Source organism: Oryctolagus cuniculus, chromosome 13 (assembly GCF_051225735.1).
Source record: "Oryctolagus cuniculus isolate XC-2025 breed Fujian yellow rabbit chromosome 13, ASM5122573v1, whole genome shotgun sequence".
Taxonomy (NCBI): Eukaryota; Metazoa; Chordata; class Mammalia; order Lagomorpha; family Leporidae; genus Oryctolagus; species Oryctolagus cuniculus.
Genome location: NC_142879.1, coordinates 17,273,010 through 17,341,767, shown reverse-complemented (window position 1 = coordinate 17,341,767; position 68,758 = coordinate 17,273,010). Strand labels below are relative to the sequence as shown.

The 68,758-nt window shown below is 61.3% G+C and overlaps 1 protein-coding gene across 1 annotated transcript; it reads right to left on the bottom strand.

Moving 5' to 3' along the window:
- Positions 1-14,170: 14,170 nt before the first annotated feature.
- PKP1 (plakophilin 1) lies at positions 14,171-54,473 on the bottom strand. The gene is made up of 14 exons (XM_051821107.3): positions 54,084-54,473; positions 45,482-45,588; positions 29,728-30,119; positions 27,238-27,382; positions 25,916-26,123; positions 25,019-25,196; positions 23,645-23,759; positions 22,722-22,877; positions 22,290-22,466; positions 21,435-21,588; positions 21,022-21,208; positions 20,601-20,685; positions 17,652-17,760; positions 14,171-15,883 (listed from the first exon to the last, which is right to left on the bottom strand). The coding sequence occupies exons 1-13, from the start codon at positions 54,283-54,285 to the stop codon at positions 17,686-17,688; spliced, it is 2,181 nt and encodes a 726-aa protein (XP_051677067.1). The 5' UTR covers positions 54,286-54,473; the 3' UTR covers positions 14,171-15,883; positions 17,652-17,685.
- Between the last annotated feature and the right edge of the window lie 14,285 nt (positions 54,474-68,758).

Below are 68,758 nucleotides of genomic sequence, written 5' to 3'. Positions count from 1 at the left end.
AGGGCCCCCCGTGAGTGCCTTGCAGTTCGTGGAGAGCAGCAGCTGGGGTCGCGCGCGGGCCTGAGAGGGCACCATGGAGGTCCCTGGAGATCCAGGGGGGTAGCTGGAACTAGAACTGGGTCTCTAATAGTGGGGTGCCAGTGTCACAAATGGCAACACCTGCCCCCTCCCTGTCACCCTGAGAGGGACACCCTGGGTCACCAGAGGTGGGAGCCCAGCAAGGAGCATTTACCCCAAGTGGAGCCGGGGAGGTGGCCCTGTCCTGTGCCACCCCCCAAGGAGAGGGCAAGTGAGTGGCCTGTGTGGCCATGGGCACTTTGCCTGTGTGCTGAAGTCCCAGCTCTCGTGCCCTCCACGAGGAAGGCTGAGCGTGAAGTGGGGGCAGTGTGCCATGGGGGGAAGCCGTCCCGTCTCCCCTCACACACAGACCTCACAAGTTTCCTCGAGCACCCCATGTGGGGCCCTGGGCTCTGCAAATCCCACCTGTGCCCCCCACGGTCCCCGCTCACACCCCCAAGCTGCAGATGTGGACACTGAGGCCATCGACCTGTGAGTGCCAGGCTGGGAAGGGAGGCAGGGCTTTGGCACTCAGCACGCGAGCTTGCGGACTGAGGAGCATCCGGACCGCGGGGCCTGAGCCCGTGAACTGGCCGGGGGCTCAGCTGCTGCTGCTGCTCCTGGCCCTGCCCACCAGCCTGACAGCACACAGGGAGCCGGCCTGGGGGAAGCCGCGGGGCCTTTGCCCAGGGTGCAGGAGCACAGCGAGGCGCCCCGTTCTCGTGGGGGTAGCCACAGCCCGCTCCTGGCAGCCGCAGAGTGGGGGACCCGTGGCCGCGTCTGCAGGGACAGCAGTGAGCCCCAGGGTGGGCAGAGTCTGGTGTCTGAGCACCAGCCGGTTCATCGGCCGCTATTGGAGGTGGCTGGGCTGCCAGGGTCTCTCCCCAGTCCCCCTCCAACTTCCTTTCCAACCAGAGGTGCTTCTGCTGTTTCCCCCAAATGTCCGTATGCGCCAGCGCCCCTCGAATGCCCTCCTTCCCTTTCTGCCCATCCAGCTTCTCCCCAGCCCCCAGGGCCTTGCTCTTTCTCCAGGAGGCCTGCCAGGCCCATCCTGAGCTCACGCGGCTTCCTCCAGGAAGCCCCTGGGGACCCCACCCCGAGGACCCTTGCCCTCTTGGGTTCCCAGGAGCCAGGGCTGGGTGTCTGGCCCGGTCCTCCCTCCCCAGCAGCCTCAGCCCCGCCCGCTCACGCCGGCCTCTCGGCCCCCACCCCAGCAACTCCCGGAACACAGGATGTTCTCAGCTGAGGACACCTTGCAGCCCCGAGCTCAGCCTCGCCTCACCACGCCCCAGTCCCAAAGCAGGTTTCCCTGTGCAGGGGCCCCGGGCGAGCCCGCGTGGAGACTGGGCAGGGCTGCGGCCGCTCTTCAGGAAAGCGAGGGCCGGGCGTTCCCAGGCGGCGCTCCTACTGGGATTGTGCTGGGCTTGTGGAAAGCAGCCGGGGAGGACTCGCCCCGAGCCCCTCCCTGCCCGCCCGGCCCTGCCGGGTCCCAGGGCATGGGTGCAGCTGGGTGAGGAAACGGGAGAAGCCGCATCACTGCTGCCTGGAGGCGAGGACTCGACCCAGGGACCCCTCTCGCCACCACGGCCACCTGCTCAGGCCCAGGGGTGATGGTGAGCGGGGACTCTGCCAGGAGACGCTAAGGCACGCGATGCTATCAGCCTGCACACATTAGGCGCCTGTTGTGTGCAAGGCAGCTTACTGTGCACTCTACATGGACTGCCCAGTGAGGCCCATTTTACATGCGGCCCATGTAAGTTACAAGGCAGGATCTAGAGCATTTTGATTATGGTTTAAAAATTATGTGTCTGGTACACTTTCCACTTACTTAAGTTGGTATCTAATGCAAAGAAAAGCCTGTCTTCGGGGCCAGCGCTGTGGCGTAGGGGGTGAAGCCGCCACCTGCGGCACCAGCATGTCCTCTGGGTATCGGTTCTTGTCCTGCTTGCTCCACTTCGGATCCAGCTCCCTGCTAATGTGCCTAGGAAAGCAGTGGAAAATGGCCCCAGTGCTTGGGTCCCTGCACCTGCGTGCGAGGCCCAGATGAAGCTCCTGGCTTGGGCCTGGCCCAACCCCAGCTGTTGTGGCCATCAGGGGAGAAAACCAGGGGATGGAAGGTTTCATCCTCTCTCTGTCTCTCTCCCTTTCTCTCTGTAACTCTCACTTTCAAATAAACACATAAATCTTTAAGAATAGCCTGTCTTTGAGAAATTGCTTTGTATTTTAGCCAGCAAATATTTTAATATTTTCTTTTTTGAAAAAAGCTTTATTTATATATTTGAAAGGTAGAACAACAGAGAGAGAGAGAGAGAGAGAGAGAGAGAGAGAGGTCTCCCATCCAGGGGTTCAGTCCTCAAATGACTGCAACAGCTGGAGCTGAGCCAGGCTGCAGCCAGGAGCCAGGAGCCTCTTCTGGGTCTCTTCTTCTGGGTTCTGCAGGATCCTAAGCACTTGGGGCCAACTTCTTCTGCTTCCCCAGCAGGGAGCTGGAACAGAAGTGGAGCAGCGGGGACTCGAACTGGTGTCCGTACAGGAAGGCAGCATTACAAGCCACGGTGCATCAGCAGGAAGCTGGATTGGAAGCAAAGTGGCCAAGCACTCACATCGGCACTGATGTGGGGAGCCGGCCTCGCAGGTGGCCTTAACCTGTTGCTCCACAACACCAGCCCCATCACAGGGAGGTGAAAGTGAGGGGCGGACTCGCTGATTCAGGTTGGCAGAAGATCACTTAGGAGCAGTATGGCCGAGGGGGCTGTTGCCGTGGTGACGGTGAGGCCTGGTGGAGGAGTTGCCGGGGAGGAAGGGGTTGGCGGGGTGTCGGGGAAAGCATATTTGGGACAGGTGGAGAGCACTCCCTGGCTTGTGCTAGTTTTCCGTGTGCAGCCGGGCCCCTCCTCGCCCCCACCTCACGCTGGTCCCTTCAGCACCACCCTCACACCCGGGCCTCGGGCTCGGGCTATGCCCCTCCCCCGGAGCCGAGGGCTGCAGGCCCCAAGGGCTGGCGCAGCTGGACCCAACCTGCTCTAAGTCAGAGCTGGTGGGAAAGACTGGGCACGGGGGGAGGGGCTCGCTCCAGGACACGGGGCTCGTCACGCAGGTCTCGCGGCCAAAACATGCACACGATAACCCCAGCTGGGCTGGCGGGGCGCTCGGGGGTGGCTACCTGCACCGTGTGCTCAGGTGCGGGTGGCTCCCCTACACCCTGCTCTCAGGGGGGCGGCTCACCTGCACCATGTGCTCAAGGTGGGGGGTGGCAGCTCACCTGCACTGTGTGTTCAGGTGGGGGGGGCTCACCTGTACCATGTGCTCAAGGTGGGGGGGGTGCTCACCTGCACCATGTGCTCAAGGTGGGGGGTGGCAGCTCACCTGCACCATGTGCTCAAGGTGGGAGGGGTGGCTCACCTGCCCCGTGTGTTCAGGTATGGGGGGGTGGCTCACCTGTACCATGTGCTCAAGGTGGGGGGTGGCAGCTCACCTGCACCATGTGCTCAAGGTGGGGGGGTGCTCACCTGCATGCCGGCATCAGCTCCCGCGTACTCCTGTGCTGCAAACAGAGGCCTCCGTTTTCTGTAACATTGCTTTAGGCTGCACCAGGCTCCCCGGGGCCCCTGAGTCCCAGCCACACGACTCTGGCATTGAAGCCCGGGGCCTGTGCAGCACAGCACACAGCTGCACCACGGTGTGTGCACCCCTAAGCCTGAGAAGAGACCGGGGGGGTGGTCCGCCGGGGTCCACGGCATGGTGGGACTAAGTCGGTTGTCCACTACGTAGCACACTACCCAGAGCTAGGCACCTTATCAAGGAGAGAGGCTTCTTCAGCTCAGAGTCTTGGAGAGTGGGAGTCCACGCCGCATGGCCTGGGCACTGGTGAGAGCCCCCAGCTGCTTCACCTCGTGGCCGATGGCATCGTGGTGAGTGAGGGATTCACAGGTGGGAAGCCAGGGGATGGACCAGTGAGGGAAGGCCTGGCTCCTCCCGGAACCCCACAGCCAGGATCCTCGTAATCCCCAGGCCCACCGAGCCATGGTGGGCGTGGGCTTTGGCTGGAGGGCACAGACCAGTGAGGCGTCCCTGCAGCTTCTGGAAGGTTCAGCATGGCTATTGCCTCCCTCAAATGGGGCAAGAGAAGGCAGCTGGGGACTTGGCTGTGGGGGCTTTAAGAGGGGCCTGGTGGGGTCAGCAGGGACCTGAAGGAAGCATCGATGATGGGATTGGGCTGAAGTTGGCGTGGGGGCTGCCGGCTAGAGCTGACCCCAGCTCTAAAGTCCCTTCCAGGTCTCGTGGGGTCCCTCATGGCCCCTGGCGCGTCCAGGTCCCGAGCCAGAGGAGCTGTAGCATCTGCACAGGGGACCGCACCGTGGCCAGGACGTGGGCAGCGTGGACAAGGGGCCAGGAGCAGATGGAGCCGGCCCTGCTCTCCTGCTTGGTCCAAGCCCGCTCAGGGCTGGGCGGGAGAAGGAGGCAGGCAGAGCCCTGAATGGGAGACCGAGGGTTTGACATGGACCTGGTGACCCTGGCCAGAATCGGAAGTGACAGGGGGGCCGGTAGCAGCGCCTGGGAGGACCAAACTTTGGTCCTTCTCAGCTCCCCCGGGGGCTAACGAGAGCCCCCGGCCTTCCGCCCGCCCGTTTTGTTCGGTCCTTTCCATACTCGCGGTTCTCTCCGCTTGTCGTGCCTTTGTGTGTCTCTCTGCCCCCAACTGCGAGGCCTGGAGACCTGGGCTCTGTGCACTGGGCGCGCAGCGGCACTCAGGAGTGAATGAATGGACGCACAACTGCTTATCCCAGGGAGGCTCTTACTGACCAGGTCCCACCTGGGCAGGATTCCCGAAAGGACCTGGAGACATCTCGCTGCTCAGAAAGGGGAGGGGAGAGACCGGGGGTGCAGCCTGGGGCAGTGGGGGCTTGGCCACCTGAGGGGTTCCTGGAGCGCCCGAACTGCTGTGCCCTCAATGAGGTTTGCATGAGCGAGGGGCAGGGCCGACCAGGGTGGTCCTGCTGTCCGAGCCATCAGCCCCGCCCTGTGTCCTGCTTGGTGGGGGTGGGAGGAAGTCACTGCTTCTGGAGGGGGTCTGAGGACACCGGCTCCCTGGGTCCCCTCCCAGCTCTGAGTGCCCTGGCCAAGTGGCATGTCTCAGTCGGCTCACCTGGGAGGTGGGCATGTATTGGCAGCGGCCGCATCAGGATTACGTTAGCTTATGGAAAGGGGCGTGCCCCAGTCCGAGCCTGGCGCGTGGCTGGAGCACGGGACCAGCGGCGGCCATCTTGGTGGGTTTCAGAGGTGGGGGGAGTCCCTGCCCTCAGTACACCTACCTGTTCTTTCCCCCTCCCTGTGGGGCTCACCCTGCCTTCCCACCTCCCCACAGTGTCCCTAGTTTGGGTTCCCCTTCTTCCCAGGCCCGAGGCACAGGGTGGGCCTTGGCTGGGCCTTGGCTGGGCCCCGCCCCTTCCTTCTACCAGGCCTGGGACACACGGTTTGCGGGGAAAATGGGCCTGGCAGGGTGAATCAGCTGTCCAGCTGTGCCCTGGGAGCCCGGGAATGAGCTGGTGACACCCACTCCACACCAGGATGGAGAAGCCTCTCCTGGGGGAGCCCCAGGTGCCCCCACGGCCCCTGCACGGGGTCTCCAGGCCCTGAACGGGGACCATTGCTTCTGCAGCTGCTCCGCCGGGGTGTCCACCTCCCAGCCCTGGCCACTGCCTCCCAGCCCGTGCCAAACTTTGCCCCTGGATTCCTGCTGCTTCCTTGTCCCTGGGCCATGAAAACGCACCCCGATCGCCTTCCCCCTCACATATTCCCCACAGCTCAGCTCTGCTTCCTCCTGACCTTCCCTGCTGGCCGTCCCTGTCTTAGAGGCCATTTTCACAGGACTCATCCCCTGCCTCCCCCACCCCTGGATCTATCTGAGAATTATCATCATTTTAAATATATTTGTTTGGGGGCTGGCATTGTGGTATAGTAGGCTAAGCTCCCATCTGTGGTGCTGGCATCCCATATGGGCACCAGTTCGAGTCCTGGCTGTTCCACTTCCGATCCAGCTCTCTGCCATGGCCTGGGAAAGCAGGAGAAGATGACCCAAGTGCTTGGGCCCCTGTACCCATGCGGGAGACCTGGAAGAAGTTCCTGGTTCCTGGCTTCGGATCGGCTGGGCTCTGCCGTTGTGGTGACTTGGGGAGTGAGCCAGTGGATGGAAGACCTCTCTCTGTAATTCTGCCTCTCAAATAAATAAATCTTTAAAAGATATTTGTTTTATTTACTGGAAAGCCAGAGTTGCAGAGAGTGGGAGGGACAGAGTCAGCAGCGACAGAGGGCTCCCGGCCGGACAAGCCTGGCCCGGGCTCCAGTAAAGAATCTCCTTTAGGAGAGACCAGCAGCGGAGCGTGGCTGCCCACCAGGGCTGCAGAAGTTCTGTGCCTTGGGAAAGGTGTTCCGTGCTGAGAGACGACTGCGAGGGGCTGCCCGTCCCTGCCAGGACACACGGCGGCCCATTAAAACTTCTGAGAACCAAGAGCAAACAAAAGGAGTTGTTTACCTTCATCCTGCCTGGAGCTTCCAGGACCGAGAGCTCCTGTCACTTAGCACCTAAGGGCACCCCATGGAAATGACCTTGGGGACTGAGAATCTAATTCCCTTCCCCGCGTGCATATGCACATGCATACGTGTGCACACACACGCACACACGTGCACGCATGCACACATGTCCATGCACGCACACATGTGTACACAACCTCAACGGCTAAGATTTTTATGCGAGGCTCTTTGATTACGGAGGGACCCCTGGTGCCCATTTTCCAGGGGGAGAAGTTGAGGCTGGTGGTTCTGGGAAGATTGGGTGCCCATTCCCCGATGCTTTACAGGCAGGGACTGGCGTGGCACAGGCGGTGTCACCTGACCCAGGGTCTGAGGTGCGGTTGTCCTCACGGTCACTCTTGGCGACCCCCCCCACCGTGCACCGACTGGCTTTGCTTTAGCTTTGAGTGGCCTGTGCTATTGGTTCTTTCAAGCCCACCCGCTTGGTCCTGGAGTTGGTGCCCCTGTGGGCAGGGAGAGACACCTCCATGGGCCCTGTCACCCCGTAGAGGGCAGGTAGGGAGGGAGGGAGGGAGCGGGGGAGGGCTTCTCCACGGCCAGGGCTCCGGGCCGGAAGCGCCTGGAGGGTGTGACGGCCGTGGGGTTTTCTGACCCAGCCCTGCCTGGGTTTCTGCTGACGCTGTGCTTGGACAGAGGCTGGGACTGGCAGGGCTGGTTCCCACAGCCTGACTCACCGGCTCCCTCAGCGCCTGCTCCTGCAGGGCTCCCGGTGGCAGAGGAGGCTGGGCGGGGCAGGTGTGGGAACTGGGCGTTGCTGCCATGCCGTGGGCTCCCAGCTCTGGCCAGGAAGCCGGGCAGGCAGAGGCTGAGGCTTGGGGTTTGCTGAGATCCTGGGGACCCTGATGGGTTGGGGAGGAGCACAGGTGCCATGAGGGTCACCAGGGTCAGCTCAGAACTTCAGAGAAGCCGGCAGGTTTTCCTGCACTGCCCGCATGCTCTGCGGCAAGGCTGGAATCTCTGTTGAGAGTCACTCTGGTGGCTGCCTCCTGCCACAGCCACCCCAGACAGAAGTACCGGGGTGCACCTGTGTCCTGAACGGGCGCCCCCCCGTCCTGGGGAATCCCGTTCCCAAATCCCAGCCTCTCCATGCCCAGAGTCCCGGCTCCTTATTCATGGCTCCTCCAGCAGGCTGCAGGCACAGCTGGGGGTCCCTGTGGTCCAGAGACCTCCCCTCAGGTTTCTAAGGAATGGGGGAGCTCAGAGATCTCAGGGGGCCCCGGGTCTGAGAGGGGCCAGCTCCATTGTGTGAGCCACTCCTCAGCCCACAGTCCCTGGCCCCATGCAGAGCCTGGGTTCCTAAGAGGGACGGTGGCAATCTGAGATGTGTCCAGATCTGGGTGACCGAGACTGGGAGAGGCACCCAAACCACGCCCCCGAGCAACGGGTGAGGATGCTGGGAATCTTTGGCCTGGACGTGAGAACGCTGAGACCCGAAACGGCTTCGTGAGAGCCAGGAAGTTTGCACAGGACACCCCCATGAGTAGAGACAAGGGCCGGAGACCAGCTGTTCCCATGGGACCCGGAAGTTGGGGCAGGATCAGGGAGGTGACTGACAGAGTTGAGCTTTCTTCTCCTAGAGGGGCTCCAGGCACCGCTTGGTGGCCCCAGAAGGCTGAAGACCTTCGCCTGGGGGCAGGGGTGAGATTCTAGAATCCACACTGGAGTTGAGTTCAGTTCCCTGCACGCTGTGTGCCGGACACTGCACTGGTGCTGAGAAAGGACATGGAGATGAGCGCGTCCCACAGAGGGGCACAGACACGCACACAGGCCTGGGCACGCCTGGGGCCTCCGCAGGGCGCAAGCACGCAGATCCCACGGAGGGAACGGCATGTGAGTCGGCCCTCAGAGGATCACCGGGGCTTGACAGGCAGAGCCAGTGGGATTAGACGGGCACCTCGCGTCTGGGGAGATGCCTGCTGCGGGCGGGGCCCGGGCGGTGAACGAGAAGGAGCAGGAGACGATGAGGGCGGACAGGGAGCCGCCCCGGAGAGACGGGGGGACCGCCTGGGAGGGCCTGGGGTGACGGCCGAAGAATTCCAGCTGCAGAACGCTGGGAACTGGCCGTGCAGGCAGGCAGATGTAGGAGACGATGGGCACGCTTTGGGAAGAGCCGTCTGGTGGTGGCACCCCCTCGTGGCCGGGGAGGCAGCTGGGAGGCCCTGGCAATGGCAGGGGCCAGCGTGAGGGTGGCCGCGGCTCTGAGAAGGGTGACCTTTGAGAGCAGCCAGGACTTGGTGTTGAGTGAGTGGTGTCTGAGGCTGGAGTCTGGGGCTTGGCTGACAGACCAGAGGGCTGGCGACTGTGTTAATCTTTGCCTTTTGTTTCTCAAAAGTAAACAAACCAAAGCACAGGAGTCTCAGGCTGCCTTTGAACTTTGTGGATCCAGGAACAAAGAAGGGAGGGAGGGGAAGCTGGGAGGAAGCCCTGAGGGACAGAGGGACAGCCGTGGTGGAGTCTGGACTGGCTGTGTGAGTTACCCCTCTCCCCGAGCCTCAGTTTCCCCCTGAATGAACAGCAGGGGGCAGACCCAGTGTCCCGGATCTCTGGCAATGGCCCAGACCCCGTGACTCCTGCCTTCTCCTCTCTTGCACCTGCGTCTTTCACTCCATCCCGACCTCTCCAGGCCGGCTGGTGTGTTGAGGATGCCACGGTGGCCCCTGCACAAGCCCCCTGCAGACCCCTGGCTGCCTTTCTGGGAGGTGGCATGCCCACCTGCTGGGGGCTTTTGTCCATAGGAATGGAGCCTACTAGAACCCCAGAGGTGACTTGTGGCACCTTTCTCTGTCCACTCTCACATGCCCGCCTGTCCTTGGGTTGTGTTCATTACTTGGAGGCCACCCTGCCCACCACTCTGCTGCTGTCCTCTGTGTGGCCATCACAGGTGGACCCTGCTCCCTATTTCAGGCACTCTTCGACTGTTCCTTTCCGACTTGCAGCTCCTCCAAGTATTCCTTCTCTCACCTCAATTCTGATCATCTCCCACCCCCACAGCCTCTTCTTCCTTAGTCAGCCGAAGCGCATGGTCCTTCTATAACCCTCCCTCCATAACCGTAACTCCCTTGCTGCTCTCCAGCCTCAGTTCACCGGCCTGGGGAAAGCCCCGGGTAAATGTTCTGCTTTTGTTCTAAACCGGCGCCTACGTAGTAGCCAAGCGTGGTTGGTGGGGATGCGGGCCTGTGCTGACCCGTGTGCCTTCAAAGTCACGGTCACCACTACTCCTCCTCTGGGACTGTAGGTGGATTGTCAGTTACACAGATTGTTAAATAGAACTCAATGGGAAATGTAAAACTGAAAAATGTAACATTAAAGTTCACCTGGTAAAAGGGCCATGAGTGCATTTACAACGACAGAGGAAAGTCAGGGAACCTGAAGATCAATCAACAGAGACGAACTACACTGCAGAAGACAGAGCAAAAACAGGCACTCCGTGGTCCGCGGGACGATATCAAAGGGTCCAACACACAGGTAACTGGAGCCCCGAGAAGAGAGAAGGAACAAAATGGGACATAAACATGATTGACAACACAGCGCCCCAAAGTCCTCCACCACGGCGAAAGACCTAGTGTGTAGGCCCAAGAAGTTCAGCAAGACACATGCAAAGACCACACTGTGTGCGTTCTGGTTGAAGACAAAGGAAAACGTCTCCAAAGCAGACAGAGATGAGAGCAAGAATGAGAAGCACCGCTGGGTTCTTCCCGGAGACCCTGCAGAGCAAAGACAGCGAAACGGCAGCTTTTGAAGTTTTTTATACATAGACATGTGACTCAGCAGAGTCGCATATCCAGAGACAGTGTCCTGGAAGAACGAAGGTGAAGATAAAAGCATTTAAGGACAAATGTAAGCAAAAGAACTCATTGCTTCTTGACCCCCCACACAAGAAGTGGCAGAGGAAACTCTCAAGACTGCAGGGAAACAGACCAGGTGGGGCTTTGAGTCTTCAGCAAGAAGAGAAAAGCGTCAGAGAGCTAAGGACTCCAGGGCTGGAGAGGGTGAGAATGGGCACCTTCCAGAGGAAGAGGTCGGCTCTGGCGTGTCTGTGTCCACCACTGCTGCTGGCCGCTCTCCCTGAGGTCTGCTCCTGTCCCCCAGGGAAACCTCAGACCCCCAAGTGCAGTGTGTGCACCCAAGAGGACCCAGAGCGACACACGCGGGCCACTGCGGGTCACTGGCCCTGGGGACCTGGGTGCAGCCCCTTTCTGCACGAGGCATAGGCGGTGGGGGTGGCGGTGGGGGTGAGCAGCGGTGTGTGGACAGGCCCCCAGAGACAGAGCTAACGGGAAATGCTGATGCGCTTTCTCTACAGCTAATCACCAGTCGTGAGAGGCTTTGATGGACATCTAAGGAGTTTAGAACAGCACGTTGCATCGTGAGGACTTCCTGTGTGTGTGTGGGTGGCTTGTGGCTTTGGTCTCTTTGACTTTGGTCTCTTCATGTCCCAGTTGCTCCACTTCTGATCTGGCTCCCTGCTGATGGCCTGGGAAAGCAGCAGAAGATGGCCCAAGTGCTTGGGTCCCTGCACCCACGTGGGAGACCCAGATGAAGCTCCTGGCTCCTGGCTTCAGCCTGGCCCAGCATTGGCCATTATGGCCATCTGGAGAGTGAAGCAGCAGATGGAAGATCTCTCTCTCTCCCTGTCTTTCCCTCTCTTCAATTCTGACTTTCAAAATAAATAAAGAAATAAATCTTAAAATTAGAAAAAAAATGTTAGCGGAGATGGGTGGTGTAGGTTCTTGTCTTCGTGCAAGGTAGAATTCAGACGAGAGACAGAGAGCGGTGGTGAGCAAGGTAGCAAGGTTTAATGGGGTAGGGCATCCAGCTGGGACAGAATCAGAGAGAGAGAGAGGGTGTCCAGTCACTCAGACTGGGGAAAGCGAGGTCACACGGTTAAACTGAGAGAACACACCTGGCAGCCAGGCGGGCGGCTCAGCGGAGAGCTGAGTGCTGAGTGCGCAGTCTGTGTTCAGACTGGGGCTTATAGGGTAAGGGTTCAGTTCTCCCCGCTGTTTCTCGTTCCTCCTCCTTCTCCTTCTCCTCCTCCTCCTCCAGGACAAAGGGTTTGCAGAGTGTGAATTAGGGAAAATTCCTCCCAAGGTTTCACTATTCGGTGCCATCAGACTGGGAGGCCCAGCTGGCACTGGGCAGAGCAGCCTCCCCTAGGGCACCTGCCTTGGAGGAGGGAGGTAAAGTCTCATTGCTCGATGTTTTCGGGCCAGGTAACCTATCTGTGCTGAGCAGAGAGGATTCTCCTGGGGAGCTTTCCTTGGGGGGAGGCCCGAGACCACCTGGAAAGTTACTGGGGTCCGGGCAGGACTCTGAAGAGTAAAATCCTGGGCTGCTTCCACGGTGAGCTTCTGCAGATGTGGGCCCCTCTCATACACACAGGCTGATTTCTAACTTCCTATCTAAAATTATCTATTTGAACCTGGGCGGCCGCTTTCTCTCTTGGGTGTCTCAGTTCCCCACCTACAAACTGGAGTTTAACAAATTAGAAAGAGGTTAAGATCTAACCAGAAAACGAACACCCTAAGGCTTTGACAATGGAAGGGGTTATCATGTCTCCAATGTCACTGTGGGACTGAAGGCACCACGCTCTGTCTCCTTGGGGGATACAGCACTGGGCCCGGTTCCTTGCACAGGGGACAGGAGGGGACAGCTTTGAGATTCAGGGACAGAGAGACCAAGGTGGCCTGGGCACAGGGATCTGAAGGCTCCCAGCTGCTCTGGTGCCTCCCAGGGTGGCCTAACACCTGCTGCTGGACCCAACCCCCCACCCCACGAGCCACTGCCCCCAGGGGCCAGAGGGGCCTGCCTGCTGTGGGCCAGGGGTGGCTGCGGGAACATCTCTGTAGCCCTTTGTCACTCCTACACATGACACACATCCACATCCCACACCAAATCCGGTTTCTTTTACCAGTGGTTATAGTTTCCCAGCAATCACACCCTACATGGGAATTCTGGCAAAGTGAGACTGAATCTACAGGTTGCTGGCAGATGTGAGTAACAATGACGGCAAAGTTACACAACAGCCGGACAAACAGCAGGGAGGCCTGGGAACACGCTGGTGCGTTCCCGACGCCAGGCCCAGGCTGCTTTATGTAAGGTTTTGGAACAGGCCAAATTAACACGTGGTGTTAGAAGTCGGGACGCTGGATGCCGGGGAGGGGACAGAGGCAGGAAGGGGTGTGAGGAGGGTGCTGGGTGCTGAACGCTTGTGGAGTTTGGATTTGACATTTGACCCCACATCGTGGAGCCAGTGTGTGTTTTTCATGCACCCCAGGCCTTGTGTGCAAGGGAACCTCAAAACATTCGTGAAAACAGGGAATTAGGGACCTGCGCTGTGGCATAGTGGGTAAAGCTGCCACCTGCAGTGCCGGCATCCCATAAGGGCGCCGGTTTGAGACCTGGCTGCTCCACTTCTGATCCAGCTCGCTGCTGTGGCCTGGGAAAGCAGCAGCAGATGGCTCAAGTCCTTGGGTCCCTGCACCTGCGTGGGAGACCTGGAGGAAGCTCCTGGCTCTTGCCTTTGGATCAGTGCAGCTCCGGCCTGGCCATTGCGGCCAACTGCGGAGTGAACTAGCAGATGGACGACATCTCTCTCTGCCTCTCCTTCTCTCTCTGTGTAACTCTTAACTTTCAAATAAATAAATAAATCTTTAAAAAAAACCAGAGGATTAAAGGATACATTTATTTTGATGCAAAAAATAATTGACAGCTATGCATCATGTTTTCATATTGCAACTTCCCCGAACTTTTTGAAGAATCTCTGGTATGCATAGATTTCAATATTTTTTAAATTTTGCACCAAAACTTCTTTTAATTCCATTTTCCCATGAACTTCCCGTGAAGTCCCCTTACATCTAGTGGCTTGGGCCACCACCTGCCACTGTCCTTTCCTGGCCATCTGTAGCAGGGGCCTTGCCAGGCAGCACCATCCCAGGCCAGGAAAACTCCCCTCAGCCCTTCCCGAGACAGCCCACCTGCACACCAGGTGCCCCCGACTCTCGGTGGCCACAGCCGTCGGGTCGGTACCACCCCCGGGAATTCGCCCCGTGTCCTGGCAGGTCCCCTGGGTGTTGAGGCTGGGGCCCGTGGCATCCTTCCTTTTTGTGGACCTTTAGCACCTGACGTGAACCCACAGACCCGAGCGCCTGGAACTTCACCCTTGAACTTCACCCTCGAAGTTCTCTTTCCTCCAGGTAGCCCAGCTGGGTGGGTTTGAGCTTGGGGTGGTTTTGCCTTTACAAACTGCGTGGCCGTGAGATCAGCTGTTCCCTCCCTATGCTTTTTCTCGTCAAATAACGACAGCACTCCTGATGCCGCAGAGCTGGGGGGGCTTGGGAGCGGGGGGGCGGGTTGCTTGGGGGGGTGAGCGTGGAGCAGACTGAAGAATGGTGCTGTCGCTCTGTCCCCAGGGGGCGTTCTCAGTCCTCGCTTGGGTCAGGGCCGGGGAGAGCAGATCCTGGAAGTGAGTAGTCCTCTCATTGCTCAAAAGCACCCCCAAATAATCCACTGCTTGAAAAAATTCAAGACAACGCTAGCAATTTATTGATTTCCTATATTTCCAAAAAAGCAAATACATGGTATAACATACAGGGAAGCTGGGCTGGGCTGGCACAGGCTCTCATGCAAACACAAAGCGGCGGGGAGGACAGGCTGTTGGGAAGCCCCAAGATTCCTCGCGGCAGCCCAGGCCTTCCTGCCCCGGCCCTCCCCGCACCCAGCCTGGGTCATTTGAGCCCCTGCCTGTCAGCCAGGTGCAGAGGTGGACTGGCAGTGGTATCCTCGCCCAAGAGGTGTGGGGTCTGTGTCACCTGGCCACTGCTGGTGGCCAATTGCTGGGTTTGTCTCAAGCCTGGGAGAGCCCAGGGCCAGGGTGGGAACAGAGTCTGTGTCCCCTCTCATTTGTCTGCAGATCGGACCGTCATGTTCTGGGTGTGGAATGTGGTCGTGTGAGGCCCAGGCTCAGCACCAGAGGACAAGGCTGCACCTGCCAGGTGCCCCGCCCCTTCCCAGTCCTCCTGAGTCCACGAAGCCGTCTTCCAGGCTGACTGCTGGGGTGGGAAGTGGCCTGGCCTGGGCTGAGTGCAGTCGGGAGGCGGAGGCAGAGGCCGAGGAGGAGCCAGCAGCAGCCCATGTCCGAGTGCAGAGGGACCCGGGCCTGTGCCACGGCGGGTGGGGGCTGGGGCAAGGACGCTGAGAGGGCTCCCGACAGGTTTCCTCGGAGGCTCCCCCGGGAGCCCTCCTGCTACTGCGCAGCTGCAAGGCAGGCAGGCTGGCTGGGGAGCAGGGCAGTGGGGCGTCCCCGGCTGGGACGCACGGAGAGATGCTGTCTTCCCTGGTCTAGTCAAGTGCCCCCGGATGCAGCATCGGGTTCAGGTCAGCCTCGTGCGCTCCCCGCACCGGAAGCCGGGGTGGGTAGGATGCCCAGCCCCGGCCTGTTGCCCTGGCCATTCCCTGAACGGCTCTTTGGCTTTCAGCACCACCTGGAACTTCTTTTTCCCCCGCAGCATCAGGACTCCAAGCCCCCTACCAGCCTCGCCCACGCGGCACCGGTGAGCCCCATCTTGCTGGCTCCGGCTCCCAGGGCTGTCCTCACCGCACAGAGCCAACACGATGGTCCCGGCCTCCCTGGGCCCCGCCCCGCGCCCGCCCCAGGCCTCCTGAGACTGCTGAGATCTTCCCATGAGATACAGGAGCCGGGCCGGCCTCCACCCTGCAAAGCAGCCTCTCGGGGAGGCGGCAAGCCCCAGCCCCAGGCCCAGCCCCAGCCCCAGCCCCAGCCCCAGCTCCTCTCCCCTCCTGCCGGGCACTGGGCAGTGGTGGGCAGCAGGCCTGCAGGACCTTGGACGGCCGTGAGCTGAGCTGCAGGGGCATAGCTTGCCTGGCTCTTGGAGTGGTTACGTGTCCAGGCAGCCCTACACACACACATGCACACATGGCACACACACATACACACACACACATACACACACACACACATATATATATACCGCTTCTTAGAGGAAGAGGCATTGACATCAGAAATAAGCCCTTTTGAAACTCAAGAAAACTCCTCCCTGCCCAGCCTCCCCACCCCCCACTGCCTGCCAGGTCCCCCTAGGAAAAAAAAAAAGAATCTAAAAACATTTCCATCATCCACAGTCTTCAGGTCGCTCTGAACTTTTCCAAATACTGCACAGATGGACAGCATGACCCATCCGGCAGGGCCTGAGGTCTTCTCCACTGGGTCACGTCCCTGGAAAAGGACAAGTCCGCAGGTCAGCCTTCAGCGCGGGCAGCCCGCCACTGCTGCCATCCCTTCTTCTCCACTGTGCCCGGGCGTGGTCTGGCCCCAGACTAGTGTCCGGATCACCGTGACACACGCACACTGCTCCTCTCCATTCAGAGGCTCGTCTGCTTTGGCCCTCCTGGCCAGTATCCCCTGCCCACCCTGCCCAGTGCTGAGCACCAAGATGGTGCTCAGTAAAAATCAGCTGAAAGGGGCCGGCGCTGTGGCGTAGTGGGTAAAGCCGCCACCTGCAGTGCCGACATCCCATATGGGTGCCCGTTTGAGTCCCAGCTGCTCCACGTCGCATCCAGCTCCCTGCTCATGTGCCTGGGAAAGCAGGGGAGGATGGCCCAAGTCCTTGGGCCCCTGTACCCATGTGGGAGACCCAGAGGAAGCTCCTGGCTCCTGGTATCAGCCTGGCCTAGCCCTGACCATTGTGGCCATTTGGGGAATGAACCAGCTGTCTCTGTAACTCTGCCTTTCAAATAAATAAAATACATCCTTAAAAAATTGGTGTAGGCACTCTTCTCCCACAAACCCGTCTCATCTGCTGAAGCCTGGTGCCTAGACAGGGTCTGTGCTCCTGTTCAGTCTTTGGCTGTACCAAGGTTACAGCCCTCTCTGCCCACCAGGAGCCTCCCTGGGGCTGGGGTTGGGGACTGCCAGTGGACAGTCTGGGAGGCCATGTCCCCCTCTCCAGGTATGGCAGAGGGCTCTGTACCAAGACTGCCTCCGGGGGCCCTCGCTGGCTTTGATGATGTCTCGTGTAGCACCTGCTGTGGTGCTCAGCGCCCTGTATTGGAAGCACTTTGGGGTGCCAGGGTCATGGCACTGCAGGCGAAGCTGCTGCCTGTGACCACGCCAGCATCCCACATGAGCCCCACTTCGAGTCCCGGCTGCTCCGCTTCTGATCCAGCTCCCTGCTAATGTGCCTGGGAAAGCAGCGGAAGATGGCCCAAGTACTCCGGCCCTTGTTCCCAGGTGGAAGACTCAGATGGAGTTCCAGGCTCCTGGCTTAGCCCAGCCCTGGCCATTGCGGTCTTTTGGGGCGTGAACCGGTGATGGAAGATTCTCTCTCTCTCTCTGTCTTTCTGCCTTTCAAATAAATAAATAAATCTTAAAAAGAAACACTTCAGATGCTTTGTTGTAAAACACATCTGCCTGGACCTCATGCCAGGGCTACTGAGTCAGAGGGCTGGGGGTGGGGCCAGGGTGTGCAGTTTAGCAAGCGTCACAGGTGATTCCAATGAATGCTACAGTTTGCAAGCCTTGGTCATGCAGTGGTTCTGAATCATCACTTGGAAATCAGCTTGCTTGCACCAGGCACACGCAGACTGCAGAGTGGGTTATAAAAAGGACAAAGAGGAGGGCTGTGGATGACCAAGCTCAGAATGACACATTGAGTAACCCTAGTTATTTGTATTGTGTAATCACTGTGAACAGGCACCACCTGGATTGTGCAGTGCACAACCTACACCACAGCACCCAGCCATGTTGCCCAGACCCCCTGGCTCCTCTGATGCTCCTGGGATGTTGTATATCCCAGTGTCCTATGGTGGGACGGCTGGTGCTCCCAGCCAGCTGCCAACACAGTTCTTGTGTCAGCCAGAGCAAGGCAGTCCGCCAGGCCCACGGGTGCTTCTCTGTCCTGGGCCTGGCCCCTCTCGTGGAGCCTGGCTGAGGCCACCACAGTGGTTTTGGAGGCGCCCCTTGCCCGGGGGTGGTCGGTGCTCACCTGCCAGCTGAACTTGTGCGGCAGCCTCCTCTTCTTAGAACCTGGAGGTGAAGTTCCGGAGGCTGCTGGCCCCGGCCAGGGTCCCCAGCATGTTCCTGTCGAAGCCGTGCTGCAAGGGGACAGACGTCACCGTGTGACACCTCCTGGGGCAGAGCCGCGGGGTGGGGGGTGGGGCGCTGCGGGCTCGGAAACCCCACTCCCGGCGCTTCCCCGGGCTTGGGGGCTAAAGCTGGCCTCACTAAACGTGCAGCCAAACAGAATGCCGCTACCAGCCTCAAGTTCCCAAACGTGTGTGGACTTCCCCTGCGGCTTGCGGTTCCGGCTGTTGGACACCTTGAAGTCGGGCGCGAGAATGCAGCCTCCGCTCAGGGCTCTGCCAACAGATCCACAGCCAGCATCGCCCCAGGCAAGCTGGGGGGCTCCCCACTGACACGTGACGAGACACGGAGGATGTGCCTGGAGCTCCTCCAACCCAGGAGCAGGCGTGGTGCTGGCAGAGCGAAGCTGCTGTCCATTCACTAGTCTGTGCCCTGGCCTCTGGCCCCGTCTGAGCGCCTGCTGCCGATCGAGTCTTGTTCCTGTTATACAGCAGGTGCTCAATGCATGCTGCAGTGTGAATGAGGACCGAGCAGCTGTAGGTCTGGGCGCCTTTCAGAACAGGGCCCTGGTCCAGGCTGAGCCCGAGAGCCAGGTCAGCTGCGGCCGCACGAGGGGAGCCGTGGTTCACGGCCGGGCCCGACCATGCTCAGGCTTGTGTTATGAAACCTTGTTTTTTCAAGGCTGGCTGGCTGGCTCCTGTTGGCTTTGGCTGAATTTGGTGGGAAGAAGCCAGGAGTGAAAAGGCCTGGATCCCAGCCTGCCTCAGTGCACGGAGATGGATTCCTTGGACTCTGCCTCCCCATTCAGCATGATGGACACAAGCCACACGGCCTGCCTCACCTGTGCTCGGGACAACCCGGTTCAGGATGGGTAGGAGGGTGCTCGGAACAACAGCTGCTCCGGCCGGGAATCCGCCGGTACTGCTGCCCAGCCCCGCGCCGCCTGGGGATGCTGGGTCCCACAGGCCCTGCACCAGGTGTGAGTGTCCTGGCCTGCATGTGGTCTCTAAATTTGGGGGCGCGAGCTCTCCCCCATCCTCCTTGCCTGTCTCATCCTGCCCCGATTGTGGCGTTGTTGGCAACGCGCGCTCGGCAGTCAGATGGCCATTGCCACGGCTGTCACATCCTCTGGGCCATCCTGGACCATAGCGGTGTCCTGGGCCTCCCTCAGGACTGTCGAGCCTTCTGCCCCCAGAAGTGGCCACCCAGGCTCCAGGCCCCATCCCCCCATCCTCCTCCCCCTCGTCTCCCCTTCTCCTCTCACGACATGCACACTCGGGTCCTGTTTGCCTTTGTGTGCCCACCTTCTGTCTCCCTTCTTGCCCAGGTGAGCTGAGATGGGCAGCCTCCATCCTGTGCCCCCCACTGCTTTGCCCACTGTCCCGGGCTCCCCGGGGACCCCTGGCCTCGCCAGCACCAGCTCCAGGGCCTCTCCTGATCCCCCTCCTCCTTGTCCTCTGGGCAGCACTGGGAGCTGCTGCCCGCCCTTCTCAGAGCCTCTCTTCCTGCAAGGTCTCCCCCCCACCCTGCCCAGGCACCTTGCACAGGGCATCCTGCTTCCCTGGCCCTTCTGCCTCCTGGGGCCCCCTTCACGCCTCTGCCCTTGACCCTCAAGATTTTCTACAGGGATGTGCTTCCTAACAACGGGTCCCATGCCATATCCCACATGGACTCCCGCCCAAGTCCCCGGCTTGCCCTCTCCAAATCGAGACCCTCTTCCCCCCGGCCTCTCTCCACCGGATCTGTTTCTGGCTGTAACATGTCCCAGGCTAGAAGTCTGCACACGGCCAGTGTTTCCATTCTGCTTCTCCGGCCTCCTGTCCTTTGCCCCCGTCCTCTCTGCTGCCTGCATCTCTGCCCAAGGGCGGCCGCTGCAGCTCAGTGATGTCTTACAGAACGACACTGATGGAGGCCTCTATGCCCAACGAGGCTGGGAGGCGCTGAGGACAGAGGAGGGGCGAGAGGCACCCGCGGCTGCTGCAGGAGCCCCCAGGGCTCCGCACACTCTGCCTTGTTCCCTGGGGGAGGAATTCGTTTTGCTAGAATTGCTTTCAGCATCAGACCCTCTACCCAGACCCCTGCATGGCTCCCCCGTGTCAAAGGCACAGCACAAAGCCTGCGGTGTGAAACTGAACGGGTTGGTATCCAGCCGCGCGGAGCTTCCCAGCCCTGGCACACACCAGGCCCCAAAGGATGGGGCCTTTTGTCCTGTCTACTTCTCCATTTGCTGCTAAAGGACCCCACCCCGGGCCTCCCACTCATTTCCTGGGTGTCCCGAGCCCTCTACATGCTCGGCACCCCTCCTACGTCCCGAGTCCAGGGACTCGGGCTGCACGTTAGTGGGATTCATTGTCTGCTTCTCGGACTCTGCCAGGGACAAAACACCTGCGGGGCCAACCCGCCTCTCCCTTCCTGGTCCACTTGGGTATCGCCCAGCGCGGCTGGTTCATCTCATGACTTTAAGATGGCGAGAATGCAATCCACGTTTCCTAGAAACCGGACTGTGCATCTGATCTTTTCCGGGCCCAGCCGTGTGCCGTGCAGTCCTCTCTGGCCACGGTGAGCAAGCAGCCGTGGCTTGAAGGCAGCCCTATGGTCAGTTGGAGAGCAGCCGGCACCTGCTGTGTGCTGTGTGGCTAGGCTGTGATGCACGGCGAGCTCCAAGCTTAGCTGCATTTCCAAGGGACGTGGGTTGGGGGGCGGGGGCAGGTTGTGGCGCATGCGCACGGGGAGCATAGGGGGAGCCACACTATCAGAAGGGGCTGGGCCGAGGTGGGCAGGTGCGACGCATGCGCACGGGGAGTACAGGGGGAGATGCTTGGTCAGAAGCAGCCAGGCCAGGGGTGCTCACCTGTCTGAGGACGCCCTGCAGCTCCTTGTTGGACCACATGTCAGACAGGAGGAGCCGGGCAGCTTCCGCAGCCTTGGGCGAGGTGCTGGGCAGGCGGGAAGCACATTTGCAGGGGTGAGATTCTGGGAAGCGTGCGAAGGGACACCCCTCCCCCCCTCAGGGGTGCAAGACCGGCACAGCGGGCACAGCCCCAGGCCCTGCCTGCCTAGAGGCACTCCAGGACTCTCCTGGGGCCAGGAAGCGGGGGGGGGGGGGGGGTCCTGATGCTTTTCTCCTGGGAGGAGAGAGCTCACGGGGAAGCAAAAAGTACCCCGGCTAAGAAGAGGGCCGCCTCTGTGCCCTCTGCAGCCTCCTCTCCCGCTAGAGCCTCCCCAGGCCCGGCCCCGCCTCCACAGGCAGGGCTGGGCGGGGCCGCGCGCACCTGCCGCGGCACAGGTTGACCAGGTTGTGCAGCACGTTGCCATTCAGGTACTGCTTGGCCATCTGCGGCTGCGAGGCCATCAGATTCCTCACGGTGTAGCAGGCCGACGACAGGATGTCTTCGGAGTTGCTGGTGTTGCCAGTGTGGCTGGTGAGGAGTCTGGTCACTTCTGGGAACACTTGGTTCCCTGGGGAAGGAGGAGGGAGAGAGGCTGCAGGTCAGGACGGCCCTCTGGGGCCCCGGGCGAGGCTCCCCCAACCCAGGGCTTGGAGACCCAGCTGGACCCAGGGCAGACCTGCTCCCTGCCCCTGCTCTGCCCAGCTCCTCGCGCCCCTGCCCGGGCAGGCGGCCCCTCCTGCAGTGCGGGCGTGGTTGGCCGGCTCTGGGAGGCGAGCACCGTCGGGCGGCCTTACCCATGGCCCTGTGCAGCGCGGGGTGGCGGGACATGTTGCTCAGCAGGGAGGCCCCCGACCGCACCACATCCGAGTTGCCAGACTGCAGCAGGCGGGCGATTTGGGGCAGGCCCTTCTCCTTTAGCCCGATCAACTGGCTCATGCCGCTGGACATCTACGGGAAAAGGAGGTGGGGAGGCACTAGCCGGCGGCTTCCCAGCAAGCACCAGGCAGGCAGCAAGGCGGGGCTGCGGCGGACAGAGAAGGCAGGACCTCTCCTCTCTCATGTCGGAGGCCTGGCGGACACAGAAGTGTGCCCACACGTGGGCAGCTGCAGAGCAGCCAGGCGCACCTGTGCCTCCCCCTCCCTGAGTCTGCTCCGGGCTGGCCTGGGGGGCTCCCGGAGACCCCAGCCATAGGAAGTTCCTCCTCGGTTTGCCCCTGCCCTCTGCTCCGCAAACCCCTTTTGTCCTAAGTGAGGCTGAAGAACACCCGGCCGCTCCTCGCTCTGAGCTTGCTGCCTGCACACAGACCCCGGATCTACAGGCCCGCCTCTGCACCTGTCTGTGCCCACACCTTAATTCTCTACCTTGTGCAGTTCAACACGCGGGAGACCCCCCCTGCCACCACAAATACCTCCCAGGCAGAGCCCAGGGGCTGGCACGGGGCCAGGAGCGACAAGGCCAAGGGGACAGAATCCCCTGGGCCCGACAGGGATGACCCTCACCATCCCCCAGGGCCTGGCCCACAGGCCAGCCTGCATGGCTCGAGAGTGAAGCTCTGTGCCAGTGTGCGTCAGACAGAGCCAGACAGGGGGCAGAAGCCAGACTTGAGGCCGGCGAGCTGGGGGCCTATGGAGGGAGGGGCCCCACTCACCAGGCCCTTGCTGGCCGTCAGGTTCTGCAGGGCGCCAGCACAGGCCTCCAGGGTGGCATCTTTCTTACTCTTGCCCATGAGGTTCAGGTAGGTGCGGATGGCATCCGAGTGGTAGAGCCAGCTGCTGCCCTTGGGGTTGCTCTCTTCCTCGGGGAGGGGGAAGTCGTAGTTGTTGTTCTGAGGACAGAGAGACTGTGGGTGGGCAGCCTGGCCCGGGCACAGCCCCAGCGTTCTGCCCCTGGCCCCCACCCTCACAGTCCCGACCCGGTAACACCGACTGGGGCAGGGCTGGCCCGGGCTCTGACAGGCCCAGGAGCAGGGATCCTAGTGTGATCCCGAGGTTTACAGCTCCAGCATAGGCCTGTCCCCTCGGGCTGCCCGGCACTGGGTGGCGGTGGTGGCGGTGGTGGCCTGGCCGGCCACAGCACTCACCATCATCTTGTCGCTCTTGTTGCTGAAGCAGCCAGTGGAGGACTTTTCAGTGTAGGCATTGCGTGCGTTGTACTCCAGCTGGCGGTAGCGCGTGGGCACCTCCGCGTCCAGGCGGTAGGAGAGGTTGTGCAGGATGCACATGCAATTCTCCACTGACTGCAGGGTGGGGGGGGGCAGAAGATGAGCTGAGCCCCCGCCCAGCCCCCGCCTGCCCAGCCCCTGCCTGGCTCCGGGCCGCCACCTCCCTGGAAGAGTTAAGAGAGCTGCAGGGGCCTCGGCTGCAGCCACACCCTCGGCCTGGAAGGGTCTCCCAGGCACGCGTCTGGGCCCTGGCTTTGAGTCCCAGCTCTGTCATTTCCTGGCCGCTTGAACTTGAGTTCCACTTCCTGTTTCCTCGGCTGTCAAAGGGAACTAAAGTCGCCTACCTTACCAGGCTTCTGGGAAGACAGGGCCTAGGGAGCACCTGCCACGGGGCCAGCCCAGAGGGGGATGCAACAGACGGAGGCCCCGTTTCTATCGCTGTGGATGAAGCACCCACGGGCGAACTGGGAACGGAAGACTCCACTTCTGCCTTCCTGCAGGAGCAGCCCCCAGGCCCGTGCGTTCCAAGTTCATCTCTGCCCTTCTTGCTCCCACTCGCCGTGGCCGGTTGTCAGCCTCCAGCCTCAAAGGGGGCTGTGTGCACAGCACGGGGAGTCCTGGGGCCTGTGCTCAGGGTCCTCCCCATGGCGTCTGGCCCATACTGGGGAGCGGACCGTGCTGTTTCCCACACCAAGGAGCTGTGCTGTGGGAGCGTCGGCCTTCCGCTAGGCTATGCTCCCGCCACGAGCTTCCCTTCCGGCCCTTCCGTGCTGCGTGTCCCAGAGTGCAGGGAGGTGGCCCCGCCGCCGGCTTTTCTAGCAGGCTTGGGGGGCATAGCTCACCTTGTCATCACAGCGGCTGGCAGCCACGCAGTTCTGCACGTAGGCCATCAGGGAGTCGATGAGCCCCACGTAGTTGCGCATGGTCTGACGCCCCGCGTCCGCCGAGCTCAGGTTCCTGGGGGGTGGGGAGGAAAGGGAGGAAGGTGTGGGAGGATGTGGGGGAGGCTGGAGCCGCGAGAGGAGAGTGGGGAGGGGACAGAGTGTGGGGGCGGGGGACACGCAGGTGGGCACAGGGAACGGGTGGAGGTGGCAGGTTGTGGGAGGAAGAGGAAGAGGAAAGGAGTGAAGAGGGAGGAAGAATGGGAGAAAAGGAAGGCAGGAAGCAGCCTTTAGCCAGTGTGGCACACGTGTCCCCAGGCCCATGACGCCTGTCGATGGCTGCACTGCAGCCGGCAGCCCGAGGCCCACCAGGAGCTGGCGCTCCTCCCTGGCTGCTCTCCCTGTGTGGGGCGCAGGAGCAGCTGGGGAACGGAGCTGCAGGCTCTGGCAGGGCACCTGAGGCATGCACACCCCGTGCACAGCCTGAGGTGTGTCCCAGCAGCAAGCTGAGCCCCGGGCAGTCTGGGCCCACGAGCCTGCAGCCCGTAAGCTCCTCATCACAGGTGTCCTGGCTTCTCATCACGCGTGTCCTGGCTTCTCACCTCCCTGGCCTCTCTGCTCCCTGCAGGCTGCTGCAGGAGGCCGCCAAGAGGAGGTGCAAGTTGAGACAACTTCAGAAACACACGCCAGCTGCAACCCCCCATGGCGGGACCGCAGGATTTGGGGACGACAAACCCCATTAGAGCGAGTAGGACCCGAAGGGGATCTGGCTCCATGGCTCCTCACTCGGCACCAGCACCCACCCCATCCCCCACTCCCCACCCCCCAGCTTGGAGAACAACCCGCAGCGACTGTGCCACACCCTGGTGTGGAACTCAGGAAACCTCGGGCAAGGCAATGCCATCTTCATGCCAATGAACGTGGCAAACAGCTTTCGCAGCGCAACCGGGAAGTGACTCATGAGCTGTCAATCAGCGCACTTTTGTCTAAAAGAAAGCTCTTCAAGATGGCACAAGAAATGCAGTTTTCGGTGGGGGGGGGGGGGAGGGCTGGGAGGGGCAGCCTCCCAGTCTGAACCAGTCTGGCCCTGCAGAGCCAGGCGTTTGGATGTCTTAGAGTTCTAGTTCATGCCTGCCGCGCTCCCCACAGTGGGCGGCAGGGGCTGGAGGGAACTCAGCAATGCCTGGGTCCCCTCGTCCGGGCACCAGGCCCTGCAGACAGTGCCAGGCTGCACGTGATGTCCGCCGCCCTGTCTCAATGTCAGCGGACGCGGGCTGCCTGCGAAGGGCCCGCAGCCGGGGCACAAAGAACCCACGTACTCCCCCCCGCTCTGACCTCAGGCAGCCCGTGGCGTTGAAGAAGACCTCGGGGTCCACCACGTCTCGGGACACGTTGCTGTTGCCGTCGCACCAGCCGGAGAAGGGGATGATGACGCGGTCGGCCAGGACGGGCAGGGCGTCGGCCACCAGCTCCTCCTTCAGCTCGTCGGTGGACGACAGGTTCCAGAGCAGCCCTGGGGGTCGGAGACAGTTGGCCCAACACAGGCCAGGCTGAAGAAAAGCCAGGGACTGCACTACACTGCCTGTCTGGGCTCTTCCCGGCGGGCCTGGTCCATCAAACTCATTGTGTCCACTTGTTCCATGAGCACTCTGCTTAACGTGCCAACCAGACGGAGGGCCGTGGCAGAGTTCTCCGCCCAGGTGGAAATTACGCACGTGGCAAGTGACCAAACAGGAGCTGATGGATGGGCGCCTTCTAACAGAAGTGTCAGCGCCTGGGGTGTTCCAGCGCTCTTTTCCCCTGGAGGTGATTCCAGACCACAGATCTGCTGTGACTCTGTGCCTGCCTCATCCACCCGGTCCAACTTGAAGTCTTCGCGGTGACTTCTCTGGCTCTGTCCCCACCTCCAGTGCTGAGCATAGATCCCTAGCACGGGGTTAAGGCTTAAGACCTGCTAACCCCTGCCCTCCATCTGCCTGCCTCTCTCCCCAACAGATCCCAGGGCTTGCTGACAACAGATTCTCCCCCTTGCCCTCCAACTCCAAAAGACCCAGCTTCCCTGTGGGTGGGCACACCATTCAGGGTCACCATCTGGACACCACACCAGTGCCACCAGGGCCCCGGGACTTCAGCCCCAGGCCAGATCTGCACAGCTGTGCCTCGGATCTCGCACCCCGGCTGAGGGGCGTAGTCTCCTGCGACGCCCCTGCGCTCCGTGCTGGGGTGCCCTACCGGTCAGCTGCTTTTGGATCTCGGTGCTCCCGGTCCGCCTCAGGAGGCTGACGGCCTCGCGGATCCCGCCCTGTCTGCGGGTCTCCAGCTTGTTGGTGGCGCTCCTGAACACCAGGTTGCGCAGGGCGCCCGCGGCCGCCTGCTGGACATTCTGGTTAGGGCTGCGCAGGAGGTCCACCAGCTTGCAGATGCCGCCCAACTGGTAGACCTGGTGGAAGAGGGGCCACGTGGCCCGGTCAGCAGAGGTGAGGCTGATGTGGTCAGGGTCTACTCACACGGGCCAAAAAGGACTTTAGTCCAGAAACACCCGGGTCAACCGAAAGGAATAAGCAGCATGAGGTCACAGGAACCGAGCCAGACCCGGAGCTGGAGACCTGAATTCAGATCCCGGCCCCCGTGCCCTGGCTGGAGACCATGCACAAGTCACTCATTTTCCCTGAGCCCTGTGTGGCAGGGGAGATCAGAGGGAACGTGGACATAAACACACTTCAGAATCCAAGCAGGGGACTGGCATTGCAGTGCAGGGGTTGAAGCATCGGTTTCAGTCCCGGCTGCTCACCTTCCAACCCAGCTCCCTGCTAGTGCACCTGGAAGGGCAGCAGGAGATGGCCCACGTGCTTGGACCCCTGCCACCTGCATGGGAAACCTGGATGGAGTTGGCTTGGTTTCAGCCTGGCCCAGGTCCAGCCATTGCAGCCATTTGAGGAGTGGACTAGAGGATGGAAGATATCTCTCTCTCGCTCGCTCTCTCTCTCTTTCCTTGTCACTCTTTCAAATCAATAAAATAATTCTTAAAAAAAGAGAAAGAAAATTCCAAGCTGAACACCGCCATAAGGGAGACGCACCCACGGAAACCCAGGCTCCTGTGGTACACAGTCGGATGCAAACTAACCCTGGCCCCTGGGCAGCCCACTTATGGCACCACCTCCCTGAGCCTGCAGGCGTCTTCCCTGGGAGGTGCCCACAGGCTGTTTGCCTCCATGAGATGGTGACTGGGAGGGAGCTGATGCGTGGGGCACAGCCATGCTCTTTGGCAGAATCTGAGAAAGCGGATTTCTGATGCGCTCACGGAGTGACAAGACCAACGTGGGAAATGCACCTGCTGAAGTCCTCTCACCCAGAGGCCTTTGCTCTGCACAAGGCTAAGGTGCCCAGCTTCAAGCTTGGGCAATGCCAACTCCTTGCCCCTGGCTCCTGGGCGGGGTGGGAAGAAATCACCTGCAAATCCCACCCCCCCACACCTCTGTCTCTGCATGTAGGGCCAGGCTGGCACGCCCAGGCCCTGCCAGGCTCCCCGAGGAGGAAGGGGTGCAGCTGGTTACCTGCTGCTTGGCGGATTCATCCTGGAAGCAGGTGTGCTGGATGTAGTAGGCCCCGATGGCCTGGTACTTCTCGTCCTGGGAGCTCAGGTACTGCACAGCCTTGGGGATGGTCAGCCCACTGCACTCAATGTCCTCGCTGCAGATCCTGCCAGGAACAGGCGGGGCGGGGGGCAGAGGGGGCACAAGTGAGCAGTTACAGGGTGCGTGGGTGCCCTGGGGAGGGGCCCCAGAATTTCTCCTTGCACACCCAGCCTCGTGTGCCCACTGTGAGCTAGAACAAGGCAGCCCCAGGCCCACCTGGAGAGCGCCTGTGGGACAGCTCCTCTAGGGAGGAAGGGCTCACCCACTGGATCGCCCCCCACGTGGAACACAGGCTGTGGCGAGGCCCTGGTCGTGGGCCAGTGTCCCAGCAGGTGGCACTGCCTTGTGGGAAACTCTGCGCCATTCCCTGAGGTACGTGCCCACCCACACTGCCATCTCTCATGGCATTGGGCAAGTGGAAGAGAATGGCTTGAGCCCATCCACTCCTCCCTCCGTGCCTAAGTCCAGCTGGCTCTTCTTGCACAAATGTTCTCCCCTCTACTCCTTCCCGTCCTCATGGTCACCACTTTCCTACTTTATTTTATTTTTGACAGGCAGAGTGGACAGTGAGAGAGAGAAAGACAGAGAGAAAGGTCTTCCTTTGCCGTTGGTTCACCCTCCAATGGCCGCCGTGGCCGGCGTACTGTGGCTGGCGCATCGTGCTGATCCGAAGCCAGGAGCCAGGTGCTTCTCCTGGTCTCCCATGGGGTGCAGGGCCCAAGCACTTGGGCCATCCTCCACTGCACTCCCGGGCCACAGCAGAGAGCTGGCCTGGAAGAGGGGCAACCAGGAAAGAATCCAGTGCCCCGACTGGGACTAGAACCCGGTGTGCTGGCGCCACAAGGTGGAGGATTAGCCTATTGAGCCACGGCGCCGGCCACCACTTTCCTATTGATCACAGTCACTGTCAGGGTGACCAAGGGACCCCTGCAACTGGCTCTCTTCTCCAAGCTCCCCTTGACCAGGCAGCTGGTCCCCAAACCCTGTCCACTGCACTGTTTGTTCCCCAGCTCAGAAACCAGCAGCCTGCATACTGCAAGGCCAAGTTCAATCTACTTAGGCTGATATCCATGGGCGTGAAGCACAGAAAATGGTGGACAGCCACCAAGCAGAAATGTCGTGTTTTAACCCCGGGGTCTGGCTCCACTGGGGTCTTGCATGTTCCTCAGCCCCAGCCATGTCACTCCCCCACAGCGCCCTGGCTGGATCTCAGGCTCACTTGACCGTGGCCTCAGGTCGTGCTGGAGTCCCATGCCCATAGAGCTTCCCAGGGAAGGGAAACCCTGGGCCCCCCTGGTGTGAGGTCACAGGCTGCCCTTCCCCCTGACTGTGGCCTGCACCCCAACAGAGAGCGAGGGCCCCTGAGGGCAGGGGCACATAGCCCTCCCCTGCTACCTGTCCTCGGCATTTATGGAAGGAGTTCCTTCCTCTTTGCTAGTAGACTCATACTTTGCCATAGTAGGTGCTCAATAAACGCTCATGGTTTTAGCTACAGCAACCCGACTTCTGGGAAAAGCACTCCAAGGGCAGAGCTGTCGGATGTTGGCTTAGGAGCACCCCCGCCCTACATCGACTGTCAGCCAGTACCGGCCAGTCCAGCGTCCCCTCTTGTCACTCATCCCCGCCATAGGTCACCGAGAGCCCCACTCGGGGCCAAGAAACCAGGGTCAGGGGCGGCCCCGGTCATTCTCCAGGTCAGCTCGGGGCTGTCCTGCGCGTGGCTCTGTCCCCTGCACTCACCAGAGGCGGCACGCAGCAGAAGCTCAGGGGATGTCTGCCCAATCAGGGGTGCCAAGCACAAGACCCCGGGCCCCCGGCTGCTCCCCAGTGCCTGTGGCTGTCCATGGGCACCCAGGGGTCTCCTTCATCCCCACTGGCCGCTGGCCGGTCAGCATTTGCGGGAGGAGGTGTAAGCTGCCCCTTAGCGCCGGACCACGCCCTCACTGTCCCAGCAGTCCTTTGGACTCCCCCGTCTGATAACAAGACCGATGACTCATTCTATCCCCATAGTCTCCACCAGGGCACATTTCTTTGCTCTTTGGCACTTGGATGGAGAGCAGCACGCCTGAGATCAGAGCTTCTCCAAGGCCAGCGTGCACCGCCCCGCTATCGCCTGGAGGGGGCCCTCTTCCGGTGTCGCTGAGTCAGCAGCTGTGGGCAGGGCCTGGTAATAAGCGTTTCTACCACTCCCAGGTGAGGCTTAGCCTGCTCATCAGAGGAGCGCACTTTAGGTGGAGTCTGACTCCGCTTCACAGCGAGAACTCCCCGAGGCCAGAGGTCTATAAGGCTGGGGCCTCCTGGGACAGAGGCCATGTGTCTCCCATCATCCCAGGACCCCACGCAGATGCAGCCAGGCTGACGCTTGGCCCCCTGGCCCAGCCCAGCCCAGCTCAGCGCAGCAGCACTCACTTGGAGCTGGCCCTCGAGTGGCCGAAGGACAGGTCCTTGTTGCAGATGGTGGGCACACACACCGGGTCCTGCTTGGAGGTGCAGGAAGGTGGGCGCACAGGGCACTTCTTGGTGGTCTTCTGACCGCTGCAGGTGCTGTAGAAGCTGTAGCGGTTCTGGCTGGTCTTTTGGCCCTTGCTGCCGAGCGTGCCCTTGCGCAGGGTACCCCGGGGGTCGCAGTAGAGGTCAGGTTCGCTGCGGCTGGCCTTGATCTTCTGCATGAAGCAGATGTCGCTGCCCGCGCCCGTGGTGTTGTAGCTGCCCCGGGGGTAGTGGCGGCCCCAGTTCTCCATCTGGCTGTAGGAGCTGAAGCGCCTGTTGTCCGTCTCCCGCTTGAGGGTCCCATTGTAGATCTGGCCAGGGGAGAAGGAGAGTGGCTCAGTCAGGATTCTGGACTGGGGGGCCCTGGGGCCCTCGCCTAGCCCCCACAGCACTGGCTTAGAAGGGGATGGTGCAGGCGAAGAGCATCGGGTACCAGCTCAGTGCAGGAAGGGTGTGGGAGGTCCCCAGAGGAGAGGGGCCTTCCAGCGGCCGCTTGGTAGGGGAAAAGTGTGAAACTGGGACTTGAGCCTGTTTCTTCATGCCCTTGCCCTGTCACCCTGGGCTGTTGCGACCCCAGGAGCTCCGGACACAGTCAGCCTTCCTTGGGCACTGTACTCAGTGCTAGGAAACTTCTGTTTCCCCACCCCCACCCCAGGACAAGCAGTAAATGGGAACAAGTCCCCTGCAGGGAACCCCACGGAGGCCAAAGAGGGACCCTGACCGTGCTCCTGCTTCTAGCGCCCCCTGCGGGCTAGTGGCTGCAGAGCGGGGTGCAGGGATGAGGGAGGGGGGCTGGGCAGAAGTGATAGCGGGTGCCCCTCCCCGGGCTCTGTGTGAGCCCACCTGTGGATCGAGCCTGCCGCAAGCAGCCTGCAGAGCCGGGCCTCGGTGGGAACGTGCTGGGGAGCGCTGTCCGAGGAGCCCTGACACTCCCAGGAGTCTGCAAGCCGGTGGGTCTGGCCTGCTGGGACTTGTTCTCGTCCTACAGGCTTAGCCCCGAAAACGTCTCCACACAGCTGCTGAGCCGGGCCTCGCCTCTGCTGGGATGAGCCGGGACCAACTCCAGCAGCCTGGTGCCTGCCCGCCCCACCCTGAGTGTGAGTGTGTGTGTGTGTGTGTGTAAGGGAGGTAGGTCGTTAGGCAACTGGGTAATTCCCCTCCACACCAGATCGAGCCACCCAGGCCTGGGGAGAGTCTGGCCTTCAGCCGGACCCCTTTTATCCAGGCAGGGAGACATACAGGACAGGTAGCAGCCATGGGCCAAGCACCCAGGAGCCAGGGTCTCAAGCCACCTGTGAAATGTGGCCACACACTGCTCACCTGGGCAATTCACCCACACGCCCAGCTGTGCACTCAGGTGGGCACAGTTTTCTTCCTCAACAGGGTTACACCAACCTACTTTGAAGGACACTGGTACGTGGCTGTTGGCAGGGAACAACAGGGCAAGAACCAGGTGGCGGCCAGGGAGCCGGGCAGTTCTCTGAGACTTGGACATGGTGTGGGCGTCTTGCAGGTTCCATGTAAAATAAGCAGTCAGTCGTCCACTGCGCCAGCCCAGGGTCACTGCCTCTCCTCCTCCCAAGGGGACCAGGGGGCACACGGCACATGGGAGGGGAAGCTGGGGGCTCCAAAAGGCTGGCTAAGCCCTCGGCAGAAATACAACAAGGAGTTTCCTTGTTCTGGTCAGCGACACGCCCAGGCCTCGGCTCAGACGCCTGCCGGGGAGTCCAGACGCTGGCCTGGCCCAAACCCAGGGAGATGCCATCAGCTGAGCCCCACGGGCTTTGGACTCGGCTCCCCTGAGCTGGAAAGGCAGCAGCAGGCTGCCCTGTTCCATCTCAGCGAGGGTGGGCAGCCCAAGGGAGGGGAGCAGCGGGGGTGGGGGGGCAGAATGGCCCTGGGGGCACAGCATTTCCCAGTCCAGCTCCCACCTGCCACACGCCAGCAGCTTCCCCTCTCCCTGGGAACCCCACCTCCTGGCTCCTGGCTGTGCTGTCTGGGTCTGTGACTGAGGGCGGCTGTGGACGACTCTCCCATTACCCCCGTCCCCCACTGTCACCGTGACAAGCAGAAGAGCCCCTTCTCAGCCAAGCCCTCCTCCCCTAGCGCCGACGACCTATGACCCAGCTTCAGCCTTCAGCCTCTCGGTTGGGCATCTTGGGAATCTAGAACGTTCCTCCGACTCACTCGGCGGAGACGCCGTGGTGGAAGAAGACCGGGAGCACGGAACTCAGACTCGGGGGCCAGATAGCCGTGGGCAAGGCAGTGGCCTGACGGGCGCCCTTGGACAAGCTCCCCAAGCCCAGCGTGCACGGCTTGGGTGTAACTGCCCCCGGTGTGTGGAACTGCTGGGAGACTCAGATGCACGAGGGTTGTGTTTGCTGAGTGGGGAGCTCGTAGCCCTCGGCTTGCACACCTGGGGCAGGTTTCACATTGGGAGGGCTCCCAGGCCACACCTAAAGGAGCCACCAGGTGCATGAGTGAACAGGACAGGAGCTCACAGGAGTCTTGGGGTCCCAGGTGTGGCTCGCCCCACAGCTGCACAGCAGGCCTATGTATGCTCCTGACGGAGGAGTGCGGTCCGCCCACACACACGTGGGAGAAGCCAGGCTTTTGATGGGACGCGAGGCGTGCATGCGGTCGGCGCCTCTTCCTGTGGGCTCCTGCGGCAGGACAATGCTGCATTGTGCAGGACGTTCAGTGCCCCTGGCCGCCAGGCCCTCACCAGCACTGCCAGGTGTGGCCGGGGCGGAAGGCGCGCACGAGAGACAGCTTTGCTGCCAACGCCAGGTCTCCCAGCCGCACCCCCACACCCAGATAGGGATCTGCTGCTGGCTTCCTCCTCTCTGAATACAAAGGACAGTGTCTCTCTCACACACACTTCCCTCAGGTGGGATGGTCCATGTGTGAGAACATTCCAGAAGCTAGATGCTCAACTGCCCTGGGAGCAGAGCTGACCGCTTGCCCTGACAGCAGGCTGGACGGGACAGCCAGGTGGAGGCTCCAGGGTGGTGCCGTTGGGAGCTGGTGCTCAGAACCACAGTCCACGGCAGGCTGAGGAGGGCCGCCTCAGCCAGGACCCTCCCTGGCCGGGCCCTGCTCTGCACCACCCCCCCCTCCATTAATGACTTGGGTTTCCTCGTTCCCCACCTTTCTGCCCCTCCTACTTCCTTGGTGGAGATGTGGGTTTTGACTTCACCTCTCCCATCCTGGTTCTCAGGAGGGAGCTCTCCCAGGCCACGCCCTCTCGGGACTGGCAAGGAGGGAGACAGAGCACAGGAAGGCAGCATGAGCTCGAGGTCCAGGGCCCTGAGCAGGTGAACGCGCAGCACGCCGAAAGGTCCCACAAGAAGAAGGGCTCCTGTTTGCCCAACACCACGGGTACTGGGGCAACCAATCACCTGGACAGAGGTGCTGCCCTCCGTCCTCTCACCTGTCCCCTCCCCGCATTGCACCTGCTGCCCAGACTTTCCTCCTTCCCGCCCCAGTTCCCCAGCAGGCGACTCCAGCACCAACCATCAGCTCCCGACTCCGCCCTGGGGCGCTGCGACGCCATCACCTTGACCTTTGCCAGCAAAGCATCTCCAGCCCTCCTTGCTGCAGAGCCTCCTGTTGTCTACTGCCTACAGGACGAGGGCAGTGGCCTGCCCCCACCCCCCAGCCTTGTCTGCCCTTGCCCCAGACCCCCCCACTCCCTGCTTCTGCTCAGTCTCCCCCCACGGCCTCCAGACTCAGGGGTACGGGGGCTGGGATGCCACCCCGGCACACCTGGGGGCCCATGGTCCTGCTGCTTCTCTGGTTGCTCCCAGAACTTTCTGTCTCTCTTCCACATTCTCCAGAGAAAGATGCCCTTTGCTGGGCCTAGCCTGGGGCTGGGCGCACAGCAGGGGCTGTGTTTGCCGTGAGAACTTGTGCTGGGGATGGAGATCTGGGCTCCTGCCAGACTCAGAGGAACCCTGGGAAGGCAGGAGGGCTCCGGGCAAGGCGAGCCCGTCTGTGAAGGCGGCACAAGCCAGGCTCAGCCTGTGACAGTCGACCTGACCTGGGTGACGGCCGCTGGGTGGTGAGCCCAGGGGGTTCTGCTGCAGCTCCGGCGGGGCAGACAGAAGCTGCCTGACCCCTCGGGAGCAGGGTATGTGCTGGGCAGGCCGAGATGAAAAGAGTGTCTGTGTCCCCAGCTATTAGCCCATTTTGAAACGAAGCTTCTGCCAACAGGGTGGGGTCGCCAGACCGGCTCTGCAGCGGCCACGCCCTGCTCTGCTGTGTGCTGCGAGTTCCCACCAGGGCCACCTGCAGCAGCACAGTCTCCCCACGCCCTTCCCACGATCACGAGCGCGCACACGTGGCTGCGTGGGGTCCTGGCACCCCTCCTGTCTGCTGAAGACCTGCACTGCAAGCCCTCGAGGGCAGACCCCCCTCCCCATTTTCCTAGCACCTGCCACGCCCCGCTCCGTGCCCATCCGAGGGGCTCTCCAGTAGCCCCTGGCGTCTGTCGAGGTTTTGGCCGGATCTAACCATCCCGAGACAGCAAGGTGCACCTCTGCCGGCGGCTGGGCAGCTCAGGTGTCGCCCTCTGCGGGGGTTTGGAGAACCAGGTCCTCTCCAGCAAGGGGCCCAGGGTGTGGGGAGCTCCCCTAGAGGGGCAGGGTGGCTGCTGACTCAGCAGTGAGTCAGCATGGCAACCAGCAGGGCCTGAGTCACCGTGGCTGAGCCTTCACCACGGAGAGCTCGGTCCCTGTCTCCCCGGGCACGGCTCCCTCTTGAGAAGGGGGAGGTCCCTCCCGGGGGGGAGCCCCACGGCTCCAGAGCCCTCACCTCTGCCTTGAGAGCAATCTCATTCGCTCTCGGATGAGGCTGAGCCTCATTTTTGGAGGCCCCAGAGGCAGAGAGGACAGCAGCCATTGATGGCGTCACCCGCGGTGCCCACCCAGGAGACAGCTCCGGGAGCCACTTGATGCCAATTCCACGGACAGTGGCTGGTGACAGCCAGCTCCCCGTGGGCTGGGGGGGGTGCAGCAGAAGTGTGACCCCTGCCAGGTGTGGGCGTGTCTTGTCCCCCGCGTTTCTCAGATGTGAAATAAACCAAAGCTGGGATGCCCTGCCTGGGGGTCGAGACTTTACCAGGGCTCTGGCTAAAAGCTGAAGAACAGGAATGGGCCCACGGGCGGGTGGGCTGGGGAACAGACGTGGATCACTGAGATCAGTCGTCCAGAGCGCTGGGCTGACTGGGGCCTGGGGAGAGAGGGCCCCACGGGACTCCGCAATGGGGCCCCGGGGTCTGCTGGGAGGTGTGGCTCCCTCCAGCAAGGTCCCGAGTCTGGGATGAAGGAGGCTGCAGGCCCCAAGTGTGTGTGCAGGTAGGAGGCAGGTCAGGCCCATAGCAGGTCTGTACCCCATGGCAGGTGGCATGGGCTGAGGGCTGGTGCCCACTGCCATCTGCTTGTCTGAGCCAACACCCAGGCCAGCTCCAGCACCCAGCCCTGTCCCGGCATCCTGCTCCCTGCCTAGCCACTGAACTGTGGGAGAAATAACTCCAAACTGTGTCTCTGCCTCTCCCTCCCACACCTGCGAGGCGGGCTTCTCTCAGCAGCCTAGGACAGGGAGCTACAGTTTCCTGCTTTGACATCTCTGTTTCCTGACATCTGGCAGGTGCACGCCACCTCTGACGCAGGTCTCACAGGTGAGAATGGCGGAAGACCCCCGGCCCCGCCGTCTCTTTTCCATTGGCTCAGTCAGGTCGGCAGCATGCTCCATGCTCACGGCTTCCGGTTTTCAAGCCTAGAGGCCAGCTGGACTGGCCCAGGGATTGTTCAACCCTGGGAGGGGAAGGTGAGCAGAATCCAATGGGCAGGTGCTTACTTGAACCCCAAGAGCTCCCTAGAGACCTGATGGTGGAGGAAGACCACTCCTGCCTAGAACTCAAGAACTCATGCAAAGGCGGGGGGGCACCTTGCCAGGGCCGCCTCTGCTTGGGTACTTGATCTCCCCTTTCAAGGTGAGCACAGGTGCACACACGCACATGTGCACACAATGTACCCACACACATACACATACACACACCCACACGCCGGTTCCCATGTGCCATGTGTTCCTGTGCAAGCCTCACCTGCCCACATGGGACACCCATCACTCTGGCAGGGATGGATTGAGGTGGGAAAGGTCCGGGGACGCTCCTCGCGAGCATGCTGGAACATCCGAGCAGGTGCGGCGCTTCACAGTTTGCAATGGACTTCCCCACTCTCATCATCTTGCTGCACACACACACACACACACACACACACACCTGGCAACGAGGTGCACAGGTGGACAGCAGCAGCAGTGACCCAGATCGATCGCGGAGGCTCGGCCAAGAGCACACAGCTGGGAAGCAGCAGGCCCTGACCCAGGACGCAGGGCTCTGCCTCTCTCCCAGGGTTGCTCGTCCAGCCGAGCATGCCTGCCCTTCCCCTTCCGGCTGATCGTGGGAGCTCCTAGAGTTGCTGCAGAAGAGCATGGCTGCTCAGCAGTGTGACGCGGTGCTGCTGCCCAGAGACGGGGGCTGGGAGGCTCTCTGTCCTGAGGGACGTCTGAGGACAGGGGCCCTTGTGGTCAGGACCCCTGGGCCGTCCTGGCCGGGACCACAAGAGCAAGGGTACAGAGCAGGGACTCCAGCCACACTCTGCTCCGAATGCAGTGCTGAGGCTGGTTCTTGCAGCCGAGCCCCGGAGTCTCCCAGGATTAGCGACGTCTGACCACAGAAATGGGCCACGCTGCTCCAGGCCTCTGGGATGGTCAGGAGGGAGGGCTGGGTCTTCGGCTGGCCCCGAGCACTCCCACCCCGTCCCCCCCCCCAGCACTGTGGGGGCCCCAGGAGCTGAGTGGGGCCACGGGTGAATTTGGAAGTGGCTGGGGATTTCCTGTAGACCTTCCCCAGGTGGGCTCCAAAGGGCAGTCGGCAGAGCCCAGCACCTGGCAGGCCCTGACCCTGACCCTGACCCTGACCCTGATGGAGAGCAGCAGTCTCAGGCCGAAACATCCCCTTTCAACGCCACAGTAGAAAAGGAGCAGCAGCCAGGTGTGGGGCTGCTTTGGGGGCAGGGGCTACACTTGGCTGCTGCCTGCCTTGGCTCTCGGCTCTCCTATCCAGCCTGCTGAGCCAGCTTTGGGAAAATGACCCTGAGCCACCAGCTTCCGCCTGGAATCTCTCCAAGTGCTGCACACATCACTGCTGGCCTGGAGGTGACCTTAGGGGACTCGAGGGGACACAGGGAGTCCTTTTCCATTTTGATCACAGAACCTGAGAAGGCTAAGGTTGGATCTGGGATGCGTCTGTAACGTTTGCCAACCTCCCTTTCCGAGCCAACCCCCCAAAACTTCCTGCATTTGGAGGTCCCTGGGTAGAAGAGGGCCCGTGCTGTTTTCACACTGTGAGAGTCGCTACGATTCTGCACAAACCGACAGCAGAATGCAGATGACAGAGCAAACATGACTGCCTCCAGCCGCAAGGGCAGTGAAGTGGCAGAGCGTCTGGGGCCCCGGGCAAGGGTCGGAGGACCCGGCTCCATGCCCGGTTCTCGCCCTGCCAAGCTGTGCGGCCCTGGGCCGTCATGCCACTGAGCCTCAGTTTCCCCAACTACCGAGAGCCCCGTAGGTCCCTGACGTCTGACAGCCAGTGACTCAACCCTCGCCGGAGTCACAAACAGCCTCCCTCGCAGCCCAGCTCAGCCCCGTCTTGTCCCCTGCCCGGCCACGCCCCGGTGGGCGGGGAGGGCTGGGGTTCTGAGCCCCACAGCAACTTCACTCTCCACCTGCATGGTGCCGCTCTCCTCCCCTCTCCCCACCCGGCGGGATTTTGTTTTTCAGCTGAGTGTGCGCTCTCGGGGCAGGCAGGCAGGCCTCGGCAGAGGCATGCCAGGGCCTGGGGGAAGCTGAGACTCACCCTGGCCAGGGCCGGGGAGGGCTCCTCCACCCACTCGGGATCGCGGCTGCATTTGTCTCTCTGAGCTCAGCGACAGCAGAAACCTTTCACGGAACCAGCATGGGAGACCCTCCAGGGCTTTGGCCCCCCGGCCCAGCTTCACGTCCCCCTGGTTTGGAGCCTGCTCGGACCCCTCCTCTCCCTGCCCTTCCAGGCCCCTTCCTCCTCTGGCTCTTCACAGCCCCCGCCACTGGGCTCCTGGCTCAGCTCTGCCCAATCCATGGGTGAGGTGACGAGCAAGGCCCTGCTCTCTCCGCTCGGCTTCGAGACGGAGGGGTCATGTGGAGAGACGCTAGCATGAGCCTACACTGACTCAAGGGTGATTAAACGGCTAGGCTCGCCAAGACTCACGGGAGAGCTGACCGAATAACCCAGAACCTCAGGGCTGCATCCCAAGCCCCAGGACGCCCGGGGACTCAGCCGGGGGAAGAAGGCGAGGAGGTCATCCGGTCCCACCCCGTCCTTTACAGACCTGGAAGCTGAGGCACAAGGCCCCGCGTGCGGCAAATTTTAGCTTTTAATTATATCCTCTCTCATCTGGTACCTGCTCTGCACTTGGAGGGAGGACTCCAGGGTTTGCTGCTTGAGTTGGTTTGTTCTTGCAAAGCCAGGAAAAAAAAAAAAAAAGAAAAGAAAAAGAAAAAGGCCCCGATGGAACCCCACTCATTGCTTCGGGGTGAAACAGCTCTTCCCTCTGAAGTGGCAGGCGCGCGCGGGATGTGTGTGGGAGAAGGGGCAGAGCAGTGGCCAGTGCGTCCGAGGCAGCGCCTGTCCGCCCTCTGGGGCCTCACATGTCTCCGCGGCACGGGGACGCTGTTCCCAGCCCAGCCACACCTGCTGGGGTCCCCGCGAAGTGCAGGGAACCGGTTGATGAGAGCTGCTGCTGCTGGGTTCGGCTAAGGGAAGGTGCACACCCGGCTCCTGCTGTCCCCGAGGAGGGCGGAACTCCTTCCTGGGCACCCGCTGGGAAGAGCCTGCTGCTGCCTGTCTTGGGCTGCCGGCGCCCCCACTCCTACTCCACTGCGCAGCTGCCCTGTGGAGCCCTGGACGATAGAGTCCCTGCCTCAACATTCTCATCACATTGCCCTGGCCTTCCTCCACCCGCCCATGCACCCAGGGCAGAGACCGTGGGCTTGTGCCTGCTCCTGGGCCTGGTGGTCCTCACCGGGGCTGGAGGGTGGGGTGCGGGCCGGTGTGCTTACTTGGCTCTGGGGGGCACCGGGAGCTCAGAGCCTTGTGGGAATTGGCTGCCGAAGGCCAGGATTCTCTGGACACCTCTGGGCCCAGCAGCCTGTGGCCAGCTGCCCTCCCTGGAGTGACAGTCAGAGAGGAGGTGGCCAGGACCACTGTTCCCTGCCTGCACCCCTGTGCAGGGGCGGCTCTGGCGGGAGCTCCTGGAGGTCCTCCTGCCCCTGTAGTCCCACGGTGCTGGCCTGGGGGGCACCCTCTGACTTCTCTGCCTGGAGAAAGAACACCAGGCAAGGATGTCAGAGCGGACAGGAGGTGGCCCCAGCACCTGCCTGGTCCTGCTGGTGGTCAGCGCCAGGCCCAGAAGACTCAGGGTCCCAGTCAGAGTCCCCTGGGTAGTGACAGAACCAGTCCCCAAGACCCACGCCTCTTCCATCTCCCTGTCTGAACTCTACAGAGGTCTCGGCTGGGGGCGGGGAGGCTCCTGCAGACATTCCCAGAGGCTGAAGTGAGCCATGGGGGGGGGGGCACCAGCTCAGAGGGGAGACTCCCGGAGCCCGCCCCCACCCTGACAAGGCCACAGAACCTTACCACGGGGAAGGCCGGGCCGCTCTGATGGAGGGCAGCTGACCCAGGAGGGCCCAGCCCCAAGGAACGGCCCAGACACAGTTGGCGGCCCTGGGCTGGGGGAGCGGCAGCGTGCAGAGCTGCCACTCCCTGGCAAGAGCAGGCCGGGGCTCCTGCTGTGCTCCCCAGGGAGCGGGAGCGGTGCCCCAGGAGCCACCCACCAGCTCCCGCGCCCTCCCCACCAGAAGTTCTCTGCGAGGCACATCCCGTCCCTTGTCAAGTAGGATCATCGCCTCTTCTTGTTGGGTGAGCGCCTGGGGCCCTGCTGGGACCCTCCTATCACCCACGGCTCAGTGGGGTGAGTCAGGAGCTGGCAGCAGGACCCCTGAGCTGGCGCACACACCATCATCGCTCCCTCGTCTCCTCTCTGCCCCACCTGGCCTTTCCAAGGGGACTGAGGCCCAGCAGGCCTGCCCAAGGGCCCCAGTCAGGAGGAACCTGGACAGCGGCATTTGGAGCTGAGAAACGGGGCTGGGGCTTTGGCCAGCAGAGCTACTTGCCGTGCCTCTGTTTCCCTCTGGGAAACTAGAAGGAACGCACCCAGCACCTCTCCTGTTGCAAGGGCTTACAGGCTGCAGTGTTGCTGGTTTTACCTGGAGATGCACAGGTGAAAGCTGGGAGCACGTGCTGAGGCCTTGACCCGTCTGGAGGCCTGAGGTGGGGACCTGGGGAGCTGACACTGCCCGGCTCCAGAGCCACCACCACACAGGCCTTGGCTACGGGGTCCTGCAGAGACTCAGAACCCAGCTCTCAAGCCACACAGAGCCCTAAATGAGTCTTCGGCTAGGACCTGGTTCAACTGCTTTGCTCCAGGATTCAGACAACCAAGGTCTCTCGGGAGGTGGAGGCCACTCTGGGTCCCTGGGCCCAGCTGTGACCGGAATGCTGGCCGCCCACTGCTGATCTGACGTGGCACACCCATAACCCTCCTCCCACTGCCCTTCAAGAGGGGAACTTTCACCCACTTCCCAGATGGGCAGGCTGAGGCCCAATCAGCTTCGGAACTTGCCTATGCTCACAGAGTCAGTGGCGGGGAGGGAATCTGGACCTCAAGTTGCTGGCTGAAGCCTAGACTTGCTCCCCTGCGCCAGGCTACCTCCAGGCACCGCCTGTGGCCCCTGTGCAGAGGCAAGGGCGGTCTCTTTCAGCTGCTCCTAAGGCAAGGGGCTCCTCTCTGGCAGCCTCTCTGCAGTACCTGGCCCACAGCTCTGCTCTTGTGGACACGCAACCAACATGGTTACGGCGCTGAAGGTGAACCGCCAGACGGGAGAGCACTGAGCTGGGAGTCCAGCCGCCCCCTCCCCGCCGCCCCAGCAAAGCCTGATGCCACCCCAGCCTCTCAGCTGCAGCAGAGGCTCACCCAGCAGGCCTCAGGCGCAGGGTGGGCAGGGTCAGGTATCCTCAGGGCAAGGTCTCTATCACGTGGTCCATGTGCCCACGACAGGCTCGTCAAATACTGACATATCAAACACCTGATGTCAGACAAGTGCAACAGCATGGCAAGGCTGCTGGAACAGGGCCAGGACAAGGGCAGAAGCCCCCTCCTCATATTCCTGGGGGTCTTCACTCTTTGGGGTGCCAGGCTGGGTGTAGTGGAGCATGGCCGAGTGATTCAATATGGTGTGGCCTGCCGCACACCTGTTGGCTGACCGTGTCCATGGGGAATCTCTTCTCCACCGCCCAGCCCAAGGCAGGAAGCTCTCCGGGAAACAACCAGAGCGCGCCCCACTCGACAGGAACACTCAGGTTGTGCTTCTTGGCTTGGGAATAGGAAGCCCCTCTGAGACTGCCATCTGAGATCAGAAGCATTTCCCTGAAGGCAGAGCCGTCCACTCGTCCCCGCCCTGTGTCGGCCAGACCCACGGGCCTAAAGCCCGTTTTCAGCTTGGAACCAAAAGCCTTCCAATGGCTTCAGCTCTCTAATCCCACCATCCTGGCCTCGGCTGACCTGGAAGAAGGCGTTAATCGATTCATCCCCAGGACAGCTAAGAGGGGTCTCAGAGCCCCACTGTCCAGACCCACCATGGCTGCAGCCTGGGGTCATCCTGCCTGGCTCCCCAGCCCAGCAGGGCAGTCCTTCCAAGAGCCTTGTTTTGTGTGTGTGTGTGTGTGTGTGTGTGTGTTTTATTTTTTTATTTTTTTTTTCATCACAGGCATGACGTAGGGTGACCAGCTTTAGCAAATAAAATGCAGGACATATAGTTACATTTGAGTTTCAGGCCAAAACCAAGTCATTTTTAAGAGTAAGTATCTCCCCAACAGTGCCTGTTGTTGGAAGCCTCCACCCTGACCCATTTAATGGCCACAGCCAAGCCAGCCCCACTGGAGTCTGGGAGGGAACGATATAGTCCCTCTCCCGTTGTGCTGGCGTGCTGACATCCCGCCGGGAGAGGAGGCCTACGGGAGGAAACTATGGGATTTGGGTTCCTGGGGCTCTGCATGTCCCTAGAAACACGGACTGTGGAAACACACAAAATGGCCCTCGCTGGAGCGGGTGGAGCCAGGCAGTTGCGACGCCCGCGCCCCGCGTGGGAGTGCTTGGGTGCCGTTCCTGGCTCTGGCTCCTTCTCCAGCTTCCCGGCAATGCGCACCCGGGGAGGCAGCAGGGGACGGCACAAGCGGAGTCCCTGCCACCCTCTGGGAGAGCTGGGTGGGGTTCCTGCCTCCTGGCTCGCTGGCCTTGTTTGGCCCAGCCCTGGCCATGGCGGGCATCTGGGAAAGAGCAGAAGGGAGCTCCTCTGACTCTGACAACAAAAAGCTTAGGAGACAACGACCATCATTCAAAGTGCCAATGTCTGGGCCACAGAAAAAGAGAGCGGTGAGGAGTGGGAAGGTCAGGGCCGGGCTCTTGGCTGCTCAGCTGCGCGACCTCGGCGAGTGATCTCTATCGCTGGGCCCGAGGTTCCCAGGTGTTAAACATGGACCTCGCTGGGACTCAACTACCTGGCAAGTATGGTTCTGAGAGCGGGAAGGGCAGGGCCCAGCCTCTGCGTCTGCGAGGTCAGACGGTGGGGCCTACACCGCCCCCGCCTCTCGGTGGGGCGGGCCGTACACCGCCCCCTCCTCTCAGTGGGGCCTACACCGCCCCCGCCTCTCGGTGGGGCGGTACACCACCCCCGCCTCTAGGTGGGGCCGCCCGCCCCAGCCTCTCAGTGGGGCCTACACCGCCCCCGCCTCTCGGTGGGGCTGTACACCGCCCCAGCATCGGCCCCTCCCTCCTACAGACCACGTCTGTGCAGGAGGAGGAGCCAAAGCGGCCAGTGGACATAGAACTGACCGGAACAAGTCTTCTTTGGGGCAGTCTTCTGCTCTAGACGACTTTTGTTCGTCAGACTAACTTTGCTCTAAGTTTTATTATAGGATTTTCTATCTTCGTTTTCTTAAGTTATGATCATAGATTGCAAATAGCATGATAATTTTTTTATTAGAAGGCTACTGCTGATATTGATGTAAGATAAAACTAGAGGGGGCAGGTGTTGTGGCACCAGTGGGGTAGGACCCTCCTCAGGACACCTGTACCCCACCTCGGGGTGCCTGGGGTTGAGTCCCACCTCTGCTTCCGACACAGCTTCCTGACAACACACCCTGGGAGGCGGCAGATGATGGCCCAAGGTCTTGGTCCCCTCCCAACCACGTGGGAGACCCAGACAGAGTTCCTGGCTTCTGATGTTGGTCCAGCCCAGTCCTGACTACATTGGGCATTTGGGGAACGAACCAGTGCGTGGGAGCCCAGGTCCTGACGAGGAAGGCAGGAAAATGGCCTTCCGCTGAGGCCTCTGAGCTGAGCCGGGAGCACCCACAGCCGTGGCTGTGCGGCGCGGGGACCCCACCTGCCGTGCGTCCTGGCCTCTGGACTGCCCTAGCTCAACTGCAAGTTCGCTGAGGGCCAGGGCAGTCCTTCCACACGGGAGTGCGCTGACATCAGAGCGAAGTCGGCCACTCCCTTCCCCATGCTCCGCCTTCTGTGGGGAACCCCCCCAACCCCCCCCCCCCCCCCCCCGCCGGATCCTCATGTGTGCTCAGCGCTTCCCGGTTCCCACCGCCTCTCCTGAACCGAGAGGAGCCAGGACGTGCCTCGGCAGCTGCCCGCCATGAGTCACGTCTGCAGGAGGGCTGGGCCTGGGTGAGGCGAGGAAACCGAGTCTCCCCAGCCAGGCCAGCCAAGCTAACAAGGCAGCGGGGTGTGTGTGTGTGTGTAGGGATAAGTGACCTCACCGGGAGCACGGTGGGGGGCTAAAAATTGCTTTTAGAAACAACTCCTTCCAAAGAACTCTTTGACAGCTCTTAGTCTACAGATCACTTCCTGCTGGGTAACATCTCACCGTGGATGCGACCCGCCATCATTCCCACTTACAAGAGAAAAACCAGCGCCCAGAGAGGCTAAAGGTTCATCCCAAGTCACGGAGCCAAGATGGACCCCAGGCCTCCCAAGCTGTGATAAGGGCAGGGATGAAAGACCCTTCCATCAGGTCAGCGTGAGGCCAGCGTGACTGTCCACGTGACTGCTGGCCAGGGCCCCGCCTTCCCTGGCTGTCACCTGGTCCCTGCGCTCAGCATCACTCGGACAGCTGCTCTAAGTCTGTCTGATCCCTGCCCTTTGTGTCAAAGCGCTTTCCCGTCTGTGCCTGCTCTGCCGGCTCACGGGGCTCAGTCACGGGGCTCCGTTCTGCTGAACGGAGGTGTAAGTTGGCATCAAGAATCAAAAAGGCAGGAAGCGCCAGCAAGCCCCGCTTCGTTCTTGCCTTTCGTCTCCAACCTGGAACACGCAAGGCAGACGCAGCCTCCAAGAATAACCCCAAGAAGAACTTAGGAAGAAAGGCATCAGGCCAATGACGCAAGAAGCCCCACCCTGTCCCCTGCCCAGGACCCCAGGCCGTCCACACTTAGGAGTGACACCGAGAACAATGTTGCTGTTCCCGGAGCCCTAGGGAGAGAGAGCCCGACTGCCCTCGGAGACGCAACCTAAGTGCCCCTCGCACAGTCTCGCAAGGGCTTCATGGGAGAATTCCTGAGAACGGTACAGGTTAATGTGGAAATCAGAAAACACACACAGCATCTGGAGCCTGGGAGAAACCTCGGGTGCCACCCAACCCCATCCCCCAACTTCAGAAGAGAACGGCTGGGCCACAGGCCTTTGGCCCTGCGTGGGGCTCTGGGACCGCCCGTTGGCTGGGTGAGACCACACAGAAAGAGGAGTCAGGATTCAAGGACCTAGAACAATCTCCACCCATGCTACTTGAAAGAAGTCTTCAGAATGACCTAATCAGGTTTCTGGCCTGCCCATTAGTTCACTTACTTGATCCTGACAATAATCCAACAAAGTCGACTTTGTTATATCCCTTCGGCACAGGAGGAAGTGAGGGCCGGGGGTGAAGTCAGTCACCTAGAATGGCACGCCTGGTGAGCGGCAAAGCCACTCAGAGCGAATCTGCCTGAACTGCAGACCCCAGCATGTGGCAGACCACACGAGAGCCCCGGCAGTGGACATGTCCTCCTGCCCTCAGGGGACTCCTGGCCCCCAGCACACGCTGAAGGCAGAAGACCCCTCAGGCTGACCACACACGGACCCCAAGGACTCAAGCTCCTCTCAAACCATGATCAAGTCAGATGTATTGGGAAATGCACATTTTTTTAATACCCTGTTTTTTATGCTTTTCCTAAAATGTTCTCACTTGAGACTTTAGAAATATCCCATCAGCCCAAATGCAAGGCCACACGAGCAGCCCCCACCCCGTGAAATGATGACCAAGCAAACAGCCTCCATCTGGGGCCTCGGGCCTCAGTTCAGGGACCAAAGCCTGTGCCACTCTTTTTAGCCATCGGAGTGGGTTTTCTGCACTGTAAACCCGAAACCCACCCCACAAACATCCCAGGGCTTTCCGAAGGGAAGCCGCTCCTTACCGGATAGCCCCATGAGCCGTTTCCAGCCTGGAACTTGGAGAAGTAGCTGCTCCGACTGGTGGTGCCGTAGTTGTTGTAATTGTCGGCCAGGCCGTCGTACATGGAACCTGCAGGGCGAAGGCATGGGGTTGAGCACAGGGGTGACCATGAGCTTCAACCGGCCCTCCTCCCCAGGGCACACCTCTGCCTCCGGGTCCACCAAGCCCATGGCGGGGACCAGCCGCGAAGCCCTGGAGGAGGACGGTGCAGGGTACGTCGCCTGCTGGCCCTCGCTAGCTTTCTCCCTGGCCTCCCCAGCTAGGGACACTGCAGACGGCTTCAGGCACAGCTCTGAGAACCTTGGCCGGGCCCTTCCTGGGAGCCTTGTGGCTCCCCAGCAGTGGACACCTACGGGGCAGGAGGTGGCCGGCCGGGACGTGGAGCAGCGCCGTTCCAGTCCAGGGAATCACCACTCCGCACTCCACAAGGATCAGTTTCCCGCTCCGGGAAGGCAGGCTGGCTCTTGACATGGCAGGCATGGAGGTCAGCAGCCCAGAGCAGCGAGGGCCGACTCCAGTCTGATTCCTGTCTGGGTCCTGGATTCGGAGGGAAGCCCGGCCCCCGCCGGTGACCAGTGCCTTCCGCCCCTTCCTTCATGCCTGGCTGGAGAGGAGGAGGAGCGGCCATAACCTCAAAGGCCGGGTGAGGGTTAATGAATGTTTTCAGAGTGTGTGGACACCCGCAAATGACAGGCTCCGAGCCAGGGTACAGTGTCATTAGGCGTAAAGTGGCTTTGAACCACAGAGAGTAGAACTGGATTTAGGGCTCCCGGGGGGGCAGGAGCCTCCCGCTCCGCTCCCTTTCACTGGATGGAGGGACCCTGCGGGACAGCCGCAGCTCCGCACAAGCTGTCCCTGACACACGGCCAACAGGGACGAACTCACGGTTTGGCTACATCGCCTCCCTTGCTTAACCTGCCTCCCCTCCTCAGCCACAACCAGCCAATCTCCCTCCTCTCTCAAGGCCAAGCTCAACACCTCATCCCCTCTAGGAAGTCTCTGCTGAGCAGCCCTGCCCCGGGCGATGTCCGCTCCAGATGCTCCCTGTCCTGCTGACTGGCCCCGTCCCACCCCTCGAGATCCACCAGTGGTTAGCCCCCACGTGGAGGCCGGGGAGCGGGGCTTGCCCCTCCCTCTTGTGCAGTGGGATCCAGGGGGAGCCCCCGAGAGGGGCATGCACATCTTCTGTCTAAAGCCCTTAAGAAAGCCCGTCTGGGAGGCAGAGGGCTTCACGGTGATCTCACCTGGCTGAGTTAGCTTCTCCCCCTCTACCACGCCCCCTGAGGCTCCCAGGGCTTTCTGGGAGACATGGGAGTCGCAGAGGGCAGCATCCCTGCCTGGGGTCATTTCCTCTGCCTTGATGCCCCCTCTCCCAGGCAGGACAAGTAGACGCCAGGGCTCTCGGGCCGTGGCAGATGCAAGGTGCCCTGGGAGCCTGGAGGTGCTGACCTGGGTCCTGGCTGTGGCACTGGGGCAAGCTGTGTGCTGTCTCTGGGCCTCAGCTCCCTCTTTTGTAATAAGCCGGGCCTGGTCTCTGCAACCACCCGGCCTCTCCACAGCTCTCCGGATGGCATTCGGAGAGACCCAACTCCTCTTCTCCTAAGACAGGGCTTAGCTTTCAAGAAGGAAGGGCAGATGTCAGAGGCTACACCACCCTCCTTTGCTGCCTGCCCCGGGACCCTTCTAGAAGCTTCCATCCCTGAGAGCCCCAGGCCCAGGCCTGATTCCTGCAGGGACTCTGCCTTACTCCGGCCCCCTGGTGTGCCCCTGCCTTGTTACTTTGGAGAAGAGGGCTTTCTCCTCCCAGGAGGAGACTGGAAGGGGCTGCGCCAGGCGCACCCGCAGTCAGGACCCTGGGTGTCGGCCAGGGCTGGACCGCCTTCCCTCCATCCAGCCACTCTGCCTTCCCTTCCAGGCCTTGGCAGGCCAGGTTCACTTGGCTCTCGCCTCAGGAGCTGGTAGTTTTCACCCAAGGGCAGGTATGGGTCAGCCAGCTGCTTCCGAATGGAAAATCCAGGGTGGTGACAGACATAGAGCTCCAGGGAGCCGCGGGAGGCTCCCTGCTTCTCAAAGGCATCCCTGCCGGCTCCCAGCCCTGGGATTGGAAATCCATGGGCATGGCCATGATGTCACTCCCCTCTGCACCATTCAGGGAGAGGCTCCCCCCCCCGACTCTGCACCTGCTGCCTTCTTGACATCCACCCTTCACCACGGGAACGTGGGGGACTCTGCCAAGGAGCCTGGGTGCCCTACGGTCCCCCAGAGCCAGTCCCCAGGTCCCGGAGGTGAGTCTGGTAAAGACAGGTATGGGCTGTAACTTTCACTCCTGGTTGGGCCAAAGCATCTGGACCCTCCCAGGCAGTTCCTGAAGGCACCCCCTAAGGTCCTTCTGCATGCGGGAGCCTGCTTGGCTCTCTGTGAGAGTGAGGCTGCCATCACTCCAGCCAGTGCCAGCTGCCTTGGGGAAGAGGCGGCCAGGGAAGGGAGCAGTCCGGAGGGGTCACACACCTGAAGTCCCCCTTGCAGGGGTGCAGGTGCAGGTGAACAGTGTCTGTGGGAGCACCACTCCGAATCAGAAGCCATCTCCCCTTTCCTGACCCTGCAGTTGTCTGACTGGCAGTGCCCTCTGAAAGTCAAGTTCAACAGCAAGCACGGGGGCTTTGAAGTAAGGTGGCCTGTGCCCATCTGGCCTCTGGACTTTTCTAGAACTCACTTCCAGGAAGCCTCTCCTGATCGACGGCACCTGGTCCCATCTCCACCTCCCACCTGTCCCCGTCTGCACCACCGTGCACTTCCCTGAGCTGGTGTCACATTTCTTCCCTTCCCGGGATCCGGGGCACAGGGCACAGCCCTGGCTGGGCGGGCCCTGTGGCCAACCAGCCCTTCTGCTCTGCCCGGGCCTTCTCGTGAAAGCGCTCTCATGTCTGGTGCCCAGGGGCTCAGTGTCCCCATTTTATGCCAGATGGGTCCAAGGTCCTTGAAGTCCACTCAGCCAGGCCCTCCTCCGCCCACAGAGGGCCCTGGTGGGCAGGACAAGGAAGGGGCTGTGTGTGGCTGCAGACTCCAAGGCTCCTCCTTGGGGAGGGCCCTTGGCTCCAGAGGTGGAAGAGGAGGTGATCCTAGCTGAGCCCAGGGACCCACCACTGTGTTCCCAGCCAGGCCTCCACCACGAACACAAAGATGGCGGCTTCTCAGTGGAGTTGGCCGCCGGCCCGTCTTGTGCGTCATCCTCGGGAGGCGTGTGCCCCTCACTGAGCACGAAGGTCAAAGGGCAAATATCTCCACGCCTCTATTACACGCAGGCAATGCAAGCTGCTCTGTGCACACGGCTTTTCTCATTTTCTGCTCGCATTTCTGGGTGGGAAACCGTCCCTGGAACTCTGTCCCAGGGTGGGCATCGTCCCTGCGGGCTGCTTCCCCTCGCTGTCCCCGGCAACGGACCAGCTAACTCTCTGCCATGTCCCAGGGCGGTCCCGGCTTTCTCACCCACAAACCCTTGGGAAATGGTGGCAGCTCCTGCTGGAGGGGCTGTGGAATGCTCTCTAGCGGGGGCTGACTCATCCCCTTCCACCTCCAAGCTTTCAAGCTGGCCCCACCCACTGCACCTGAAGCATTCTTTCTCCTCCGCTCAGCCCAACCCACCCCCTGCAGTCCCAGCCTCGAACAGGGATCTGCTTCTCTCAAAGCGGGCCCCGCCCGGCCCGGAGCACCCCACGCCCTCCGACACCACCGTGTCAGCACTCTGCGCTGTGGGCTTTCCTGGGCGGCTTGGGCGTTGTCCAGGGTGCGGCTGCTGCACTTTGTGTGTGCCAGCCCGCCTCTGTGCCCTCCTCCCAGAAAGCAACAGCAGGCCTGGGTCTCCCCCTGGCAGGCCGGGGCTCCCCGAAGCAAAGGGGCTTCCACTTCCACTGGATCCCACCTCACCCCCCTCCCAACACCAGGTTCCACAGACACAGGCCTGCCTGTGTGACCCACAGGCTGCCCCCAGGGGCCGGGGAGGGGAGCCCCATGTCCTCCACTGCCCTCCCCTCCCAGTCCTTCTCCCCGGCTGGCCAGAGGACCTGTCACCCCACAGGCCCTGGAACCCCAGCTCTTGCTGAAGCTGTCTTCCGCGAAGCTGGCGCCTCTTCCAGCTTCCTCTACACTTGAACCAAGCCCACCTGTCTCTCAGTGTGAAAAAACCCAAGGAAGGAAGCCCTTATCTTTCCACCACAATCTTTCCCACCCCTGGTGCCCAGGCCCAGGCCTGGAATATTGGGAAGCTCATTGTCATACGGGAGACACTTCTAAGACGACGTCCCGGAGAGCATCTGAGAGCTGGCGGCAGTGGGCCGTGTCCGGGCCCCGGGGAGCTCCACGCCTGTGCGAGCAGGCGAGGAGGGCAAGGAGTACAGCACAGCCTCACGGGCACTTGTGTGGTTCTTGGCCCTCTGCTGGGTACGCAAACAGAGCAGAGCAGCCGGGGTGCTCGCCAGGCCCTGCCGCTGCCCCACTGAGCTCTGATCTGGGCCCAGCTGCCACCAAACCTGAGGATTAGGTGGAATGCGGGAGCTAGGCGGGACAGGGCTGGCACGGGGGCAAGGCATGGGGTCCAGTGGGCAGGGACTGGAATGGAGGTCAGCCGGCCACCTGGCTGGCGTCCAGGGTAAAAACCTGTCACCAGCTAATAAGACATTAAGTGTCCATCTATACATGTGTGTGTGTTGGTCCCAGGCATTCCCATTTTTTAAAATTCCCAGGGAAGTCCACGTGGAGCCGCATCAAAGAGTGGGTGAGAACCGGTCATTTGGGTTGGGCTGCCTGCCCGAGGCTCAGCCTGGTGGGCTGCCCGGGGCGGGGGCGGGGGTGGGGGCTCTGCAGTGAGCAGCAGGCAGTTTGGGTAAATGGTTGGCCCAGGAAGGAATTACAGGCCCGTTTCCAGAGAGTGCTGTCGTCTCGAGGCACTTGAGAGCTGATTTTAATCCAGTCTCTGACAGCGGCAGAGACGCAGAGAGAGGCAGGGCCTTGTCCAACACCTCGGTCTGAGGGGACGCCCCGCCCCAGCGCAAGCTGCAAGGTAGGACACGCACGTGTGCATGGGTGTGTGTGTGTGTGTGCTTGTGTGTGTAGGTGTGTGCATTAGTGTCGTGTGAGGGTTCTGTGTGTAAATGTACACATTTGCATGTGTGCTGTGTATCCATGAGTACTGTATGCCTCCGGTGCTTCACATGGGGCTGTCCGACATCCTGCTATGTTACTTAGTTCCAGCATCACAGACCTTCCAGGGGCCACAGGCACGGGGCACTTGCCTGGTTCTGCTACTGACCATTTGGTGAGTAGGGAGAGGAATCTGTGTTTACAAAGTCTCTGCCCGCAAGCTGAGCAAGGGAGCGGATCCGGAGAGAAGCCCCTAGGATACTCAGCATTTTTGCATGTGTTGCAACAGGCCGACAGAAATTCCAGCTGAAACCCCAGCTTCACGCCAAGATGCGTTGTAAAGAGACGGGATGTGCTCCTCGCAAGCCTAGCTGGCAAAGCACACGCCCCTCCCCGGCTCCTGGCTCGGCTCTGCGGTGGAGACCCCCTGCCCCCGGCCATGCCAGCTCAGGGCCTACGGGCAGGAAGAGTGAGCAGAACCTTCGCCCGGGGCCATCGTTCCTGCCAAGACTCAGCCCGATGCACTGGCACGAAGCCCCCAAAGGCGGGGGCTCCGACTTCGGCTCCCTCACTGCGCGTCCTGCGTAGCCTGCCCCCAGGAGGGCCTGAACAGGCCCAGGGATGGAGAAGGTGGGGCAGGCACCTGCCCTGGCCCAGTGTCACCCCCAACCCGTATTTCTGATCAGAAGGAAGAAGAGGCTTGGCAAGATTCGAGAAGGAAGGAGGCAAGCTTGCGGCTGCAGAGAGGTGCCGAGACAGCGCCCAGGCCGAGCGCGCTGGCAGTGCTGGGAGCGTCCTGCAAGGACAGGGGACGTGAGGAGTGGAGCTCCGTGCTGGGAACTGGGTGTGTGAGATGTGCTCATGGGGCAGGGCAGGTGTGTGGGGCTGGGGTGGGGGAGATGGGCTGAGCGTTAGGAAGAGATTCCCGGATGTGAGCAAAGCTTAGGGAGAGATTAGGAAGGCCTGGAAGGTGGGGAAGTGTCACCTTTCGGGCTGGGTGAGCAGTGCACCGCCCCCCCACCCCCAGGGCTCCTGGAGGGCTTTCCCCACCCTCAGGGAGACCACGTGTCCCCGCAAAGACTTCTGCCTGTGGTCACGTCCCCCTCGGCTTCCTCTGGCTTCCCACACAGTCACCTGGCTGCACACTGGGGCACCCTGAAAACACAGGGCAGTTCAAGGTGGTGGGCAGGTCCACAGCAGGCCCCTGAGGGTCCCCGCCCCCTCCCCGGGACTTGGGGAGCAGCCTGGGAGGGACAGGGGGCAGATGGGCCTTTGGGGGCCAGGCTGTTTCCACTTGGGTCCTTCCAGCCTGCAGGACTCAGATCCCTGCTGCAGCCAGGGTCAAAGGAAAGGCACTAGGATGCCGGGAACATGGGGACGGGCACCTGTGCGTGGGGCCAGGCTTCTTAATTAAGGGGGGCCCTGGGTAGGATTCAGGGGGCCCAAGAGGGTCAAGGACTCCAGAGAAGTCAGCTCCTTGCTTTTGGAGGAGACCAAAGGAGCATCCGCTTTTGTCCGGGGGACCCAGGAAATGGCCCGGGGCGTGACCCTTCCCCGGCTGCCAACGCCTCCCTCGCAGGAACCCAGCAGACTGACGGCCGCAGAAAGCAAGAGCGAGAGGGGCAGAGTGAGTGGAGATGGCCACGGAGCAGGCAGGGGAGGCTTGGGCGTTTCTGATGGGGAGGACAGAGAAATCTGATGAAAACAAAGCCGGATAAACCAGAAACACCAGCGCCAAGCGACCGAACCGCCTCTTCCAGCTCGGGTGCAGCTGTGGAAACTGACACCCCTTGGGAACCTCCCCAGAGGCTGCAGGTAGGGGACACACAGCGACATCCACAGTCCTTGGACAGCTTCTGGAAGGGCAGGCATCAGAGTCAACCCAGGGACGCAGGGATCCAGGCCCCATCAGATGGACGTCACCCTCAAAGACCAAGGACAGAACAGCAACAGCCTGGCCTGGCTCGGACGTCCGGCCAGCATCCCCACGGAGGGCACAAGACAAAACATCCGGGGCACGTGGAGCAGATTTGGGACTTTCCTGGCGCTGTGAGCCAGGAGCTCAGGCTGCCGTGGAGTGGGAAGAGTGGCAATGGGTGGGCAGGTCTCACATGGGGGCAGCAGGTGAGACTGAGCTATGCCCCCTACTGTAGCCAGACCTGCTTCCCAGAGAGGCTCGTCAGCAACTGTCAAGACAGGAAATCAAAGGAGAGGAGCCCAGAGCCCCGGCAGGGGCAGGGGCAAAGGGCACCAAGCAGCCAGGCCTTTAGGTCTGGAGGTGGGAGATCTGCCTCTCGCTTCTCTCAGCTGGGCCCAGAGGCAGCTCAGGAACGGAGGCAGAGGCCGAGAGAGGAGCTGGCAGGTGTGTGGCTGTGCCTGCATGCGTGTGTGTGTGTGTGTGTGTGTGTGTGTGTGTGGCAGGGAGAACGGGCAGGGGTCTGTCTCCTTTGCTTCCTCCTCTGACTGTCCACTGCCCCTCTCTGTCTGCTAGTCACGACTGACCTGTTCTGGTTCACAAAGGGTAGGGTCTTTGTTAACATTTTAAAATTGGTAAAATTAAGAAGTCGAAGAAATAAGTGTCCACACTGGGGCCTGCTGCCTTGCGTGCAGTTCTTGCGCGGAAGTGTTGGCCGAAACGCTCCGCACAAACGCCCCTGTTGGGACTGCCCCTCAGTTCCAGGGGTCCTGTGCCTTTCTCCAAGCCTCCCCCACCGGGAGACCATGTCACCCACAGAGGCGGGCACTCTGATTGTTGAAGTGCCATGGTCGGCTCAGCCCAGGTCTCCGAGGACCTGGAGGGACCCCCTCCCAGCCGCCCTCGCTTCCCACTCTCCCCCATGAGCCCGTGGCTCTCCTGGAGCCGAGTGCCGCAGGGAGAATCTGTGGGAAGGGGGGTTCTGCCTTAGCTGTTGGGGAGCCCCTTGTCTTGGATCACTGCGGGGCAGCCTTGCCTCTTCCCGGCGGGAGGTCCCGCGAGTCATCCCTGCTCCTGGTGCCACCTCCGATCCCCTCTTGCTCTCTCCTGAGTCCACACTCAGGCCTCGGTGACCCCCTCACCCCGCCCGGCTCAGCCCGAGCTTCCGGCGCTGGCGGCCCAGGACAGGTTCAGGGGCGCATCCAGAGCCTGGGAACTACGGAGGTGCCGGTAGTACACAGCCCTCCGGGAGCCGAGCGCCCTCTCCCCAGCCGTGCGGATCCAGGGTTCCAGCCCCAGACTCAGCCTCCCGGCGGCGGGCGGGAGACACGCTCCCGGCGCGGTCCCGGCGAGCCACGTAGCCGCGCCCACTCGCGCGCAGTAAAGCTCCTGCCGCGCCCCGCCGCGCCCCCGGTCGCCACGGCTGGGGACGCCCTGCTCGCGCGCGGGGCCGACAGCCCTGGGACTCCGCGACCCCTCGGTTGCCGCGGGCCGCACGGGCGCCGGGCCTTACCTCGGTTGGAGTGGCTCAGGGTGGACGACTGGGAAGACTTGGACTTCTGCCGCTTGACCGTCATCATCACCTGCTCCTGCACGCGCTGCCGGCCCGACGTGCCGGTCTTCATCTTCTGGTCGGACGGCAGGGCCAGCGTGGAGTTGTCCTGGTCCTGGAAGCACTCGTATGCCAGGGCGGTCTTGAGCGGCGAGTGGTTCATGGTGGCGGGAGGCGCGGGCCGGGCCGGGCGGGCAGAGAGGCGCAGGAGGGCGTGCGGCGCAGCGGGCGGCGGGAGCGTGCTCTTCTGGCTCTCAGCGGCTCCCTATGGCCATAGAGTGCGCGGTCTGCTTGAGGCTCCCGGCAGCTGCTCCTGGCGCCTCTACCCCCGGCTCGTCCCTCTGTGGCACTGGCGAGGCCCGCCCTCCGCCAGACAGGATATACCACCTCCAGCCTGCACCTCCCACTCGCCGGCTGCGCGCCGCTGCGCGCCCCGGACGCCCGCCGCAGGGCGCTGCCGCTGCCGGCCCAGCGCTCTTGGGGGCAGGGCTGCCAGTCCTCTGTGCCGGCCGCGGCGCGCTGCCGGCCGTTCTGCCTTTCCCTTCTCGCCCCACGACGGTGGAAAGCCCCAGGAGACGCCCCTAGTTCTGCCTCTGCAGGCCCTTGGAGCAAGCGCACCAAGGAGCCGGGGAGACCTGTTTTTCGGATGTCTTTCTTGACCAGGCACAGCGGAGGAGTCAGGTGCAGCTCCCTCCGCGCAGAGCTCATGCCAGGGGCCAGCCCACGGACGGCTCCTGCACGGAGAAGGGGCAGCCTGGGCTACTCTAGTGGGATAGGGGGGAAGGCCTTATGAAAGACCAGACGTGGGACACGGAACTACCAAGTGGCACTGGCCACTCTCCCGCATGCCCGTGAGCCCAGGCAAAACATTTCATGAACAGTGGGGCTTCTGTAAACGCAGAACCTGGTCCCTAAACCAATGCCCCAGGTACACAGAGAATTCACAGAAAATGCATACAATGAAAACAATCTATGCATGGGTTTCAAAATCATTTTGCTTTCAAACTTATCTCTAGGAGGTGTTTAAAGTCCCTTATATATCAGGGACCTGGGCATGAGCTGTTTGTGAATGGAGGGGTGGATGAAGGTTGGTTAATCTAGGATCAGTTAAGGCGAACCTGAATCCTACCCAGATCCTGGCTGGACAGCCTGAAGCTGCCTGGCCCCCTCCAAACTACATCCCTCTCCCACAGGAGGCTTTCTGTTCCAGGACTTTGGTGTGCTCTTCCTTGGCCTGCACTCCTGCCCCGGGGGTCACACAGGCAGGGACCCCTCTCATGGAGCACCCACCGTGGGTGTGGAGGGAGCCCACAGCAGGGACTTGGGTGCAACAGGGGCTGGGCATCTCCTAAGAGGCATCACACCTGCCCTGCTTCCTGACACAAGAGGGGCTGGCCACATGGGACTCACTTCTCTCTTTCAAAAAAAAAGATTTATTTATTTGAAAGGCAGAGAGAGAGAGAGGAGGTCTTCCATCTGCTGGTTCACTCCTCAAATGCCTTCAACAGCCAGGGCTGGGTCAGGCCAAAGCCAGGAGCCAGGAACTCCATCCTAGTCTCCCACACAGGTGACAGGGGCCCAAGCACTTGGGCCATCGTCCGCTGCCTCTCACGTGCAGTAGCAGGAAGCTGGATTGGGAGCTCACAGTAACCAGGACTTGGATGAGGCATCTGATACGGGATGTGGGGTCCTGCTGCCCCACAATGCCTGCCCCCGATGCACTTCTGCTCCTGGACCCCTTGGCTGTTCTGTGTAGAGTGAGGCCCCATCGCTGTCCCACTTCGCCGGTTCCCACCTGCTGTGTGGTGCTGTCACAGCGGTCACCCTTGCTGCTGATGTCATAGCTGGGGTGCAGACTTCACTTAGGGACAACCAGAAATGAGAAGTGGGTCCCAGGAAAGATCTGGAAGACGGGTGACCACGTCAAGGGCCACATGAAGGTCACCCACTCGCTTCCTGGGAAGTGAGTGTTGTCGGCAGGCGTTCATGGCAGCCACAGGCAGCTTAACGTGTGGGAGCTGCATTCCTAAGAACTTAGCATCGAATAAACCAGAGGGGCGATCCAAACTACACCGTGGAGGCATGCACAAGTTCAACACCCGTAACCAGGTGTAGGATTCTGCTGCCGGTCATACACTGCCATGGCGGGGGAGCCCTGGGGTTCTCCCGGCCCAGCCAGCATCTCACTGATGTGGAGGGCAGGGAGCTGGACCGTGGTGTGCCCGCTAAAGGGGGCAAGGCCTCCACTCTAACCAGGCCTGGCGACCCCCGGTCCAGCGCTCCAACCACCACCCCATCCTGCCTCCCTGACAAAAGACTCATAAAATGGGCATTAAAGTTCCGTGCGCACTGATTATGCAAGGGCCCCAGTGTACTGTAAAGTATGCATGGCAGCATATAAAATACAGGCCATTGTATCACACATTCGGCCTATCTAGTGCCTTCTGTGCTGGCTATAATAAAAGTTAATTAAGTCTTTAAATAGTGATAATTTTGCTGCCTTCCAGGATATAGAAAGGCCCTCAAGGAGGCGATTGGAGTAACCCCTGCTCCTATAAAAGGCAAGCCCGTGGAAGTGGACACTGATCACCTTTAAAACTATTGCCACGTGAGAAGCTCAGCTTTTTTTTTTTTTTTTTATTTGACAGGCAGAGTGGACAGTGAGAGAGAGAGACAGAGAGAAAGGTCTTCCTTTGCCGTTGGTTCACCCTCCAATGGCCGCCGCGGCCGGCGCACCGCGCTGATCTGATGGCAGGAGCCAGGTGCTTCTCCTGGTCTCCCATGGGGTGCAGGGCCCAAGGACTTGGGCCATCCTCCACTGCACTCCTGGGCCACAGCAGAGAGCTGGCCTGGAAGAGGGGCGACCGGGACAGAATCCGGCGCCCCAACTGGGACTAGAACCCGTGTGCCAGCACCGCAAGGCGGAGGATTAGCCTAGTGAGCCACGGCGCCGGCTGAGAAGCTCAGCTTTAAAAACGATTTCCTGACTCTTTGGTCAGGAAATACCGGTGCAGTTGCCAGCATTTCTTATGCTCCTACTAACACCATGCCTACAAGCGGGTGGTTTACGCCAAGTGTGGCATTTGACTCTGAACGGTGACTCTGTGACAGGGGTGCCGACAGCCCCATCTTTTTCCAAACAGGGAAACTGAGGCTCAGTGCACTCACTCTGCTGGTAATTGGCAGAGACAAGCACAGGAAGCCGGGACCCGGGGCCTGTGCGCACCCCGTGGCCATGCCAGTGTCAGAGCCCTCATTGGCACGGCCAGCCTGCCTCCCTGCTGCTGCCTGTGACGGCAGTGACTTCAAGCCTCTTGTGTGGATTAACCTTTTAGCAGCACCAATTTCCATCCCGCGGCGTGAATGTCCGGCCAGCTGGGCTCCGGTTCCAGCGTGCTGTGGACTAGCTTTGTGGTGCCAGCCCCGTCCTCGGTCCCGCACCAGATCTGTCGAGAGAGGGAGTGGATCTGACGGCTGCAGAGTGCACGCTGGCCTTCACACCCTGGTTCTCACGCACGTGTCGGGGTTGCAGAGCAGGAGAATCTTTTTACTTTTTATGATTTATTTATTTTATTTGAAAGGCAGATCTTCCATCTGCTGGTTCATTCTCCAAAAGCTCACAATGGCCAGAACTGGGCCAGACTGAAACCAGGAGCCAGGGGCTTCTTCTCCAAGCATTTGGGCCATCTTCCGCTGCTTTCCCAGGTGCATTAGCAGGGAGCTGGATTGGAAGTGGAGCAGCCGCGACTTGAACTAGTGTGCATATGGGATGCTGGCGCTGCAGGAGGCAGCTTTACCCGCTATGCCACAGCGCCGGCCCAAGCAGGCCCACTGTGCACACACTGCCCTGTCTCATGCCCTCAGCAGTTCTCTGGAGGTAACTAGCAATGATTTTTCAGGTGAGGGAGCTCATCGACAAAGGTGAAGCCGAGATTGGGCCAAGGTCTGACTTCTGACCTAGGAGATGGGGTGAGGGCGGAGTTGGGGGGGCAGGCCAAAGTCACGCACTGTGGGCCCAGGTGAGGGGGATGTGTTCAGGTGGAAGGATTGGTTTAGGGCTCAAGCGTATGCTGCAGAGCCAGCAAGCCAAAGCTCTTTCCATAACCTCTGTAAAAAATTTTTGTTTAAAAGTTTATTTTCCTCTATTTGAAAGGCAGCTAGAAAAGGGGGAGGGGGAGAGAAAGAGAGAGAGAGATTCTATCTCCTGGTTCACTCCTCAAATGCCCACAACAGCCAGGGCTGGGCCAGACTGAAGCCAGGAGCCAGGAACTGCATGTGGGTCTCCCATGTGGGTGGCAGGGGCCCGAGCACTTGAGCCATCTCCTGTGGCTTCCCAGGAAGATGGAACCAGCCCTCCGATATAGGATGTGGATGTCCAAGCACCAGCTTAACCCACCACACCTCGCCTCCATCAGCTCTTTGTTCTGCCTGCCTGAGCCCTCCTCCGTGTGTGGCAGTGTCTCAGAAACCAGCCAGAGGCGAGGGGAACCCTCCTAACATGAGGACAGACGTGAAGGAGGTGCTGCCACAGGAGCCGAGCTGTGAAATGCCGAGTATGCACTGAGATGGTGAAAAATTCCAGTGGGTGTGGGTGAATTTGAGTTTGGAGGGTGCAGGGGTGGCCCAGACTCGATTCTGAAACAAGACTCGCGGCACGAGGGCCCCCGTCTCCGGAGGGTGCAGCCTCCCATAGGCCCAGCGTTCGCTCAGCCGAGGGACCTGGATTCTGCCGGTCAGCGAGCTCTTACTGATCCGAGGCACCCAGGAGACAGCGCTGGAGGAGACAGACCTCCCGCCCTGTGGGGGCACCAGCTGGAGACAGGGGCCGGGGAGGGGAGGGAGGACCAGCCTGGTGGAGGCGGATGGGAGGACTCTACAGGTCCTGCTTCTTCCAAGAAGTGTCTCCTAGATCAGTTTCCAGTCCCCCTGTCTCCCCCATCGGGACCCCAAACTGCTACCAGAGCTGGAAGAGGGCGCCTCCCCATCTGGATCTCTGTGCTTGCCAGGACGGCCCCGTGTCACTGCCCAGTCCCTCTGCAGCTGACCTCTGCTCCGGGCGCCACTGAACTTCCAGGACAGCCCCTCGCCCCGCCCCCGCCCCGCTGTGCAACCTTTCCCAGCTGAGAAGCCTGGGTCCTGTGGCAGCTTCATCGAGGCTGGCCCACCTGGGAATCGGACAGCCTTCTCCATGGCCCTGCACCTGCCCTCCCCACTCGCTCATCAGCCTCGGTGCTGTCTCCCGCCTCCTTTCCTTTCCCTGCCAGCCCTCACCCCCTGCTGATGCTTGCCAGTGCCCGTGTGGACCCACCCAGGGGGTCGCTCACAGATCGAGTGCCTGAGTGGGCAGATATCACACTGGCCCCTGGGGATACAACAGTGAACAAAGACTGGATCTTGTGCAGGGCTCGTGTTCGAAAGGGGTGGACAGGGAGCAAAGTCACACGCGAGCTACTGGGATGCTCACGCCTGGTACCTAGTGTGTGAAGGAAACAGAGGAGAGGCGGTGGAATGCAGAAAGGGACATGAGACCTGAAGCGGGTCAGGGAGCTGCCCGTCCGAGAGAGGGGAAAGGTGCTCGGGGCAGAGGGCACGGTGAGTGCAAAGAAGCTGAGAGCCTGGCATGGCTTCTGAGGCCACTGGCCAGCGCATGAGATGGGCAGGTGGGCAGCAGGGTGCTGCAAGGCCTTCTGGGATGACGGAGACACTCTGTGTGCGGTGCTCAACTCAGCCAAAATGATGGGACGGGAAATTCCTTTCTTCGACACACCAGCCTCATTTCAGGCGCGCCATGTCCACATGTGCACTGAGCGGAGCCGCCGTCTGAAGTCTGAATCTTATTCCAAGAGCAACAAGAGGCCATTGAAAGGCCTTAAACACGGGGACAGAACCTGCCCACTTCCTGTGCCCTGGACCCTGGTCCCGGCTCTCAGTCCTTCAATCCTTGGCATCTGGTCCATTTCATCAGAGCCGCGCGTCCCTCTGACTTGAGCGACCCCAGGGACAGGATTGTGTGCTCATCTTTCCTGCCTGCCTGGTGGAGTGGGTGCCCACCGGCGTGTGTCTTGCCGGACTGAACCCTCCTCAGGCTTGCTCTGGAGCAAGGCTGGGGTTAAGTCCTCCGGGCTCAGTGCATCCTGGCCAAGCCTTTGCCTCTCTGAAGGTCAGCCTCTCCTTGGTCCTGCCGGGAGGGGCAGCCTGGAGGTGCACACGCAGCCCATCCCTCCGCCTTTCTCACTTCTTGAAGGACGGCGACCCCAGGAAGTTAGGATTCGTTCAACTTCCTGCCCCGTCCCGGATGTCCCAAGAACACCAATGTAGGAAGCCATCTTCCCAGGGATCCTGGCAACCGAGGCCTCAGAGCAAGTGGCTCCTGTCTCCACCCTGGACCCTCTCTGCCATCACAGTACTAGGGCCAGGAATGGACCAGACTCCCCCACATCCTTGATGCCCTCCTGGTGTGACCCTTGGCCACCTGGGCTCCATCGAGCCTGGAAGTTACAGAGCAGTGCACGGAGAGGCTCCCAGCCATGGGCATGGCGGTGGGCGGTGGGTAGGGGAGGGGACCAGCAGAGGCCTCTCCCCCAAGCTCTTTGGGCAGCACCCCCGTTGGAGCATCACAACCCTAGTCCCCTCTTCCGGGTGGGGGCCCTAGTCAGAGGGCTGGAAGGAGCTGGGGGCAGGGCTGGCAGCGGAGGGACAGACAGCAGAGGAGCTGGGCATGGAGGCCCAGGGAGGAGTGGCAGGCGTGTTGGGCTGGGCCACCTAAGGGGCGAGGCTGGGGTGCGCCCGGGGCTCCCCCGCCCGACCCACCAGAACTCTCAGGCTGCAATTCTGGTCTCTCTGGGCGGGGTGGGTGGGGCTGCGGGGACGAGGAAGGCGATGAGTAGCGCAGCGGGGACCCAGCCCCTGCTGCAGGACTGCTGTCAGCACCAGACCGGCACCGAGCCCCACCCCTCGGCCGCCCCACGATGTCCTCGCCGTCAGCTCTTTCTTTCTTCTTCTTCTTCTTCTTTTTTATTTTTAAGGATTTATTTAATTATTTGAAAGGCAGAGTTACAGAGAGGCAGAGGCAGAGAGAGAGGTCTTCCAACCACTGGTTCACTCCCCAGATGGCCACAATGGCCAGAGCTGCACCAAGAGCCAGGAGCTTCTTCCGGGTCTCCCACGAGGGTGCAGGGGCCCAAGCACTTGGGCCATCCTCCACTGCCCTCCCAGGCCACAGCAGAGAGCTGGATCGGAAGTGGAACAGCCAGGACTTGCACTGGCGCCCATTTGGGATGCTGGCACTGCAGGCAGTGGCTTTACCTGCTACGCCACAGCGCTGGCCCCAGCTCTTTCTTCTTCCGTTTTGCAAGTACTCAGGCCCCAGGGCCCTGCTCGGTGCCCAGCTCTCTCTGGGCCCACAGCCACTGCAGCACAGAGTCCGGCGAGAGCCAGGCAGGTGGCTGGGGCCCATGGAGGCCGCAGGGCCAGAGCCAGGTGTGCAGCCCCACTCTGCCACTGCTGGTGCACAGCCTGGAGTATGCACCTCACCTCTCTGCACCCCAGAGTCCTCATTATAACGCTGAGTAGTAGCACCCACCTCACATGGACAGGTACGAGATATAAACTGCCGAGCCCGGGCTTCTTCCTCCCTCCACAGCTCCCAGCCACCTGCCTCGCGGCCCTCTGTCCACACTGTGCACTCTGACATATTCTCCAGGCCTGGTTCCCCAGCCCAGGCCTTCACACCTCCGTCCCCGCCTCCCTCTGCTCCCCAGCAGTCCTGGGCACAGGTGTGTCTCTGTTCTTCCTGAAATTGCCAAGCTGGCCTTGGAGGCGAGTGTTCCCGGAGGCAGGCTCGTGGCTAGCCCTTGACTCGTCAGAGTGAGCACCTCAGTGGGGAATGGCCTGGCGCCTTGGCCTGGCTAAGGCCTCCGTGTCTGGGCCCTGCCTCCCCCACTGTGGGGACTCGGGTTCCTCCTCCCTCTGGGGCAGGTGGACGGGGTGGGGTCTGGGTGACAGGCTTGAGGCTTGAAAGGGAAGCTGAGGCAAGAGAGGCCCCAGGAGGCGGCTCCTGGAGGTGTTGCCCTGCCCTCCCGTGCTGGGACAGCGGCCAGGGTTTGGGGGCGGAGCAGCAGCCCAGGGGCAGGCTGTGGGAGCCGCATTGCAGGGAAGGGGCGCGGGGTGTGTGGCTCTGAGCAGGCCGCTGAGCCCTCAGTCTCACCGTCACCTGCCAGGCCGAGCCCCAGCCCGGCACAGCTTCCATGGTAATTTGATGAGTCACCCGCCCTTGCCCCAAGGCAGGACAGCCACACCCGGGGCCCTGGCACCCTGTGCACTGTTTCTGCTCTGAGCTGCTGGGCAGGCAGCCTGCCAGGCCGCAGATGGGCACTGATGGGAGGTGAGACGCTCCAGGGACTCAGGCCAGGAGAGGGACCTGCCGAGTGGCAGGGCCTCGGACTGCACGGCCTTGGCCATGGCCACAGCCAGGGCCTTGTTTGCAAGCCCTGGCCAGAGACCTTCTCAGTACAATGGCCGGGTGTCCCTGTGCTCAACAAGACCTGGGCTTTAGGCCACCCCCGAAGGGTCTGTAGCCACCACCACCTGGGCCTGAGTTGGGGAGCCACGACCGGACACCTGAGCTGTCTCTCGGCAGACCCAGCTGCTTCCTTGTCCTGGCCCATTCAAATCCAGCACAGCGCTGCCCTCTGGAGCCAGCCTCCACGCTCTGCCCTCCCCCACGGCCTCCCAGCTGGCCCAGCTGGCGGGAGCTCCTCCCCCTGACCTCCTGGGTGAGCTGTCCCACTCTCCCGGGTGCGTGCGGCACCAGCCCATCTTTGCATCACCAGCAGGCCTGCTCCAGTGCCCTCAATGTAGAAATGGCTCCAGAAAGGCCCACCTAGCCAGCCTGCATTCCATGCCCGCCCTCTGCCACGCCATCCCCGGGGCCGGACGTCCCTTCCTGTCCCTGTCTTCCCCCTTTCCCACACCTTCAGGCCCTGCTGGGGGTCGGGCTGGGCCTGGAGCTGTTTTGTCAAAGATCCCTTGAGGAGTTGGGGTCTCTGGCCTCAATGCTCCCTCCACTGGTCACCGCCCGCGCCAAGGAAGCGGGGCGGAGGGCAGGCAGCTGGGGTCGGGCCACCCTCTCTCCTTTCCGGCGGGGCCGCCAGATGTGCCTTGCATCTGCCAGTCCTTCTGCAGGGGAGGCCGGGGGCCTTTACTACAGGGCATTCTGACCCCTGCCACTGTCCCAAGAGTCGGTCAGAGAAGCAGGGACCACTGGGAGTGGATGGACAAGAGGGCTGGGCGTGGGGCACCCTTGGGAGCCCCTGGAGCCCAACTTAGATGAAACCATGCCTGCTCTCCGCTCGGGATCTCAGACTGGGGATAGGGAAGGCAGGCAATGGGACAGTGGGGACAGGACTCAGAGGCCTGCCAGGGGCCCAGAAGCAGTGGGACACTGAAATGGAGGCACCACGTGTTTACCGCAGCCGAAGGAACCGGGCACCGCCTGTCCTGAGTGGCACCTTGGGCATCCTCGTGGGTCTGATGCTTTGCCTCTGCTGCCATGTCTTCTCGCACAGACTCACGGGAGTGCTTCATGTCTGTCTAGTTCTCCACAAGGCTTCCTGCCCTCGTCCCTCCCGATCTGCCTGTGGCCTCCTTGAGAGTATGGCTGCCACTGCTATTGCATCATTTAAGGGTGAGGTGGCTGGGGCTCAGGGTCGGTATGGGAGGCACCCAAGTTAGCGGGGAGCAGGGCTGCCCATGACCCCAGGCCACGGGTTTTTTGTCCCTGCTGCAGACGTGTCCTGGGTGGGAAGGGCTCGGGGTGCAGGTGACACTTGAGTGGGTTTATTGATGTCCCCCTAACGAAGATGACTCCATGCCCTGCGCTTCTGCCTGCAGATGTGATACGTCAAGGGTGCTGAGCTGAGGTCACCCTGGATTCAGGGTAGAACCGAACTCCGATGGCCGCTGCCCCTTCCGAGAGACGAGCAGGGGGAGATCTGAGACACAGAGGAGGCCGTGGTGAGAGAGAGGCAGAAGCTGGCACGATGCTGCCACCCGCCAAGGAATGCTGGAGCTGCCAGAGTTGGAAGAGGCAGGTTAGGGAGCCTCGAGAAGGCGCTGACCCAGCCGGCACCTCCACCTCGGGCTGCCGACGTGTAGAGTGGTGAGAGAATACAGTCCTGTTGTTGTAAGACGCCGAGTTTATGGCCATTTTTTTGCAGTGGCCCTAAGAAACCAGCGGAGACATCAGCTCCGAAACTCAGCCTGTCTCAGCTCCCGCACTCGGCACGTGGCTCCCGGGGGTGTGAGACCTGTGACCGGCCGGGGAGGGGGCGGCGGCCCGGGGATGACACCCCTGCCCTGCGCTCTGCCGCCCACCTCTCTGCTTGGTTTCACTCCACGCTGAGAAGACAGTGGCTCGGGGAAGAGGGAAGCGGCCGGGGGAGACGTCACTCTGTGCCAGGAGGAATTTACGAAGCCAGTTACGCCTCTGCCAGGAAGTCGGAGGGGCCCGGGTGCCCCTCATTTTCATACTTCCCCGCTTAATGGGATGTCTGCAGGCGGTCAGAGGCGGCACAGTCACAATTAAACACCACAGGGAAGCATAATAGGACTGTGTCTTATCCCGGGGCCGCTCCTGCCAAGAGCTCGGGCAGTTTTATGAGCCTTGGGAGGCCCCGGCTACTCCCTTAGAAATGGGTAAACTGAGGTACTGCAGTCCAGGAAGACAGCCGGGACAGGGCTCCGGGGAGCGGGGCTTTCAGGGTTTGCTGTGTCTTCTCTGGGACCTGCGGCTCCCAGTTTGCTGGGGATCCCTGCACTGGCCTGGCGAGGCTGCCAGCCGCCGTGCGACTCTGACAGCTCTCCGGCTGCCATCTCCCTTGCCGGTGCAGTGAGGGGTTGGAGTAGATGCTCCGAGTCAGGCCGGCGCAAGTCTCACTGTGCGATTCTCATTCTGCAGGCTGGGGTGGGTCCCAGGCTCTGCACCTCTACTGCACAGGCAGCCCTCGGGGCTGCTACCCACGGGGGTGTGCAGGACGCCGTCACCTTGATGTCCCCCGGAGCTGCTGACAGATCAAACGGGCTCCCGTGGAGGAGCACGCTGTAGATGTGAGGGGCCCTCCAAACTCGTGTGGTCTTAAAAACACCCCCAGTAATATGATGTAGACACGGTAGTTGGAGCCAGTGGACTTCATTCAAGACCAAGTGTTAGGGGCCGGTGCTGTGGCACAGGGTGTTAAAGCTGCCGCCTGCAGTGCCGGCATCCCATATGGGCATCAGTTCTAGTCCCGGCTGCTCCACTTCCCATCCAGCTCTCTGCTGTGGCCCGGGAAAGCAATCAAAGATGGCTCAAGTGCTTGGGCCCCTGCACCCACGTGGGAGACCTAGAAGAAGCTCCTGGCTCCTGGCTTCTGATTGGCTCAGCTCTGGCCATTGCAGTCATTTGGGGAGTGAATCAGCAGATGGAAGACCTCTCTCTGTCTCTACCTCTCTCTGTAACTCTTTCTAATAAATAAAGTTAAAAAAAAAAAAAAAAGACCAAGTGTTAGCACTGCTCAGCAGCTGGGCACCCACTGAGGACAGCGTTTCGTCTCCCAGAGCCCAAGAGAGGGGACAGGGAAACAGCTCCCAGGCCTGTTAGGGGCATCAAGTAAGACCACTGGGAGTGGTCATTGCTTTCCTCCCTAAGCCATGTCCAGTTTGCAGGGTGGGACCTGGCCAGCTTCTGCCTAACTAGCTTGCTGGGCTGTGAGGTATGGCAGCACCTGCTCTCCTCCCACTGTCTTTGAGGGGGACCTCCAGCCCCCGCCCTGGTCCCCTGATGGCGCTTGTGCCTCTGCTTGGAGCAGCTGGGGAATCTGGATGCCGGCTGGAGGCGGCCGCGTGGCTCAGCTCCCGGGAGCTGCATCTGGGTCCCCTGGGAAGGGCCTGGCGCCTGCGGGTGCTCGGGCTTTGGCGCAGTGGCGATCAGTCTCTGCGGGTGCAGGTAGAGCTCCCAGCCCCAGCCTGGGCCCAGCAGGGGGCTTCCTCTGAGCCCTGGCTGTTCCTCCCTCCTTTCCTGCCTATCCCCCCACCTCCTGCCCTGGCAGGAGCCTCAGAGGTGTGTCTGTAGGGGGTGGGTGGCAGTGGGGGGACAGCAGAGAGGGCTCCAGGTTCAGACTGTCTCCCAGCCCATGGCGGTGAAGCCCGGTTATGTCCAAACAGAACAATTACCCTAATTGCTGTTTGTGTGAATTATCCTGTCATCACAGGTCCGACAATGGGACAAGCGTTGCTCATCCCGCCCGGCAGCCGCAGAAGAGCAAGTGGCCTGCTGCAGGCAGAGCCCGAGCCACTGGGCAGGGAGGGCCGGCGCCCGGCCGAGTCCGCTCAGAGCCCGGATCTACAGTGGCTCAGTCTCCAGGCCTTGGGGGGGGGGGGTCTCTGACCTCGAGGAGGAGGCCTGTTAGGTGGTCTGTATGACGGTGGAGGTGTGCAGAGGTGCCAAGTTGACATCATACCTGGCAAAAACATCCCCGACTTGCCCGTGGGGGTCATGGATCACTGGGGAGCTTATTTAGGTCTCTGGGCTCTGTTCATCCCAGGGAGCGATCACGTCAAAGCTGCAATTCTGTATTGTGTCCATGGGAATGGGGCTCTGGCCTGTGGGCGCGTCGGGTCTACCTGCTGGCCTCTGCTCTCTGCCCAGGACAGAGGCGAGGCTCTGGGTGGCTCCCAGAGACTGTGGCCGCCTCCCCTGCCTGAATGGACCCATCCCCAACTCACGCCTGCTGGCCCTGGGGATGTCCTGAATCCTGGCTGTGACAGAACTCCACCCCATACTGGGTGTGCCATGCTGCAGGCTGCTGACTGCTTTGCTGGCCCCAATCTTGACTCCCTGGTGAATCTGCCAGTCAGCACTCTCGGGCTCTTTGGCAGAACTTTCTAGACGCCCTGCATGTCTTGCGAAGGTCTCAGGCTCCTGCCAGAGGCAAGAGCTCAGGACCTTCCCTCTAGATCCCTTTGTCAGCCATTTAAAATGTTTAATTTATTTATTTTAAAGGGAGAGAGACAGAGAGAGAGAGAGAGAGAGAGAGAGAAAGAGAGAGATCTTCCATCCCTTGGTTCACCCCTCAAATTCATGGTTCATGCCCACAACAGCAGGAGATGGGGGCCAGGCCAAAACCAGGAGCCAGGAGCTCCATCTGAGTCTCCCCTGTGGATGACAGAGACCCAACTGCTCAAGCATCACCCGCTGCCTCCCAGGTGCCTCCCAGGAAGCTGGGATCAGAGGCACAGCTGCGGGGCTGGTGTTGTGGCCCAGTGGGTTAAGCCACAGCCTGCAGCACGGGCATCCCAGATGAGCGCAGTTAGAGTTCTGCCTGCCCCATTTCTGATGCAGCATCCTGACAATACAGCAGATGACCCGAGTGCCTGGGTCCCTGCCCCCCAGGTGGCAAACCAGGATGGAGTTCCAGGCTTCTGGCTTTGGGCTGGCCCAACCCCGGCCACTGTGGCCATTTGGAGAGTGGATCAGCAGACAGAAGATGGCGCGCTTTCTCGCTCTCTCTCTCTATCTCTCCCTCGCTCTCTCTCTGTGCTTCTGATTTTCAAATAAACAGAGAAATCTTAAACAAATGACAAAAACAAAGAACAGGAAGCAGAGCCGGGACTGGAACCCAGGCACTCCAACATGACATGCGAGAACGCTCACAGGGTCTCCCTGCTGGGCCAGCGCTCATCCCTCTTACTGATAACCTCATGCCCTGGTTCCTTTTGCCTCCAGGCCCGTGGCGACCACTAGACTCTCCCGAGAGGCTTCGTTTTCCTGGCCCAGCTCCTGACAAGCCAGAGGCAATACTCTTGTGCAGGGCTCTCCCCCTGCCTCCGGCCCCCACGAGTGTCCCCACCCCTAGATGGTACTTCCTCCTCCCCTTGCCTTGAACGCAGCAGTGGGAGAGGAGTGCAGAATACCCACCGTCTGACCCCTTGGTCTTTCTCCTCTGGCTGGTCCTGTCCCCTCTGTCCCTCTTCCTGACATCACCCCCCTTCTACATCCTCCTCGTGGCTCTAAGCCTCCTGGCTTCGCCTAATCCCACCAGAGCTGCAGGGAAAGGGAGTGAACTGAACCACCCGCAGGAGAGCTGAGAATCCCAACCACAGCACGCAGACAGCTCGTCACCGCCTGCGGCAGAGGGACAAGAGGGACCTGGAGCCAGGAGGACTGGTTTATGTCCCAACGCCGCTGTAGGCAGCAGGAGCTTGTGCAAAGGGGACACGTGGGATGTCTGGGGACACTTGGGGGCTAGGAGGGCCCGGTAGAGCTTGGAGAGCTCTCGTGAGCCGGGCAAAGCAATGTGTGCTCGGGAACCCAGGAGCCGCCCCAGAGTCTTGGGGCCATGGCGCTCCCGCCCACCTGGCTGTGTTTTGAGAGTGCCTCCCCGCTGCCCCTGAGCTCACCGGGTTCCGGCTGCAATGGGGACACCAGGAGCCTTGCTCGCGGAGTGTGCCTCTGCTCCCATCTCACATCCAAACGTAACCCTGGTTACGGACTTGGGGGTGCCCAAGAACAAGCGGTGGGAGACCACCTGCCCACCACGTGACCAAGCACTCAGAGAACTGGGCAGACTCACGGAAAGGAGAGAAGAGAAACCAGGCCG

Coding starts and splice junctions, on each gene's coding strand:
- PKP1 (XM_051821107.3), bottom strand. CDS start 54,285: ATGAACCACTCGCCGCTCAAGACCGCCCTGGCATACGAGTGCTTCCAG. Junction 30,120..45,481: donor ACGGCTCATGGGGCTATCCG/GTAAGGAGCGGC, acceptor TCCCCTGGCCAG/ATCTACAATGGGACCCTCAA. Junction 25,197..25,915: donor GATCCAAAAGCAGCTGACCG/GTAGGGCACCCC, acceptor TCCGACCCCCAG/GGCTGCTCTGGAACCTGTCG.